At 45.1% G+C, this 72089-nt stretch overlaps 1 protein-coding gene and 1 long non-coding RNA gene across 2 annotated transcripts; one reads left to right on the top strand and one right to left on the bottom strand.

The window, feature by feature from the left end:
* Positions 1 to 14855: 14855 nt before the first annotated feature.
* Mapkapk2 (MAPK activated protein kinase 2) lies at positions 14856 to 59351 on the bottom strand. Its single transcript, XM_005329534.4, has 10 exons — positions 58746 to 59351; positions 20055 to 20194; positions 19847 to 19911; positions 19485 to 19564; positions 18916 to 19042; positions 18209 to 18284; positions 17680 to 17804; positions 17269 to 17354; positions 17073 to 17153; positions 14856 to 16439 (listed from the first exon to the last, which is right to left on the bottom strand). The coding sequence occupies exons 1-10, from the start codon at positions 59007 to 59009 to the stop codon at positions 16296 to 16298; spliced, it is 1188 nt and encodes a 395-aa protein (XP_005329591.3). The 5' UTR covers positions 59010 to 59351; the 3' UTR covers positions 14856 to 16295.
* Positions 59352 to 65460: 6109 nt separating this feature from the next.
* On the top strand, positions 65461 to 69166 carry LOC144367198 (uncharacterized). The gene is made up of 2 exons (XR_013426501.1): positions 65461 to 66041; positions 67847 to 69166. It is a non-coding gene; the product is annotated as an uncharacterized LOC144367198 (long non-coding RNA).
* The last annotated feature ends 2923 nt before the right edge of the window (positions 69167 to 72089 follow it).

Genomic DNA, 72089 nt, shown 5'->3' with positions numbered 1-72089 from the left:
CTTGACAATACCTTGGTACTGAACTTCTAGCCTCCAGAACTATGAGAGACAATTCTTCTATTGGTTTAGGTCATCTAATTTGTAGTAATTTGTTATAGCAGCCCTAGGAAACTAGTATCTTAGAGTCAGCTAAAATCTCAAGTCTTCTTTATTTGTATTATGACCAAGTTATCTCATCCTCATTCTGTGTTATATGCTGAGGTTTTTAAAATTAAATTTACATTCATTAGTGTCTGCTTTATGCTTAGATAGTTTGGGTAATTGGTCTGACTTATTTTTAAATTACCTCTTTGCCCAAGTTGAATGTTTTAGCTTTCCATTACTGTAATCAATACCTGAGATAAAAACCAGCTTATAAAGAAGATAGATTACCAATAAAAAAAATATTTTTTTTAAAGACAAAGGGAAAAAGAAGAGGAAAAGCTTATCTGGGCTCACAGTTTGGGAGACTTCAGTCCATGTCAGTTGAACCCATTGCTTTGAGGCCTCCACTGAGGGACACCACCTCATGGCAGGAGCACATATTTGAACAAACCTTTTTGCCTCACAGTGGCAAAGCATAAAAGGAAGATCAAGAGACCAAGGTCGGGCTGGGGATGTGGCTCAAGCGGTAGCGCGCTCGCCTGGCATGCGTGTGGCCCGGATTCGATCCTCAGCACCACATACCAACAAAGATGTTGTGTCCGCCGAGAACTAGAAAATAAATATTAAAAATTCTCTCTCTCTCTCTCTCCTCTCTCACTCTCTCTTTAAAAAAAAAAAAAAAAGAGAGACCAAGATCATAAAATCCCCTTCAAGGGCACACCTCCAATGACCTGACTTCTTCCTACTAGACTCCACTTCCTAAAGTTTCACAACCTCCCAATGACATCCATCTGGGGTCTCAGGCTTTATACTTGAACCTTTGGGGGACATTTAAATCCAAACTATAGCACCAACAGAAGTTTCAATATGGTAGCCAAAGTCATAGCACATCAGCTATCAATCACAGTTCTTCTCCCAGCTAGAAGTAATTCATAACAATATCTTATCCACAAATGGATCATGCAAGACTCTCTCAGGCGCCTTGATGAAATCCAGTTATACCAAGTCTAGTGGAAATGCAAATCTATCCATTCACAGACTATGTGAAATAAGTAACTTATCTAGACCTGAATGACCTCAGTCCTGCCCTCTTCACACAAGTTAGGAACCAAATAAAAGTGTCTGTTCATTTTGAGTGAACTTCAGTTCCTCTCCCCAAGTGTTCTAACCCTCTGCCAATGCCACTCATCTGTTTTTTCCTCAGTCTTCACATTTGAGGTACTTTGCAAAGACATGACTACATAGGTCCTCTAAAATCTGGCTACAGACTCCTCCTACGTCGGGTATCTCCCTAGACCCAGTCCCAATAAGCCTTAAAGGACGGAGCTGAACCGTAAACTCTTACTGGACCCTAGTGATGTTGCCATCTCTTCTACTTATTCACACACCATTGGTTTTATTATCCAGCATCCCACTCCACTCCAAAGGTAAAAGTAGCAGAAGGGCTGCTTACCCCATAAAAAGCGAGAGTGAGCAGCAGACTGAGAAAGGAAAAGTAGTGGGTACCATAACTCCTCTGCTGATGTGAGAAACATGACATAGAAGCTGGAATTTGCTAAACAGGAGATGGGACAAATTACATCCTTATTTATTGCCAGAAACCAAAACAGTATGTGAAATGTTGACTAATGAGGAGAGAGAAGAGGAAGGTGGGAAAGAATGAAACTATGTGTATCCATTCCTTTCCTTCAGTCTTGACTTGCAGTGACCTTGAAGCTAGGATACTTTTTTTTTTTTTTTTGGTACCAGGGATTGAACGCAGGGGCACTTAACCTCTAAGCCACATTCCCAGCCCTTTTTCAGTTTTTTATTTAGAGACAGGGTCTCACTGAGTTGCTTAGAGCCTCACTAAGTTCCTAAGGCTGGCTCTGAACTCATGATCTCCTGCCTCAGTCTCCCAAGCCACTGGGATTACAGGTGTACACCACTCTGCCCGACTGAAGGGTATGCTTTTTTAATTGCATTATAATTGTATATAATATGCCACTTATACATGCAATTAATCCTTCTCATTCCCTAGTACTTTCCCTTCCCTCCCTTCCTCAATCCTCTGATCTGTTTGCTCTGCTCTATTGATTTCCCTTCTATTCTTGTTACTTTAACTAGTGCATTACAATTGTATGTGTGTGCATGCACATGCATTCGTGCATGTGGGATTCATTGTGGTAAATTAGAACATAGACACAGCATAATTGGTAGATTTCCTTCCCCAATACTTCCTCATTTCCTCCCCTCCACCCTCTCTCGCTCTCGTTCAATCTCCTTCCTCTGCCCTGTGGGTCTTCCTTCCGTTTTCATTAGATTCGGCCCCCCTTCTCTCTCTCTCTCTCTCTCTTTCTCTCTCTCTCTAGCTCCCGCCTATGAGAGAAAACCTTTGACCCTTGACTTTTTGAGCCTGGCTTATTTCATTTAGCATGATGTTCTTCAGCTCCACCCATTTATGGGGTGTTTTTTTGGTGGCTAATTATACTGTAATGGGTGTTTCCTGTCTCTCCCCCACCTAGTATTTCGTAACATATGTAACTCTCTCCTTCCTGTCCTTTTGCCATGGGAAAATACTAAGAATGGATAAAAATATATTGATTCTGTAGGACAAAGAAAAGATCCATCATCCAGAATTACAGGATCTTTGTCCTCATGTCCTAATCAAATGACTTCACAATCCACAATCTCTTTGCTGACAAAGAACACCCTCTCTGTGGCCAGGAATTTTTATTTTCAGATTTCCAAAATGCTACTTAAGATACTGGAGTTAAATAGACAGAAAAGGATTGGATCTAGAAAATCATGAGTATATTAGTAAAGATAACACTAGATGCTATGACAGATAAACCCTGAAATCTCAGTAGTTTAACATAATAGGAATTTATTTCTCACTCACAGAAAGAGTATATGTGGGGCCTAGAAATAGAGCTCAATTGATAGAGTGCTTGCTTTGTATACACAAGGCTCTGGATTCAATCCCCAACAAATCAGGGGGTGGGGATAAAGGTGAGAACCCTGTGCCACCTATCATGCATGCTAATAGAGACTCTGTTCTAGCTGTCCCTCAGAAACACACATGGACCACACACATCCAAAATTTGATTTGAGTATTAAGACAGATGATACTGAACAGACATCTAGAGAAAAATGAGGCTTTCTGGAGAAAGCAGGGCAGGCTCACCAAGCAAGTCTAAAAGATGGCTCAAGAGAGCACAGGGTGGGGTGACTGGCTTGGGGTTTGGATGGGCCTGGTAAGGATTCCCAGATACTGGTTGGGACTTTCGTGGTTTGAGCTTCCTACCAGTGCCAAAGAAAGAAGTACTCCAGCTTTCTTACCAACTTAGTGGGGCAGGACGGGTAAGAGGAGAGGTGGAAATGAAAGTTGTCAGCAAACATCAAAGATGGAGTCAGGCTGGACATGGTGGCACACGCCTGTAATCCCAGCAGCTCAGGAGGCTGAGGCAGGAGATCTGGAGTTCAAAGCCAGCCTCAGAAAAAGCAAGGCACTAAGCAACTCAGTGAGACCCTATCTCTAAATAAAATACGAAATAGGGCTGGGGATGTGGTTCAGTGGTGAGTGCCACTAAGTTCAATCCCCATTACCCTCCCCTAAAAAAAGTGGGGTCAGATCCTATTACACTTTGCTATCATCAATGCAGTGCTTCCAATCCAATATTGCACTCAGAAGATAAGGAAAAAGGAGATAAGTGGAGAATTGTGTGGGAAGTTCTAATAAGTCAGGCCCGGGATTGTGGGAATATTATTTCCCCCCACACTCCATTAGTCAGAGCCAAATCACCTAGATGGAAGGGGCTGGGGTGTAACTGGCCAAGCAGAAGGGGACAGAATCTTGAGTGTATGTTCAGCTTTTTCTGCCACAAGTGAACAAAAGTAGCAATGGATCCAGGTTTTATGGAGTCCAAAGCTTGAATAATTTGGAGGCCCTCTTTAATAAATAATACAAATGACAGATACCAAGTTACCAAAGGATCTTCGCAAGCCAAGGCTCTGAAGTTCAAAGTGCATTAGCTTCCTGATGGAGGCTTCCTGCTGTAAATTATTACAGATGACTCCAAAGATGCCATCGACTGCCACCCTTCGTGTTCAGTAAAGACCAATCAAGAAAGGAATGTGGTTTCTGATATGGCCCCTTACTGCAAGGGGCTAAATCCTGGTATTGGTGGCTTCAACTATAGAGTTCATGGAAATCTAGTCTAGATCCTATTAAAGAATTGCAAATGTGCCACAAGAATTAGTAAACAACAATGTTATTATATATTTTTTTGGTTAGTTAAGACAGATACAAAGTTACCTCTCTTTGCAACCTCAAGACCTAAAGAAATTACATCTCCTTGGAGTTTTGCTCTGTATGTGGCTATGCAAAGAGCAGGGTGACATCTATTTTTAAGTAACAGTTTCATAGCAGGGAAGCATGACAAATATTATCCATTGGTGTTCTGTGATTTCAGAAAATTTGAGAAACACCAATATCCCTTTGTGGGCCTCCAACCCTGAGATTCTGATTCAGAGAAGCCCAGCCTGTGTGTCCCTCAACTCACTCTCTGACATCCTAGGTAGGGGAATGTGATACAAACCCAGAGAGGAGTTAGAACACATAGGGTTTGTGACACTCCACTTCCCCTACTGGCCCCAGGAACAAGGAACATGCCCCACACCCACAGTAGGGTGGCAGTCCTAGGTTTCCCTGAGAATGGCTGCTTGAAACAGGAAGACACATGGGTAACAACAGCAGGACTTCAATGTCAGTGTTTCTGCTCTACCTGGCTCCACTGGGGAAGAGCATTTTGTACATACATCGTTCTCTTTACATCTCCATTTAAATTTTCTTATTTTCTGATTTATATGTAATTATATTGTATCACATTGAATACTATTTCGGTAGCTTCCACATGAGGAAAAGTGGCATAAAATAAAATGCTAAATACAAATAATAAAGTTTAAAAAAAAAAGTCAAAGATTGGTTTCAAGGATGTCTACTGTGTCCAGGCAGAGACTGGATGATCTTTAAGCCTCAGCTTCCTTCAACCCCTGGTCCACTATCTACTGAGCATGATCTACGTGCCAGGTTTCCTTGCAAGGGTCAAGGATAATTCCTCCATAGATGTGACCTTACTCCAAGGGCAAACTGTCTCCTGGCTGGGCTGCACAAGCCTGTGGGCAATTTGTCTGCAGCAGCTCCTGCTTAGCCTGCTGGGAAGTGGGGTTGGGGAATGAGATGGGTTGGAATGGTTAGTGTGGTTACTGCCACAGGACCCACTGAGGGCAGAGCAAGAGGAAATGGGCTGAAGCAGCAGGAGGGATGGGGTGTGACAGAGGGAAGCTTTCCCCTCTATTAGGAAAAGAGGAGCTGTCTCTGGCAACAGGGGAACTGAAAAATTCAGAGTGCCATCCAAATTCCTCCAGGAAGTTTTTTCCAACCTCACCAACATCTGGGGACCTGTTCTTGGCCTGCAAGCACACACTGCTGTCTCTAGCAGACGCTTTGACATGTCTTCACACATCACCTGGGTGTTCCTGTACATCTGCAGTCTCTGCAGAGAGGATGGATGCTAATAGGTGCTCCCCATCCTGCAACGTGTATTTGAGAACTTGCTATGATAGACACTAGAGATGTGTCTGTGAATGAAGCAGATACAAAGTCCTGATCTGGTTAACATTCTAGCCATTATAAATAAGTTTACACATATTTCTAGAGAGTGATCAGATCTATGGGGGAAAACTTAAATTGGGAAACTTTGTATATATATATATATATATATATATATTCAATGAAAATGGCTTCTAAAAATAGAGCCATGAAGGGGTATGGAGAGTGCCAGCATGAGGAGTTAGGGGAGCGTATTAGTCAACTTTCTGTTGCTGTGACAAAATACCTGAGATAGACAACTTAAAAAGAGGAAAGTTTTCTTTGGGTTCACCATTTCAGAGTTTTCAGACCATGGCCACTTGGCTCTGTCACTTTGGGTGTATGGCAAGGCTGGACATCATGGCAAGGAACACATAGTGGAGCAAAGCTACTCACATCAAGGACATGGCCCTAGCAATCTCACTTTTTCCTCTTAGGCCCCACTTCCTAAAGGTTTCGCCATCTCCCATAGTGTTATAGACAGGTGTTATGGATTGGATGTGAAGTGTCCCCTGAAAGCTCACATGTGAGACAACGCAAGGTCTGGAGGAGAAATGATTGTGTTCCAGCCTTATCCTAATCAGTGAGTTAATCCCTGATGGGGAACTAGAGTCACTCTCTGCTTCCAGATCACCAGGATGTGAGCCGCTTCCCTCTGCCACACTCTCCCACAAGGACGTTTAGCCTCACTCCAGCCCCAAGGAATGGAGCCAACCTTCTATGGACTAAGACCTCTGAAACCGTGAGTCCTCAAATAACCTTTCCTCCTCTATAGTTGTTCTGGTCAGATCCTTTAGTCACAACAGAAAAAAAAAAAAGCTAATTAAAACAACTGGCAACCGAGGCTTTAGCACATGGCCTTCGGGGAACACTTAAGATCAAAGGACTGCAATTTTAAATAAGGTGGGCATCACTAAAATTGTGACGTGTGAACAGAACTTAATTTGTATAAATATCTGAAAGAGAAACGTTCCCCCTTGGGGAACTGGGGATGGACAAAGTGGCTTACACTGTGGCCTTCTGGCCCTTTAGGCCCAGAAACACTGTAGGTCCCAAAATTGTGGTTTGGCTTTCACAAGGACAAAGGGCCCAGAGCCTCTTTGAGCCCTGGATGCTTTTGCTACCTCCTCTTTGCCTTTGGGAGTGTTCCAAGTAGGCTCCACACTCTACCAAAATTCGGGGTCCTGAACTACTAAGGATTGTTTCCTAGATACTTAATCGAGTTGAGCCTCAGTCTATAAATCTATGAGATGGGGACAATACCACTTCCTCAAGGGTCGTTGGAGGACAACAATCCAAAAGAGAAGTGCACAATGGAAGGTGGGCTCTATGAACCTAGTTGAGGGTCTCTGGGCATATTTGCTATGTGTCAGGACCTGGGCCAAGGGCTGACACAGTTCAGCTGTGTCACTCTCACAACACCATGGCAAAGATGCTCTCAGGTCACTGTTTCACTCATCAGAACACTGCAGCCTATGGGTATTGAGGACTCTGAGCTGGTAAGTGGCAACACCAGAATCTAAGCCCCGATCTGCAGGACCCCAGGGTTCTAGTCTGTACCCCAACGTAGGCTTCTCTGAGTCTCTGGGAGCCAGATTTTCTTTGGTGGGTGAACCAAAAAAACAAAAAAAAACAAAAAAAAACAGGTTTTGAAACTCAAACTAGACACAGTTGATCTCACATTTCCTTCCAGTCAACCCAAATCTCTGCAGTCTCCTTTGCTGGGATATAACCCAGGGGTTTTCTTTAGCCAAATTCTTAAGAGAATAATATCCCCAAAGCCTGATTAATTTGGGCAACCGTGGGAGGGAGCGAAGGGGGCATTCTTAGAACCAGGTCTGGGGCTAGCACACTCCGTGTTCTAGAGACCATGGCACGGGGATTTGGGGAGAAACCCTGTGACTCACCTTGGCCTCTCATGATGTTTCACTGGAAGGCAGACTCTTCCCATCAGCCCCCATCACTCCCCCCGGCGGCCAACTCTGCCTGGCTACCAAAGTTCCTCAGCGACCCACCCACCTGCCACTCTGCCTCCCAGCAAGTCACGTCTCTGCCAGCCAGGGTCCTCTCTGCTGGGCTCAACAGCCACAAGTCCCATGGGGTGCATTTCCCCGCAGCTGACCTTTGGCACAGCCTTTTTCAACCAAAGCCATGTGGCGTTGTTAATCCCCTTCTCTACTTGCAAAGAGGAGTCAGGGGCCAACCCAGCACATTTAGAGGGACAACTACCACTGTAACAGAATGGGGACTGAGGGATAGAGAACTCAGGGGAGGGAGGAGGAAAACACACATCTTCATTCCCACGTCCAAATTCTCTCAACAATCAGTCTGCTTAGAGTGGCCTGATTACTTTGGTGTTTAATAATATGCTAATAGCAGGTGCTAGGTTCCCAGCTAAGGCATTGACATGAGCTTTGACATGATTTAACTTTTATAGTTTTCATTTGTTCCTCACAATAACCCAAGAAAGCATGTGATATTATTGTGAGTCTGGATTTTCCAAAAAGCAGATGCCAAAATGGAATTAAAGTTGTAAGGGTTTTATCAGGGGAAACTTCTTTATGTGAGAACACAGGGAGTGTAAAGCGAGGCTGGGCCAGCCACCAGACCATGTCTCGGCAGCTGAGAGAGGAAGAAAGGGCATCCATGTCCTCAACTGCTGTGCAGGGTAGGGCACCTCCACAGAATCACAGGGCCTCCCTAAGCCAAAGCTGGCCCTCACTGAGGTCCTGGCTCTCCCAAGAGTGGGAATGCACTGGGATCCCCATGGTGCTCATTGTTCAGGAGCAGGAGGGAAGCATTTGACCATTGATTTCAGAGCACAGCAACTGGGGCCCTCAGACAATTAAGTTCCCTGAAAGTTTCATGGGTACCTCAACAATTATTCTCATTTTAGTGGTTGATCAACTGAGGCTCAGAGAAGTCAAGGCACCCTCACATGGTTTGAATCCAGTGTAGCTTAATTCCTGTGTGCATCTGAGCTATTGACTGTACGGCACAAGTCTGACTCCTCAAACTCAGTAACCAGCAGAGGGCTAGGGCCACAATGAGTGTCTTATAATGTATTCTCAGGAGGTAATGTGCCTGAGCTCCTGTAAAGAAGAAAAAATACTTGTCTGTGTCCCCACAACAGCTAAGAGCAAGAGCTACCTTCTCTGTCACATGCTTTTCCTGGACGTCCCTAATCAAAGGGGAGCCCCCTCCCTATAACCTCCCACAACACCTTAGGGTCTCTTACACCCCATCAGTCTGCCTGATGTCGATGTATCTGCACCCTTGTCATCTCCTTGGTGTCTCCCAGGGTTACTGGTACTGTAGTGTGAGAGGCAGACCAAGTTGAATAAGACAGAACTTCAGATTTTGTCTTTGAGCCATTCTGCCTACATGCCCAAAATATATGCAAATAACCATAACTCAGTGAGCAGAATTACTCTGGGGAGAGGTTAAAGGAATCCCCTTCCTTCTCTAGATAGGATTTTTTTCAGTTGCCATGACTTTGCCAAGGTTATACATCTATTGGTTTTGGGAAGTACTTCTCAGCTGACTTATTCTATCCTCAGATTGCTCCATTGCTCACAGCAAGTCCTTTCATGGACCTTTCATTCAGAAAGCAATGTGCAAATTATATTCATTCATGAATGGACACTGTCTTTTTGGCAGTGCCTATCAAAACCACAAAGATATACAACCTTAAATCTGGCTATTCCACTTCTAGGAATCTATCCTACAGGAATCTTTACATGTGTGTTCCAAGATGTTACATAAGATATGTGCATCATCTATGTGATCCTTAATAAAAAAAAAATAGGGGAACATAATATCCACCAATAGCTGGGCTTTATGGCGCACACCTAAAATCCAGTAGCCTGAGAAAGTGAGGCAAGAGGTTCGTGAGTTCAAAGCCAGCCTTGGCAATTTAGTGAGGCTCTAAGCAACTCAGTGAGACCCTGTCTCTAAATAAACACAAAAAAGGGCTGGGATGTAGCTTAGTGGTTAAGCGCTCCTGGGTTCAGTCCTAGGTACCAAAAAAAAAAAAAAAATGCCCACCAATAAGAGATAAATAAAATTATGGCACATCCATACTATGGAACACTCTGAAGCTATAAAAACAGACACACAAAAAAAATGAGGTCTTAAGGGAGTATATAGCTCAGTGGTAGAACACCTGCCTAGTAGGCACAAGGCCCCAGGTTTTATTCTAGCACTGAAAATCAAATAAATAAAACAGAAATAATAGTAGTATGACTTTAGTCACAGAAATTCCCTAAGATACTATTGATCTATACATTTAAAAATAGTTATGGTAGTAAATTTGATGTTATATTTTTAAAAATAAAGCAAATTACAGAACAATATGGCTAATGATTCCATTTATATTTGTTATAACCATCAGAAATTTCTCAGCTGTGTTCATAAGCGAATATATGGATAAATTAACTGAAACTTCTTCAAAAATTAAAATAAAATCAAACCGTTACCCAGCAGCTCGTAAGGCTGAGGCAGAAGGATTGCAAGTTCAAAGCCAACCTCAGCAATGGCAAGGTGCTAAGCAACCCAGTGAGACCCTATCTCTAAATAAAATACAAAATAGGGCTGGGGATGTGGCTCAGTGATTGAGTGCCCCTGAATTCAATCCCCAGTACACAAAAAAATAAATAATAAACTATTAAAAGGACATCACTCTATCAAATTATATGTGTAATTTCTATAATGTTTGAATTACTAATACTGTGGTCATTTTCTTTAAATAAATTCACCCATCCTCCAAACACGAGCACCTATCCCTAGGCTATCCCTAGTTGGTCACTAGTCAGGTGTCACTTTCAGGACCTGGGAATAAGCAGGTCAGATGGATTTCTCAACTCCCCTCCTCTTCTTCCTCACAGACTAGGTCAGAGAAAGGTCTGTCTGTCCCCCTCAACTCCTAGGGGTAGGGTTCCAGTCTCACTATGAGAACCGATTTTCTTAGAACAGGTTTATGACCAGAAAAGGAGACAGCTGAGTGCCAGAAAACCATAGGCCCCTCTGGGTCTTACTGCAAACCCCAGCTCTATCTGCACCACAGACTCCCGCCAACCAAGGTCTAGGTTGAGATCGTGGTTTCTTTGAACAGTAAACCTTTGACTGGTGAATTCAGAACCACAGGCCTCCAAAGCAGAGGCTGAGAGCTGGGAGAACTCAGCTCATTCTGAAACTTGAAGTCTTGTTACCCCAAGAGGCTGTAGCTGTTTGAGGAACAAGAGAGCCACAGCGGCTTGGCCTGAGCGAGATCACGTTTCACATGAACTCAGCAGGCAGTGGCCTGTGAGGGCAACACCAGACTGGGTGCTCATTTGCACAGCTTTAGTGGACACTTTGCATATATATCTTCCTTGGGATCAGAGAGGTTAAGACTAGTTAGAATTTGGTCACAGGGGGGCCTGAGAGACAGAGAGAAAGGAGGAAGGTGGCAAAGGGGAAAACTAGTCCTAATATTTCACTTGCAAATCCAGGCAACAGTGTGAGAGGGTTGGAAACTTAACTGTTCCTGAGAGCAAGAAAGTTATGCAAATGAATGTGTTTGCATGTCAGTCCTGGTCCCTAAAAATGACTTAACCCTACACAGGTTCCACTGCCCTAGAGGCCCCACCTGAAATCTTGCAGGCCTGATGGCCACAAACTTCCAGGACAAAGGTTTTAGGTAGCAACTCATCTTCAGAGGAATAACCCTCCCTTCCAGAGGGCAGATGTACATTCCAAGGTGTCCCCAGGTTTAAGATGTGTGTTTAAAATAAAAAAGGGTGAAGCTTAAGCACATTAATATCACTTTTTGTCCCCAATGGTTCTGGAGGACTTCTCTCCATAGACATATGGTAGAGGGCCCACTAGGACAGTAGGGATGAGGGCAGCAGAGAAGCATAGCTTTTTAGACTCAGAGGAGGAGAAGCCAGGAAACGCTGAGGACCAGTCCTCCCTCACTCTCAGGAGGCCTCCGATGCCTAGAGCCATTTTTTTTAATGGATCTTTTTTCACTTAATTTATTTATATATATGCAGTGCTGAGAATAGAACCCAGTGCCTCACACATGCTAAGCAAGCGCTCTACCACTGAGTTATGATCCCAGCCCCTACAGCCATTCTTATAGTGATTCATAAGTTGGAGAACTACAAATGATCTAAGTATCATTTTGTAATGCTTTCTCAGAAAAATGAGCCAGGCATGGACACACACATGTGCAATCCCCCAACTCTGGAGGCTGAGGAAGAAAGATCACAAGTTCCAGGCCAGCCTCAGCAACTTTATGAGATCCTGTCTCAAAACCAAAGATAAAAAGGGCTGGGGGTGTTGGGGATCTAGCTCAGTTGGTAGAGTGCCTGCCTCATATGCACAAGGCCATGGGTTCAATCCCCAACACCACAAAAAAAAGGTGGGGGCAGGGAGATTTTTGGGGGGAATGTAGTTCAGTGGTAAAGCACCCCTGGGTTCAATCCCCAATATTAAAAGAAAAAAAAAATAATGAACTGAAAATTGAGTGGGGAAATCCCTGTCAGATTATGTTCCCAAACTTTGGTTTGGGGAGCAAACATTCTGAATGAGGGTAACCCAGATTGGAGGGGTGGGAAAGAGAAAAGGAACAGAAAGTTTAAGGATACTCCACTAGGAGGGGCAAACCAGATTTTTGTGAAGAAACCACAGGGGTCAAAGATTAAGCTAAATTGCCAAGCAGACAGAAGTTCAGAGCAGAAGACAGAAGGGGCAAACCCACAGTCAAAGGAAGGAAAGATCTGGCTCTTGCAGAGAGAAACCAAAAAGACAATGGGAAAATCTCTGCCATACCGTCCCCTCATTTTTCACCATCAGAACTGTAGCTCAAATGCCACTTCGAAGGGCTACTAGGAAGCTCCCCTGTGACTGACTACAGCTCCACCTCTGCACCAAAAGAGCTTCTGCTATTTGGACAGCTTGGTTCTAACATAGTGACATCCATCCACTCCTGTGCACTGAGCTTCAGGAGGACCATACCCTCTGCTTTTCCTCATCAACATCTCCCCCAAAGTCCTGAGCACCAGGCCTGACACAGAACAGGTGCTCAAGATGAACAGAACTCCTGGATGTGACTGTAAGTCTTCTCACTGGAGAGGCAGCACCACTGACCTGCCTGAAGGATCACCTGGAGCTCCGTAGGAGCAGCCATGACCTTGCACACCAAAGAAGAGGACTCTCAAAGTCTTGGCACAGCCTTATTTAATCCTCGTGTGCCTGGGTGGGGCCAGGAGCAGCATCACCTCTAAACCAAGGCAGAAATGTGAGGGCTCTGTCCAAACAAAGGATGAGAAGCCAGTGTCCCTTTCCTTTGACCTCATCTCTACCTCTATGTCCCTAAGAGGCTACAGTGCCACCTGAGGTGGAAGACAAGCCCCTTGCTATTTGGAGCAGCTTCTAAGTGTCCAGTCATGTGGATGCAGAGAAGGGAAGTCAAAGCTTGCTGCTGCATCAGGCACCTCCTCTCCCTGACAGCTCCTCTGGCCACAGTCCAGTCTTGCAGATTGTCCTTTGTCCCCAAGCACAGGGCTCATATAAGAGCCTTGATGTTCAGTGATATAGTACGTTGGTTAGCCTCTCCACACTGGCCTGAGTGCCGAGAGAGGAGAGGTGGAGGAAGTCACCCAAAAGGCTCCCAGTGCTGGAATCTGATGTCTCTTCTCAAGAGGAGCTACTCTCAAACTCAGTCAGTCTCACCCTGGGGCATCTGGGGCACCTAAGTATAGATTTCATTCTGTTCTCTGGGCTGAGGGCACAGAGGCTGCCTCTGTCTCCCGGCTCTGGCAGTGCCCAGCAGAGTTTGTTTACATCCACCTCAGTGGGACACCCACTTTCCCCAGCCCTACCAACCTCATCCTCCTCCCTTGAATAACAATTTTCTTCACACCTTGATCTACCCACTTGTCATTCACAACCCTCTGCATTTCCTGTCTCCAACCCAAAGGAAAACCCCAAATTTACTGTTATTATTTACCAACCCAATTGCCCCCTCACCCTAAGGCATGGAGACTCACCCCTGTTCTCAGCAAGAGAATGGGCCCAGCCCGGATCACTACCCCTACATTTTATTATGGCAGCAACAGGGACATAATAACTTCTAATGACAGTGGACTCCGACAAGGTCCCTTCTCTCTCTGCCTCCCCCACCTCTCCTTCCTTCTTCCCCTTGGAACTTATTGCTCTGATACTATAAAAACAGACAAAAACCTCAATTTCTCTGAAAGTTGAAGTTCCAGCTGGTTGGTTCTCAGCAGAGCTCTCTAGTTACTGGTGTGTCTCTAGAGAGAAATCAACCTCCACAACCATTCACAGATCACAAGCTGAAGGGTGGCAAGTGATCCCTTTAACAGCTGAGGGGATAAGCAAGCCTCTCCTACAAGGAGGAGGCTGGTGGAGGACAGAGAACACCCAGGCCCTGGGATCCGGGCCGAGTTCCAGTCCACACCAACAGCTGGGTGACTTCCAGTGCCTCCCAGTCTCAGTTCATTTCCCTGCCCGTGAAGCAGGGATAAAAATCCATTCTGCCTAGCCTTTCTCCCCTGCCAGCTCTGAGGATGGAGTAAGTCAAATGATCTGGGAGAGAAGCAGTAAACCAGCTTCTACTCTAGGCCCTATCATAAATCAGGTCATCCTGTGACCTTTGAGAAGACTGAATGGCTGGAACCAAGGTCACTTTCAGCTCTGAGGTAGGGTACCTTGATTTCTGCCTGAGCCCTATCACCCCCTCCTGGAATTCTCAGGTATTACACCAATCCGCTCCCTTGGTCTCTCCCAGGATTGAAACCCAATTCATCACCACCCCTTTCTCCCATGGCCCCACACAGGTGGTTTCCCCCAAACCAAGGATACCAGTGCCTGACGGTGGCTGTGTAGATCAAAGAATCATGTGCTGAAAAGCAGCTCGACTCCTGATTCAGTATTTAGCAAAAGAGGAAGGGTTTCCCAGTCTTCCTTGCCTCCCCCACGCCCCCAGAGGGCAATTACTCATGGTCCCCACACCAGATGCCTTCCTCTCTCCTCCAGGGCCCCCAGCACATAAAACCTCTCTCTATGGGTAGGAAGAACACAGGTGAGCAATGAGGGCCTGAGCCTCAAGTAGAAAGAGAAAGAAAAACTCTCAACTATTAAATCTGTTTAGTAAAGACAAATTCGTTCATACAAAACAACAGTTTACAACAGTCTGAGTGCTTGACACACCATCACAGACAAGGGCGGTGCTGTAGGCACCCAGGGCCCTGCCCCCAGACCCAGAGAAGACTCAGGGGCCCTCCACCACCAGCCCCTGAGGGAGCCACCCCCTCCTCCAGAGGGAGGGAGGAATGTGGGACCATGGCACTGAGGACTCTCCCCACGCTGATGCTCCTCAAATACTGGGGGTACCCCCTCTCGTCACAGGCCGAGTCGGGGGGATACAGTGGCTAATGGGCAGGGGGCAAAGTGGGGACATCTTTGGTGCGAAGACTACCCCCACCCACTAGGCCACACAGTGGAAATTTGAGGGAGGGCCACAAAAGTGGTCCTACCCTTGCCCATAAAGGGTAGCTGGCTGATGCCCCAGAGCCCAGGAGAGACGCTTGAAACACAGAAGTTCTGCAGTCTGACCTACCCAGGCTCACCCACGTGACCTGAGAGGCAGCCCACTGAGAAATGGCTAAAAATTTAAGAAAAATCAACAAGAATGGATTAATAATGGCAAGAAGGGGAAACAGAGGCTGTTCCAGTAGGTCAGTGCCTCAAGAGGCCCTAGGACCAGCACTACATGGGCAGTAGTCCTGAGGGTCCAGACTTCCTGAGCACTGTGACAGTGCCCAAGTCGCTCCTCTCTGCCTCCTGGAACGCAGCTAACAGGCCACGGGGCCTGGCTCTGGATCTGGACAGGCTTCCCAGGCACTTAGGCAGGCTCAGTGCAGGCAGGGACGGGGAGGTTCTGGAGCCCCACCTGCCCAGCCCCTTGAATGCACAGTCCCAGGCACAGATCTGGACACGCGCACATGCACACACGCACACACTCACTCCTATCTGTCCAGCACACTGGTGACACCTGAGGACCCTCCAGGAGAGGAGGTGGGTAGCAACCCTTCCAAGGGTAGCCTTGAGCCCCCAGAATGCCTGAGCCAGTGGGGACCCAGGACCGTAGTGAGAAAACCGGGAGGGCAGATGGGACAACCCAGGGACAATCCCTGTAACAGTTTCCACAAATACCCTTGGACAAGCCCCAAACCTTTGCAATATCCAGAGGGGAAGGTGTGTGATAGGAAGGGGAGTGAGGGAAAGGGCAACAAAAGAGGTTTCATAAAAACTCTAAGTCAATCACTGATAAAATTGCAAAATGAGCACAGGTGTGAGAGCTGCTTGCTCCCTTCTCCGCAGCCTCCTGGCCCCTCCATCTCTGGAATGGCCAGGACCAAAGGCAGGATTCAGCCCCTGACGCTGTCTCAGACTCCACAAAGCTGCAGAGGACAGGAAGCAGAAGTGGACAGTCTGTGTCTCTTCGTTTAAAAAATAAATTCATGTAGAGTTATTGCTCGTCCTCCCGCGGACAGGAGGGCTCAGCAGCTCAGTGGGCCAGGGCTGCAGCCTCCAGGGCCCGAGCCTTCTTCCGCCTCTTCAGCAGCAGAGGGTTGGAGGCATCTTCAATCTTTTTTATCTTGATCTGCTCATAGTCAACACGCATTGTGGCCAAGGCACTGGTCATCTCCTCCTGAGGACAAGGGCAGCGGGGGAATAGCACCAGGAAGGGACAGTAAGAGAGCAAGCCAAAGTGCATGACAGAGTGCAGAGGAGAAGTGAGAGGCAAGAGAAGCAAGGCGAGCAGAACGAGGGTGCAGGGAGGGAAGACAGGCAGTTAGGGGTTCTGCACTGCTGACAGCAGCATCACCCAGTGCTGGCTGCAGAGCCTGCACTGCTCTGCTGCTCTCCCAGGATACTTCCTACCACCCTGCAGAAGATAGCAGAGCCCTGGGATGGGAGTCAGGAGCCCTGAGTCTGGTCCCAGTCAGTCACCAGCTGTGTGACCTAGAACAGGTCACTCCCCCTCTCTGGGCCTCAGTTTCCTCATCTGCAAAATGAGGAGATCATACCAGATGGCCTCTAAGGTCCCTGTTAGGGACTCTGGGAGTAGATGGCTTGTAGGCTACAATACACTTTGAATAAGTGCACAAAACTTCTGCTACAACCTCAGGGAAGTGGCTCAGAGTCATGCCTTGTTATTAGGGAGACACTAACGAAGTTAGTGGGCAAGAACATAGAGCCACTCTCCCAGCAGGGCCCTGCTCACACTGGGCACTCGGGCAAGCTGCCTCCCTGAGTCCTCCCATGCAGTGGCACCACTCACCTTGACATCTTCCCACCGTTCCTTGTCCTCCTTCAGGACCCGGCTGGTGTGCAGTGGAGTTTGAGGGACCTTTGTTGATTGCTGAGGGGACAGAAAAGGGATCCAAGTGAAAGTCTGAGGCAGATAAAGTCCTAGATAAGGACCCATACTAAGTGACATCCCCTTGGACACAGGTCTCCCTGCCTGCCAGGCTTACCATGATCCAGGGGTGGTTCATAAACTCTGTGATGGTCATTCTCTGAGTGGGCTCTGTTTTCAGCAGGTTTCGGATAAGCATCTTCACTGTGGGGTGGGGCAAGTTCAGAGACAGCTCAGGGGTCACTCCCCATTCTGCTCATCACTTTTCAGAGGAAATTAGGCTCAAAAGAAGGTTGTGTCTCAAAAGAGGCAGACTGCCCAACAGCAGTGGCCCAAGGACCACTATGCTATACCACTTGACAAGGCGCTATGCAGCCCAATAGCCCTGGCCCTGCCCAGGCCCTTCACCCAGGCAGGCCACACCCAGCAACCCACAGTGGCACCAGTCACGTGAGACAGATGCCAATGAGCATGTGTGCATACATGCACATGCGTGTATGTCCCCTGTCCCAGAAGGCTGGGCTCCTACCTTCCTCTGATACTTCTGACCATTCTGGGTTGGGAAATTCGTACTGGCCCATTCGGATGCGAGTCTTCATGCCCGGAGAGATAGCAAGGCCATGGTTGGAATAGAAGGGGGGATACCCACAGAGCCTGTGACAGACCGAGGCAGGAAGAAAGGGACAGATTAGGTGTTATTTAGGGACCCTATGCCAGGAATAGGGTGAGAAACAGTCTCTTCTCCTTGTAAAGGTCACAAGGGACTCATTTACACAGGAATGACACACAAAGCCAAAGACAGAGCCCAGGAATCCAACACACCAAGTATCTTAACCACACACATCTAGCCCTTGAGCTAGTTCCTCCCCACTGTGCAGCAATCAGACCACACAAAGCACTGAGAGAAGCGGGTGTGCCGGGGATTCCCAGGGGATCTCCTGTCCACTAGGAAATGCTAACATTCACCTCTTCCTCTTGTCCTGGAGAGATACGAACCTCCCTGGCTCCCTGCCCCACTGCAGCCCAAACCACCCTGGCCCCCTCCCCAGCACACTCACAGAATGTACATGATGACACCTAAGGACCACATGTCACAGGACTTGTCATACTTCTCTGGGCCTAGCACTTCCGGGGCTGCAAAACAAAGATCAGTGTGGATGGGAACAGTGTGACCCACCCATTTCTCTGTGGGTGATGCTCCCCGTACAACCCTCTGGCCCAACATGACGGGACAACTGCAGGAGTGGGAGGAGGAAAGCAGAGGACTCCCCTCCAGGCACTGAACCTGCAGTCAGTTCTTAACATGAGAACACCCCAACCAGAGAGACCTGCAGACTTGTGCCAGCCATGTAATTTCACAAACATGCCTTATTCTGTGCCTGTCAGCTGAGACTCCAGAGTTAAATCTGGGTCCCCGACTTAGTCACTGAGAACCTGATGGAAATAATGGTTCTTCTCAGAGACACAGTTCAGGCACCAAAATCCTGCCCATGATTCCAGGCAACAAGTTCTATGATATCTCGGTCCTACCTGAACTCTGACAGACCTACTTTTTTTTTGATGGTGCAAAGGATGGAACCCAAAGCCTCACACATGGGGGCCCTCCACCACTGATCTACATCCCCAGCCCTGAAAACCCTACCTCTGATGGGATCCTACCAAAACTAGCACAGAAAAGGCAAAAAGACTCTCCCCAGATCTGAAGAGGAGGGGTTGAGAAAAGTCCTGGGGAAACATTAGGCCCCTGGGCCTCCTCTGGACTTACCCACATAGTATGGCGTATAACAAGGAGTGGTCAAAGAGTTATGGCTGGTGGTTTCCTTGGCAAAGCCAAAATCAGTGAGTTTCAGAATGGCGTTGGGCCTTTTAGAGGTGTATAAGAGATTCTCAGGCTACAGAAAGAAAGACAGGCAAGTGAGCACCCTCGCTGAGCCTAGGAGGACTGTCAGAAACCAGAGGGTGATGGCGGCTCCTTCCCACCCACCCCAAAGCCATTTGTCCAGCCCAGAGCTGCACACGTGGGGAACATGGAGCTCACAGTCCAACACCCAGGATAGGACACGACAGTGTGAACACTACAGGGTCAGAAAACTCACAGTGCTGATAGGGAGAACCCAATCTGAGTGCAATCAGAGAAGGCTTTGCTACTGGGTTTGCAGTTTGTTCATTAGCAGAAAAAGCAGGTCACCACAGAGCAGAGAATGACACACTGACCCATTCCACCCTCATGAACCAGGCAGCTGAGTACAGAGTGACTCTAGCAATCTGCAGGTCTCCAAGTCCAGCCCCCGCAACCAACAAAGCACTCAAGCATGGGACATAAATAGCTGGTACCTTGACATCCCGATGAGCAATGTTGATTGAGTGCAAATACTGGATGGCCTCACCAATGCTCTTCATGATTTCTGACGCTTCTAGAGAGGAGGGGTGGCAGTGTGGAAGAAAGTCTCAAAGATGTGCTATCAGGTTTGAAAATCCCAAACACCAGCCCCCACCCATGCAGCCAGAGGTCCTCACACCCATCACCCACCCCAGAAACCAAGAAAACAGTAGTTGTCCTCAGCAACTGAAGTGACACCTCTGGCGGTAAAGAGACAACAGCCTCGGACTCTTTCCTGAAAGCAGGCCCGGCAGAGGCCCTTGGTCCCCTACTGCCCTGCCCACCCAAGCCTACCCCCACGACAGACCCTTTCTACCTCTTTCTGTGAATGCTTGGTCTCCTCGGTCCTGGATTCGGCTAAATAGTTCTCCACCATCCAAACTGAAAGAAAACCCACCTTGAGATCCACTACCCCTAAAGAAAGCCAAGAATGTAACATTCCAAGCTTCAGGTCCACACTGAGCTGTCCTCAGAGGGAGAGGCACCTGAGCATGGTGGGGACAGGCTGGGCTGGAACTGCTTACCACTCCATGACAATCAGCAGGCACTTCCTGCCTGCATACAGGTTCTCGTAGACATCTACAATGCGCACGATGTGTGGGCACTGGGAGGCCCGCCAGTGCAGCTCCACCTCCCTGCGGGCCTTGGGGCAGTCCTGGAGCATCTGCAAGAAAGCACCTCCTGAGTGACGCAGGCTCTGCAGAGGAGGCCCCCCACCCCAAGTCCCCGTTCCCACTCACACTATCCCAGCCCCAGCCCAAAGTCACAGGCGCCTCCTCCTAGATCCTGAAAGGACTCTTGACAGGATCCCTTCATGGCCTCAACAGCTAGGAGGAGATCAGCCCTTGGGCCAGGAAAGGTCATGAAGGCTACAGAGGCAGGCTGCAGTGGGGTATTGGAGGACCATGGTGAAGGGAGGAGATATGGGGAGAAAGAAAGACTTGAGAATGGAAAGGGGCCTGAAGAGGGAAGACTCCAGAATCGGCAGGAAAAGGCAACCTCCAAGATCACTCAAACCTGCACACCAGACACAGAAAAATGTTCTTTTTACCCACAGTTGACTTCACTCAACCAGCAGATGGCCTCCAGAGTCAGCCTTTGCTGGTCTGAATCCCCATTCATACCAGCTTTACAACCTTGAGCAAATAACATACCTCACTGAGCCAGACCCCTCTTCTTACCTGAACCAAGTGTCTAGATACTAAAGGAAACTGCACCTTCCTCAGCCTCAAGGGCTGAACCATGGCTAGTCTGAGCCAATGTCATTGGTTCCATTCCTTTTGCTAGTGACTGGCTTGGGAACAAGCCTATGACCCAAATGACCCAGAAGATCTTTAGGAAATCTACTCAGAGGCTACTACCAAAGAGAGCATGGAGTATACAACATCTCTCCTGGATGTGGCACCAGGACCATGCCAGTCACCTGGGTACTAGTAAGGGGGTCAGCTGAAAAGGAGAAACTAATGCACTGAGATGACATCACCAAGAACCCCTCATGACTTCTTTTTGATAAGATTAAAAAACTTTCTTAACTGTTGAAGCTATTTTTGGTAGAATTTTCTTATTGTTTGGAACCTGACATACCTCTCCTGTGTAAAGTGAGGGTAACAGTTTCTTTTTCACAGATATGTTTTAAGGGTCAAATATACTACAAAGCACCTAGTAGAGTATCTGACATGTGCTCAATAGCTGTTGTTTTTACTACAGATGCCAAAATAATTGAGGCAAGGGTCCTTGCAGACTTTCCATCTTCATGAGAATTCAAGAAAGCCCTATGTAGTACACACTTCAAGTGCTTTGGAAATTTCAAGGGCTGGGGTGTCAGGGAGAGAGCAAGGTTAGGAAGTAAATGCACAGGCAAAAGGAATTCACCCAGTCAGGGGAAATGACAAGAATCAGGCACTGACTGACCAAGATGGAGCAGAGGAGGGGATGGGTGAGTGGGTGATGCAGCAGCGAGGGCTGAGAGGCCTGCTGGAGAGTGCATGAGTCTTGGTTAGTAAGATCAGATGACCAAGAGGGAGCCAGATTACAAATGAGTCAGATTCCAGTGAAAGGCAAACACATAAATTTGCAACAATAAAACTAGCATGCATTTATGCGATGGCCCATGATATGCCGGGCCTTTTTTAGTTTTATAACAATTATCATTTTATAGGATGAAAAAACTGAGGCTCAAAGAAGTGGTATTCCCAAAGCTAAGTTTCTGAGAAAAACAGGCCCAGAACTGGAATCCAGGCCTGACAGACTCCAAAGCCAGGCTTTTCAACCACACAATGCAGTTGTGTTTTGTTGTTGTTGTTGTTGTTGTTTGGTACTAGAGATTAAACTCAGAGCACCTAATCCCTGAGCCACATTCCACTCTTTTAAGACAGGATCTTGCTGAGTTACTTAGTGCCTCACTAAATTGCTGAGGATGACTTTGAATTCATGATCCTCCTGACTCAGCCTCCCAAATAGCTGGGGTTACAGGCCTGCACCACTGCACCCAACATACTACCCAGCTGTTAAGAGAGGCTAGAAGCTGAAATTTCCCAGAGTGACTTTGCAGAGGCAATTCCCCAAGCACGTATCCAGAAAGAATCACTTAAATAACTCAGTCTTCCTGGGAGCACTCTAAGAATAGTAGTTGCAAGAGGAAAGATCCCCATGGGGTCACACTGCCACCTTGTGGCCATATGAGAACACTGCACAGGTCCTGAGTTCTGCTACTTTTCACTTTATTCATTTGAATGAATCCAGGAAAAAAGAGAAGAGTAGGAGGCGGCACTGGCTGATTTCGTGTGTATGTAATTCAATTCAACAAGTATTTATGAAGCTCCTACTACAGGCCTTGCTGAAAGTCAAGGCCAAAGGGGGCCCTAATCTGAAAGTTCAAAGCAGTGGGGTAGAGCCCCCCAACCCCATGCACACACACACTGGGTATAAAGTTCAAAGAATTTCAAAACTCTTTGTTCAGAGGAAGAATTCTGAAGTGACAGCCACCTCTGAACCCTGCAGTCAATAAGCCTGCTTCTTGGCGTGTCCAGTCTCTTTGGTCCTACTTCAGAAAGGGAGGACAGGAGAAGAGGTAGACACAGTAAGTGTTCATAATCTGTCCCTCTCTTCCTGTTCTCCATCAAGGGTGTGTAACTGAGATAAAAGAAGAATCCCACATACAACTCTTTCCCCACAGGGTCGGCTCCCCATCAGTGGGGAAAACAGCAGAGTAGCTAAGGCACTGCCAGAGCCTCTGGCATCAGGAGAAAGAAAAAAAAAAAAGATGGCCACCCACTACACCTACCATGGTGCCAAGGTAGAAGAAATCCTGAAAAGGCTAAAGGTACGGGAATATGAGTCAAGAAAGAATTTCTCAGATAATGAAAACTTTGATTAGGGAACCATGAACACATCAGTCTGGGGATCAAATGACCCTAGCATTGGTATTGATGGCCTGGGATTCTAGGTGGTTCTGGGAAGGTCATGTTTCAGCATCACAGACAAGAAAAGCAGGACAGGATATGTTGAGGCCAAATACATAATCAGCAAAGAGGAAACCATGTGCAGTTCCAGCAGAAGTAAGATGAGATCATCCATCCTGGCAAATGAACTCCCATTCCTATCCAAAAAGGCCAATAAAAAGTTCTCAGTGAAATGTTTTCTTTAAAAATGCTTATAACCCAGTGAGCTAATGTGCTATAAGAGTGCTAAATTCAAAGGGCTCAGGAGCAAATAAATGTTTCCAGAGCAGCCAAGCAGGAAAGATCTCTGTCGCCCTCTACAGGCACCTGGGAACAGAGGCCCAGAGAAGAAGAAAGCTGTCAAATTTACTCAGAGGCAACTGTGTGAGGTTGTATATCTACAGCCAGGAGAGACCTGGGCCCTGGTCTGGAATTTGTTAATATCTGATTGAGTACCATTCTGAGATGCTCCAAGTTCAGAAGGCAGGACAATGAGACCTTCCTAGCTTCTTTCTCACAGAGCCCTTGTGAGCAGCTCCTGAAATAAAGCCTCTAAAGGGTTTTATTATCAGGAAGGCACTCATCACTGCAAGCCAGCAGCATTACTGCCACAGCAGCAGGGTCATGGCTGACTGAGGCCAGAGCTGGCAGGATAGTAGCCTGGTTTCTGTCTTTAGCCCAGTGACTACCACCTGGGCATCAGATCCCTGCTCTAAACCAGAGCCATGCTCAGTGAGGATGCACCGAGGCCAAGCCCTAGTGCACATCTCTGGCACCCCTGAACTTGGAGCGCTAAATGCAAGTTCTACTCTTTCTGCCATTGACAGGTACACAGCACAAGGCAAAAGAGAATTTGCCATCAGAAAGTCTAGTTCACAGCATACTCCCAGATTTAGAAAGTCATCTGCTAGAAGGGGCAAGTTGGGGTAATACAATGAAGCTGGCCTTAGAAATCCCGTGCATTTACTATTTTGTAAATCTGTGCCTATCTCCCCCAATATAAGTTTCTGAAGGGAAAGGTCTCCTGTTGTTTCTATTTACCCCTCCCTTTTCCCTCCCTTCACCCAAGGGTATATGGATTGTTTAGTTTTTTCCTACATTAGGGAAAAGGAATTTCTGGGCACAATCCTTTCCCTGTTGCTCCTTCTCTCTATGTATCTAAACTCTGTCGATGGAGGTTCCTCACCAAAAGTGACTGTGAGTGGGCTGCAAGATGTCTATCCTCCATGAAGTTAGCTGAAAAGCAGAATATTCTTAATTCTTAATGAAATATACTAAGAATTTTTCAAGAAGACTGGTAATTGATATATATCCAGGCACATGTTTATCAGAAATCTGTGAGTGGATATGAAAATCAAGCAAGCCATGCAAGCAATACCTCCCAATTGGCCAGGCAGGCAGGCTGACATCATGGGGCAGAGCCATGAAGTGCTAAAGATACTTGCAGACAAGTGTGGAAGACAGAAAGCGTAGAGAAAGAAGTCAAGAATGTGCTAATCTGGAGTTCAGGGCTAAGTAAAGAACAGCAGGAAAGGTGGCCTGTGCTCCCAGCCAGAGGGGGATAGGGAAAGGGAGCAGGGCTCCCAGAAGGCTGTCAGGGGCCATAAGCAGAGGAACTAGGGCATCAGGTAAACAACCAAAGCCACGAGAGTCACGTGGGAAAGGTCCTCTGGAATGAACAAGGACAGTGGTGGCCAAAGGGCTTGGGACCACAGTTCTGAGCACCACAGGCTAGAAGAAGGAAGGGTCTTCCTACTGAAAAGCCACAGGCCTTTAGTCACAGAGGGCCTGGGGGGGGGGGGGAGGGCTGAACAGCATGAAGCCCATGCTAAGCCTGGAACTAATACTGTGACTTCCTTCTGTCCCACAGAGTTTGTGTCTGAAATTCTCCCGCACTATAGAAAGGTTAACTGCTACATGTGCTACACTGCAGTGCAACAGCCTAGGGCACCTGCCAAGTGTGGCAGGGGTCAGGACCAGGTCACAGAACCCACTGCCTGGGGATGCCAGGATAGTGGCAGTGAGGGAGACACAGGAGGTACCCAAATGTAGTTCCAGACCTCTCCAGAGGAAAAAGGGACAGGGCCTTTGATTCAGGTTGTACCTGGTCTCCTTTATCTCCCCTCCCATCTCCATCACAGGGTCCCCCAAAAAGACATTGTAAGCCAAGCTGAAAGCCAGAGAAAAGGAAGGAAATCAGGGAGACCATGGCCTCAGGTACTACTCACCAGTCAGGCAGATGTGAGGACCATATTGGAAAGGGATAAGCCCAGCTCCAAGGATCACCTCTGACAAGCACTGCTCCTCACTAACTGTGTGAACTCAGGGGTTTCTTAACCCCTATGTGCCTCAGTTTTCTTATGAGTCGAATGGGATAAAAGTCCCTGCCTCATTTGATGGGGCTGTCATATTAAATGAGCTGATGCACATATAATATATAAATTACCTAGAAAGGTGTACCATGCACAGTGACCACTGTATTCGTGTTGGCTATTATTATTCTGTTCCCCTCTACCATGTGTTAGTCACACTGGGGTGGGCAGCTGGGATCCTGACCACACCCATTTCACTTATGTGGTTATTCATAGCCCTGGGCAGCAGGCAATCAGGGCCCAGGATAAAGGAAGGGAAGTAGACTTTGGCGTGGCAGCCCTGAGCTTTTCCTCCCTACTAACTAAACTGGGCAGCTGGAGACAGGGTGTGCATGTTACGAGGGAAGGAAGACAGCCCTTCCCAAGACTGATTCTGATTCGGTGCTAAGAATGATGGTCTGATTCAAGCACCAAGTACTTCGGTGTGGTGATGTATAGTGCCCACTGTTCCACAGACCTCTGCATGCACACATACCCCCAATGCAGCTGGGGTCAGGGAAAGCTCTGTGTGTCGTGCACTAAGCCACCAGCTTTCAGACCAGAACCATCACTCCTATCTGTAGCTACAGACACCTCTTCCGTACCACATAAGGGATGGCTGGCCTGGATGCTCTGCAGGGTGTAAAGAAAAGAGTAGGCTTGGGAGGCAGCATTGTGGACAAGTGCCATCACCCCCTGAGCACAGTGCTCAAATGGGCAGCAGGTCCAAGAGGGGGTGGGGGCTCCTTGGGAAATGAATGGCTAAGTACTTCCAGGGGGGCAGCTCACCCACCTCACACCTACCCTGTGTGCCTACCCTGGGAAGGGACAGCCTATTTTATAACTAAGATAACTTACTATTGAAGGATTAGTTCAAGGCCTTCAACCAGTTGTCTGTGACAAGCTACAATTGAAACCCTGCTCTTGCAACTCCTAAAATCCTCTCCCACCTCTTCATGGAAGACAGAGAGATTAAGTTTGCCCAAGACTGTCCATGACATCAGCAGCCAGCAATGGAGGCTGAGAATGCGTTAAGTGCAAACCCTCTGTTGTTGAAATTCCACTTGTGCAATTTTATCCTAAAATACTAATCACAGGTGCAGCTTATTATTCACCTTAACTAGAAATGGCTAACAAACTCAATACCCAGCAACAGACTGCTTTTTTTAAAATGTGAGTTTATCAACATTTCAAATACAGCATATATGGCTTCAGCTGCCAAGTGCACTATGGGCTGGCAGAAAAGCACCCATTAGCTAGATTGGACTTCTCTTACCAGATGCTGAGCAATGGCATTTCACAGAGGGATGGCTCCATGCTGCCCTCTGCAGGGCAAATGTGGAGGATAGTATGCTAATGGAGTCACCCACAGAACAGTGTTGGGGATGGTGCTAAATTCTTGGGTGTTTTTTTTTTTTTTTTTTTTTGGTTGTTTGTTTGTTGTTTGTCTTGGTGGTTCTGAGGATTGAACCCAGGGCCTTATGCATGCAAGGCAAGCACTCTACTAACGGAGCTATATCCCTGGCCTGGTACTAAGTTCTTATACTTGTCACAGCCAGTAGTTCTTAAAGTGGCATTCCTGGTCCCCTGTTAAAAGTACAGAATCTGGACCCCACAGTGCCCTCTTGAATTGGAAATTCCAGGGTGGGGACTAGCAAGCTGCCTTTCAAACTCTCTAGGTGACTGGGATGGGAGCTCAATTTTGACAGCCATTAGCATTTGTGGTGTCTAATTTGTTGATTTTCTGCAACACTAGAATCTTAGTTTGTTGAAGTTAAGTTTAGTCTTATTTTTTATACAAAATGATAGACCTACATTAAGCTTGAGAAGCAGAGGATCCCGTAAATGTGTATGGCTCAGGCCAAGAGCTGTTCAATAAAAACCTTTATGCTTAAGCAGTTTTGTAGTGTATATGTGTGTGTGCGCACACTCATGTGTGTACATGTATCTTTTTGATGGTATGAAGAATTTATTTTGGCTTCATTGTTTTAAAAAACACCACAATGAATGTATAATTAATTTATTTTAAATATTAATATGCTGCTACAAGGGCAAAGTAATTTTAGAATTGGTTGCCTCTGATCCCATCTGCTCCAGCTGTTTGTCACATTAGTTCTTATCTCTGCCGTTAGTTGGCTTGACATGTTTATATTTAATTCTCACAAATAAATTAGTACCATAGTCCTGTGAACTAGATCTTTTCAAAACTCTGTCTTTACAAAGTCCAAAAAGATAAGTAATTCTTCAGCTATTTGAAATAATTCTCTCTGGAAGGCCAATATTCCAAGAATATGTTCAAAACCACAACTCTAATTACCATTTTTATTATCCTTTTACATTCTCAACAAGTTGAGAATTTTTTAAAAAATGAGTTTCTCTATTCAATTCATAGACCCCAAAATGATATTTTAGAAGAATATTTAATGAGATAATGAATTCCTGTGTGTCTATTAAATTTTCAGTCACCGTTATTGTCACAGCCTAGGGTAGCACCATGTTTTTTTTCTTTTGCAGCACAAATTCTAGTCTGTAATTAATTTAAATTTATTTACCAAAAAGTAGTTGAGGGGCTGGGGTTGTGGCTCAGCGGTAGAGCTCTCACCTAGGATGTGTGAGGCGCTGGGTTCAATCCTCAGCACCACATAAAAATAAATGAATAAAATAAAGGTATTGTGTCCAACTACAACATATATATATATATATATATATATAAATTAAAGTAGTTGAAATAAATGAAAAACTAAGTTACAAAACTTTATATAATAGAATCTCAGTTCAATATGTATATTTATTCATATCTATATATGTAACTAAACCTACTTATGCATACACATATACACATTATATATAAAACAGCGACAACATTTAATACTCAGTAAACAATTATTAATATCTCTGAAAAAATCAGCACCAAAAGCCTTTAAACATCCTTTCCACACTGGTCAGGAGATCGGACCTGCCTCCAATAGGGGTGAGCATCCCTGATATACCCCCTCATCCTCAAGATCCCCCAGGGTGGTCACAAAGGGCTGATGTTCAACAAAAGGCAAGAAGCTGAAAAGTCACACTGAAAATGACAAATTTTCCTATTTTATTTCCTAAATATTTGTAGTACATGATGGATAAAAGGCTAACTTGACTCTAGAAAATCAATTTGAAAGATTAACAGCCCATTATAAAAATGGCTAAAGAATAAGAACAGGCAGTTCAAAGAAAAAGAAACACTGATGGCCTAATGAAATATGTTCAATGTAACTCATTAAAAGAGAAATGTTTATTAAAAAAAACCAAGTATAATAATTTCACCAAGCTGGCAAAACTGTTTTAATGTTTGACCAAAACAAAATCCTGGATTTATGTACAGAGTTTAGCAGAAAAGGCACTTTCTCATATACTCACTGGGTAGGAATATAAATTACTCAATTTTGGAGAAATGTGGCCATATCTATCAAAATGGTAAATGTTCAAACCTTGGACTCGATAATTACACAGCTAGGAATTCATCCTGCAATTACATTCATAAAGCATTTTAATGGCAAAAAAACTAAGTAATAACCTAAATGTCTACCAGTGAGGAACTAGTCAGATAAATGACAGCAAATCCATTCAACAAAATACCATGCACCCTTATAAAAAAATGAGGCAGCTCCTCACCTACTCCTGTGGAAAGAGCAGGGTATTATTAACTGAAATTGCAGACAAGGAAAAGGTGACACTTTGGCTTTATGTTTAATGCTCTAGTTTTATTATTATTATTATTGGAACTGAATTCACATTTCTTAAGTAAAGTTTTGAGTATATTCATACAAAAAAGAAGCACACACACAAAAGGTAACTAGTGGTTTACTATAAATGGTAGTAATATGGATGATGTTTCCTTCTTATATGTAGTTTTTAAATTTCTAAAAGTCAAAAAGGAAAGTACTAAATAGAATGTATAATTCCCTTCATGTGTTTTTATTGTAGTTATTTTGTTTCTTAAGACAGAGGGAAGATATATGGATTTGTGGACGCTTATATTTTTCTTGGAGGAATTTCCCAAAAAATAAGTTAATAATATTGATCACACGGGAGAAGGTACTAGAGAGAAACATGAATTTTTCTTTTTTCCTTTTCAATTTAAACTTTCATTTATTGTTTGAGTCTTTACCATTGCATGGATTTCTTTTTTAAAATGAAATCAAAGAGCTTGATTCTGAGGTGTGGCATGCCTTGGGTCTTACATTAGAAGCCCTGGTCGGAGATGGCTGACCGTTACATATGCCCCAAAGGCCAGATGTCCTCCTGGCTGGAGAGGGAGGGAGCAGAGATGAGGGATGTCACAGGGCTCCAGGAGGAAGATAGGTCTGGCCAGAGGGTGGAGGGCGGGAGGTTAGGCAGCTGAAGCAAAGGCCTGCATCTTCCTGGAGAACATAACCAAAAGATGATAAAGGGCAGGCAAGGCCCCAAACCACTGCTGCTAGCTACACAGCAGGAAAAAAGAGAAATTTTCCATTTGTACTGCACTGATCATGTGCCAGGTACAGTGTATCTATAGAAAACACTGCTATATTTAAACCTCCTAACAGCCCTATAGTACAGGCAATTGCTGGCTCCCTTATACAGGTGTGGGTGATCAAGCCCCAAGCAATGTGCCGAAGGCCATCCAGCCAGTAAATGATAAAGCCAAGATTCAGACACAATTCAAACTCATCTCCAGGCTTTCCCCACCCATGACAAGAAAGGACAAGTAAACCCTGTTCAGCTAATGCTAGTCTACTGCTGACCTGTCTTGCCTCCCCTAAATGTCTCCCATCCTTGCTCTGGTTCCAGGCCTGCCCCATTTATCTCTCCATCCATCAGGCCCCACGCAGAGCCTGGCACAGAAGAGTCACAATGAACACTTACTGATTAAATGGGCAGGCTCAGCAGCTTTACAGGCCATGGCTTTTAACAAAATACAAGGCATCCCTCCCTGGAAGACAAGGGAGATGGTGGGAGGAAGGCAATACACTAAACTCTCCAAACTGGTTTTTTTGTACCTAGATATAACTCACAGAGGTCATCAAATTAATACAGAAGGATCCAGGTGCAATGGCACATGCCTGTAATCAGGGTGGCAGGAGGCTGAGACAGGAGTATGGCAAGTTAAAAGCCAATCTCAGCAACTTAGTGAGGCTCTAAGCAACTTAGTGAGACCCTGTCTTAAAATTTAAAAAAAGAAGAAAAAGGGCTGGGGGGGTTGTGACACAGTGTTTAAAAGCTCCCCTATGTTCAATCCCTGGGAGATTGAACACAAGGGAGTTTAAAAAAAAAAGAAGGAGGTCAGTAGCACTGCTTCCTGCCTAAGCAGCCTCTATCAATCTGGTCCTGCATGACTGCCAAAGCAAACTTAAAATTTTAATTAGAAGTAATAAATGCAGGCTCATCTTTATCACTCTAATTTAGTGGGATGCAATTCATGGCATCTATACTAAATCAATAGATCTAATGGGAGGTACAGGGGGAGGGAGAGAAAAGATGGAAGAAGAAAATGAAAAAGTATTATGTGTGTGTGCACGCACACACACACATCCCTGTTCACAATTCCACATACCTACCACTGGAATAACAGCTGGTAAAGAGAGAAGAAAGAGAATTGGAAGACAGATCAGTACTATGGTAACATAATACAGGAGAATCCATGGTCAAGGAGAAGATATGAACCAGTCCTTCCCACACTGTTAGTAAAAATGACCCAGACACAAGACAGCAAACACAAAGACATCTGTGACAGAGAGGTTCAGTCTTTCTGCTAAGAGCAGGGCACCTGGCAAATTCTTGTTTTATTTAACTCAAGACCTCAAGGGAACAGTTACTTTGAACTAAATTCTGACCAGGAAGGAAAATCTAGTTTATTATGTTTAAAAATGCACACATACCTTAGCTAGCAAAAACCACATTAACAAGAACACCACCACACTGGGAGGAAGTAACCTTATTGATTTAGAGTTCAAAGTAGAGAAGAAGAAAAAAAAAATCTGGGGACAAAATCCATAGTTTAGCCTAGACCAACCTATAGACAGAGATCTCAAAAGGGAATGATCTGGAAAGATCCAGCCTATTTCTCTCTAATGAGTGAATTCTGACCATCTAGCATAATCATCCCCTGAAGAAAAAAGCAGGTGGCAGCAGCCACAGCGAGTCAGGTCACAGCTCAGGGAGAACTGAGGAACTCAGATACTAAATGATGCATCCAAGACCCAGCTACAGCCCATAGGGAAGCCAGAGCACACCCACTGGGCAGGCCCTCACAAAACAGAGGGAAGAGAGCTCATGGAAACACAAGTACTACTAGAAGCTAGGTCTTCAAGCCATATCCAAAGTTTAGGCGGCAGGGGCTTCTATACAAAAAAGAGAATGGGGGAAGTTCATCCCTAGTCTGTCCATTTTTTCTAGCAAGGTGAATACTCTTCAGACTAGAACAAGCTAAACACTTATAATTACCCACAGCATGCACATGCTCTCAAGGGAAATCTCAAATACAGCTTATACCAAGAACCAGCTTACAATCACCCTCAATGATTCAGTGAAAAGATCCCAATCTTGTAAGAATCACATCCCAGGGTGCAGCAAGAAACTGTAGGTGGTGATGGTCAGCAGCCCTGTGCCCTGCTTTGGGGGCAGTACATTTCCCTCAGAACCAGGCCATGCTCCATCCAGGCCCTAGACTGAGCACCTGGGGTTTCAAGGGCTCACAGTCAAGAAGGAAAATGAAACAATATGTAGACAAAATAATGTGAGAGCATGTAAATAACATGTCTGGCATTTTTGTTGTTGAAAGGGAAAGGAATAAATAAGACAGGCAGCTTAACATAATAGCAGTCCCTGCAAAGCTCTAGAACAGATCATGAACTGGACCTTCACAACCCAGCCTGGGATCCCCACAAAGCCATGGCAAACTAGGCTCATTTGCTTCTTAGCAGAATTATTAAATTATAGCCCAGAGGAATGCCTTGACTGCTATGAGGTGTACTTATAAAATCTCCTTCCTGCCAAGCCTTTGGGATGACAATGAAAGAGGGAGGGAGATGACAAAGCATTTAGATAATATTTGCAGTTGCTATAAATGACCAATAATAAAGTGTCAGTTAATGGCTTGAGGACAGCTGCTGAACAAATGCCAAACTGAACTCACTGCCCCTCCAATTTGCTCCAGGATCTCAGTAAATGGCAATGACATCACCATCTAGCTGGGTTCCCAAATGTAAACCGAAAAGTAGTCAACCTCAGTCTCTCTCCCTCTTTTCCTCCATCATTCACAGAATCAATCCAATTGTGTCTCTGGAAAGATCTCCCAAATCCATCTTCCCTTTTCCAGTTTCACTTCCTCTTGCTCAGTAAGCTCCTTTCTCTTGGGTGTGTTCTAACTGGTTTCTAGATGGTAGACTTACTCTGTCCCACTACTTCTGAAAGGCAAATCTGCACAGGACATTTTTTCCCTTAAATATCTCCACTGGATTAAGTTCTGAACTTGGTCCTTCCCAGTTCCTACAACATATCATCTCTACCCCATCTCCCAATAGTCCCTATACTTAAGCTACACTGAACTTCATGACTTCAAACGAGCCATGTCTTTTCATGACTTTATGTCTTTGTGTCCCTCCAAGACCAGCACAATGTCACCTCCTGTTCAGGCAGAGTTCACCTTTTTTTCCTCTGTTCCCATAAGAATCACTGAACACCTAGGTCGACACTCTGGTATTATTTGCAAGTCAGTTCCTCCTACTATAGACCTCTTGGAGGCTGGACCAATGTCTTGTTCATCTTCTAAGTCCCAAACCCAAAATGTGGCATTTAGGAGGTACTCAATAAATAGTTGCCTGTTGAATCAACTCAAGAGTACCTACAATGACAAACCAAGCCTTGCCTAATATTTTACCAACATACTGGCTGAAGACATAGTAGACAGCAAGCTTATCAAGCTTGCAAGTAATAAAAAGAACTAAATAAGGACAAGATGGTCAGTGTGCTAGATATTAGATGTTTAAAGATTATAGTAGGAGAAATATGAGCCAAAACTAACCCCCAAAAAGTCATATACGAGTGTTCCCAAAACTCCTCCACAACAGCACAGAAAGAAAAAGAACTCTCAAATCAGATCCAGGTAACAAGGGAGGGAGCAAAGGCTCTGAAGCCAGTGTCCCTGGGGCGGGGGCCAGCATCACCACTCACCAGCTGTGGGGCCTGGTAAGTTCCCTAACCTCCTCACACCTGCAGCTGCCTCCCCTATAAGACAGGGTAACAACGGTCTCTATCTCATAGGGCTGTTTGGTTAATAATAATAATACAAATGCATTTAGAATTAGGCCTACTCAATAAACTCTTTTTACAGTTTGTTCTTTTTGTTATCCAAAACTGATTCTAAGCAGAGGGAAGAGAAGGTGTAAAGCACTGTGGTTAAAGCAGGGGCTCTGGGACACCACCTTCAGCCAGTAGCCTACCTGGCCTGAGCCAATTTTCTCACACTCAAAATCGCCACCATCCTATCCATTAAACGGGAATCATGACAAAAATGGTTCAAAGGTACTTCCATGTCATGTATTTTCATTTGGAAAAAAAAAATGGAAATAAACTGAATATCAATTTAAAAAACTGGTGAAATAATGGCACATCCACATCATAGAATATAATAAGCAATTATCAGGAAGAATGAGGTAGAAATCATAATTTTTTTCTATTTTCAAATAGAAAAAAGTAAACTGTAATTATGTACATACATTTTTATGTATGTACATATGTACATATATTTTTATAAAATATTTTGAAAAAGCAAAAGAAATATTGTGTGTGTGTTTACCCATGTTTTCATAAAGACAGGCAAACCTTGCTGTATGGCCTCACAATCTTAATTTTTGCTGGAAAGAATCTAGATTGTTCCATGACCTTTAAAAATGTTGTCAAAATGTTTTAAAATTTTTCTGTCAAGTTATAAATGAAGAAGGAAATTTTAAAACAATAAACCTCATATGTATTTAGTAAACATGTTGAAAACATTAGAGCACTGAGAATGAGGACTTCATCTCTGTAAAGCTCTGGGGAGTGGTGGTGCTACCCCGCCCCAGGGCTGCTGGCCCCAGGGCCTTTGCTCCCTCCCTTCTTACCTGGATCTGACTTAAGAGTTCTTTTTCTTCCTGTGCTATTGTGGGTGAGTGTTTTGAACTCTCACTATGACATTTTTAGAAGTTGGCCTGGGCTCACACGCCTCCTACTGTAACTTTTGATTTCAGTTTATCTGTAAAAACCTTATCCAGAGCAGTCTGAACCATGCCTGGCTTCTGGCTAACATGCACTGCAGTGAGAACATCTTTCCCAGGCCTTCCCAGGCCTTCACAAACTGTCACTTTCCTTTCTATTTCACCAAATGTCAGTTTCTAACATTTTATCCTTTGTGCTTTCAGTTGTGAAACATCTCCAAGAGTGCTATTGATGTGACGTTTTTTGTCCGAGTGTCACTTCCTCTGGGACTCTTCTGCATTTGTCAAGACCCTTTCCCCAGTGTCGTCAGCGTGCTGCCTTCTCTGAGTTTCCCCATCTGCACGTGCAGAGACTCGGATGGTGACAGTGTCCACATCCCCACGTCATCTGTCCATTCTATAATTCCATTTATTTTTGGCTCAAACTCCACTTCCAGCTTTACTATTTTTCATTTCTTTGTTGAAATTTCATCTTTCTTCCCCAATTCCCTTTATTGATTGCCCACTTTTATAAAATATCACAAGTTTCTCACAAGGAGACAAAGAAGCAACTAAACTATACACCTCCCTGTGAGTGAACTGAACAGATGGACAGTGACCAATCACCAGCTGACTCTTAAAGGACAAACATGATTGGTCAGTGACCATAATGAGCATCTGTTATGTACATAGTGATTTGTAAACTGAAGAGCTAACAGCAAAATTTGTACTCTATGCAATGACTCAGAGCTAATACACCATGGCAACTGACATTTGAGCCATGCTGTTGGGGGACTGATGTTATTTAATCTATGGTAACAGAAATCCATGTGTATTACAACCATGAAAAAGTTGAAGACTGTGTAAAGAACATAACCTGGAACCATATTCACAAAGAGCAAAGAATGATTGCCCTTTTTAGAAGAACTATACCTTGGGAATAGTTCGCAACCAGGGCAGATTTTGTCCCCCAAGGGACATTTGGCAATTGTCTGGCAAAATTTTTATTGCCACAACTTGGAAGGACAAGTTGCAACAGGCATCTGGTGAGTAGAGGGGCCAGGGATCCAGCAAATTCCTACAAAACACAGGACAATCACCCACTACAAAAACATATCTGGTCTAAAAGTACAGTAACACCAATGCTAAGACACATTATTTTATTTTATTTTAAATATTTATTTTTTAGTTGTAGTTGGACACAATATCTTTATTTTACTTATTTATTTTTATGTGGTGCTGAGGATGGAACCCAGGGCCTCACACATGCTAGGCGAGTGCTCTACCGCTGAGCCACAACCCCAGACCAAGACACACTATTTTAAACCAGAGTTTTTAATCAAGCTTATTTTCATAGTGCCTTTGTCATTAGGTAGAGGCCAAGATGAACCAAGATGATGGCACAGAGGAAGAATGCAATCGGTACTGTTAACTTGGGAAGCTTGAACTGAGCATCTGAACACCACCTTAGATCTGCGGTATGTTTACAAACATTAACTCATCTGATTTGACACTATGTTGTTACTGCCAAAGAGTTGCTATTGCCTTCAGCTCATTGACAGATCAAGTACCTGGGTCAAGAAAGAGATCCAAACCCAACCACACTCTGCACTTCTCACACATCTAGAATCTGAGTGTAGACCACAACTACGTTCTAGTGCTCAATTCTAGGCAACATGTTTGAAAAAGAGTATTAAACTTCTAAAGGAGGACACCAGGATGGAACAGATCTGAGAACCGAACCATGACACACAAGAAATGGCTCAATAAACTAGGGCAATTGGCCTAAAGGAGTAGTTGAGGGACTGGATGTGGTAATGGTCATAAAATGGCACAGGATTGTCACAGTAAAAGGGCTAAATTTAGTTTTGTCCTGTGGGGTTCCTCAAGGGAGGAATTCAAAGAACTATTCTATAATAGCAGGAACTCTATATGGATGTCCCCCTCCCTAGAAATAGTCCTGCAGAGGCAGCCAAGTGGGCTCTCAAGGAGAATCTTATTTTGGATAAGAGACTACTCCAGATGAACAATAAGGCACTTTCTAGTGCAATCTTGGGTGCCAGGTACAGTGAGAGGGCAGGGCAGAGTCTCCAACAGGAACAAGAAGCAACAGCCTCCCAAGCCTGGCAATTACACTCCTAGGTATATTTACTCAAGAGAAAGGAAAACATTACGTCCACAAAAAGACTTATATGAGATTGCTCTACGAAGCTTTATTCATCATGGCCAAAAACTGAAAACAATCAAATGCCCATCGACAGGAGAATGGATAAGGAAACCATATCATATCCATAAAGGGAACACTTCTTTGCCTAAAAAGGGACAAACTACCAATAAATGAAATCATGTGAATGAACCTCACACACAAAAGTTCATAAAGATTAACCCATTTATATAAAGTTCCAGATCAGGCTAAATTAATCTATGGTGAAACCACTTCATAAGTGTGATGATTTATAAGGGGATGGTTGGGAAGGAACATAAGGGAACTAACTAATGTACAAAAAAACTTTTGTGTGTTACAGAGTTTGGGGTCATACACATGAAGGCATTTATCCAAATGCATCAAATTATGACCAAAAAGTTGTACATTTCACTGACATAAACTTTACCATTAAAAAAAAAAAAAAAACGTACAAGGGGCTGGGGTTGTAGCTCAGTGGTAGAGCACTTGCCTAGCATGTGTGAGGCACTGGGTTCAATCCTCAGCACCAATAAATAAATAAATAAATAATGTTCATCTATAAATTAAAAACAGAGTTTATAAATAAAAGTATGAATAAGTATATTAAATTCTAATTAACTCCTGTGTACACTGAAATGTTTGAAAGTGAAGTACAACGATGTCTGCAACTTATTACGAAATGTGTCCCCAAAATAAGATAGACTGTAAATGGACAGAGAGATTAAAAGATGGAAAGAGACAATAAAGTAAATAGAGTAAAAAGTAAATAAGTAAAAGGGAAAAGTGAAAAAGAGTAAAAATAGAATTTTAGGTGGTTGAGCTTCTCGGTGTTTGCCACGTAATTCTTTCAAGTTTGCCACATATCTGGAAAACTTCAAAATAAAAAAATTGTGGGGAGGAGGAAGTAATAGCCAGGAGTAAGCACCAAAAGTAAATGGAGAGGTGGCTTAGAGGTCATGAGAAGAGACCACAAGGAGAAGGAGAGGGCCAGTTTCTGCCTACACAGGACCCTTAAGGCTAGAACTGCAAAAGGCCTGGCTGACCTGGGAACAGGCAATCTTGGCCAAGATGGAGCACAAGTAAGGTTAAGGCTCAGACCTTTGCTATCATAAGCTTGTTCCTATGGGACCAGTTCCTTCATTATGTGACTATGTGGCCGGGGGCAAGTCCTTACCCCTCTTGCCTTGGCTCAAGTGATCAACATACAAGGAAAAGATCAGCTTGAATGATCCCAGGTGCAACCTACTATTCCAGCATCTCTGGAAACCAATTTTTTTAGATAGGAACCAGAGAATGAAAATGCCAATCTTGACTTCAGTGAGCTCTAGTGGTTTCATAGAGGCAAAAAGGCAGAAAGCCTGCTATTGTATCAATATATCCTCAAAGAAAGAGCCTAGGTACAGACAAGCCTCAACCATCTCCATGTGGATGATCCATTCTATAGATTAACCACAGCAAGCACTGAATCCATTAGCAGAAGAACCCTCCCCTACTCTACCCTCCCACACAGCCAGTAATTTCTGGGACACACAACATTATGGAAGTCCAAGAGAATTAAGGATATACATGCTAGAGAAAGAAAATTCACTGATATTCTGAAAAGCCCAATTTCAATATTTTAAAATTACCTACTCTACTACCATCCACTACCCCCAATGAAAAGGATTATTTCAACTCACTCACTTATAAGACTGTCAGTTTTCTTTGGTATGGTTTAACTATTCTATAGTTCTTGACTTCAAGGACACATGCTGAAGTTTACCAACTGACAGAAGAATATACTAGAAAGTATACAACCCTGGATCTAGCTCCAGTTCTTCAGTTACTCACTGAGTATCTATATATAGACAAGTCACTTCACTGTCTCCTTTGAATAATCTAAGACAGCCTTGCCTAGCTGAGTAGAGCATGTAGATTCTCCAGGGAAGCACAGGGGACCCAGGGAATCGCTCCTAGACTCTAGTACCTACATCCAGCCCCTTTTTTCTCTGCCTCAGCCAATCTGGTTTCCAAGGCAACTGGAGTATCTAGTGCTTCTGGCCACAGATCTTGAAGAAAGGGGATATATACATGCTTCTCAAACCAAAGGCCATTACCTCACAAACCAAAAACAACTTCTGGCAGGACTTCCTTCCCACCATTCTCCTTGGGGGCAGGTGAAGAAGAACAGGCAGGCTGCTCAGAGATCAGGACTCATAAAGAGAGAGCCTTGAGGAAGTCTCCAGAGTGCCTGGGGTAGGGAAGTCCTGCTTCTCCCCAGAAATAATTGTGGCCAGTCACCCAGGGGAAATATGGGATCTTTATCATGCAGGACAACAAGACACTCTGTTTAGGTCCAGATGTGCCACAGCTGCAAGCAGGGCCATGACAGGAAGTAGGCAGCAAGGCTAGGACCTATGGAAAAACAAAATGAGGGCAGTGCCATCGCCTCCCAAACTACATGGCTACTATGAACTGGCTGCAACCACAAGGATCTTACCAGCTGCTCAGGACTGATGGAAGGACAAAAAAGGGGAGAGCAAGGCAGAGAGCAACTACAGGGGACTCAGTCACTGCTCTGCCGTCCAGCCTTGAGGGACAGTGACAAATGGCTTAGCCCACAGTGCCATGACAAGGAAAACCAGAAGATTCTTCTGAACAAGTAAAGCCACGCCCCGGGCTAGGAGGTGGGTAAGAAAGAATTTCCATCATGACCAATTTGTCTAGAAAAGGCCTGAAGGTCTGTCTTCCCAGCAGCAGTGATGCATCCCCAGCTGATGGGGGAAGGAGCATGTCATCTCATCTCCTCTCTTGTGCCCAAGCCCTCTCCACCCTCACCCCACATCCACCTCAGTGAACTCAGAGATTCCTGGCAAGGGCTTCCTCCCTTGGAGCCATGGCAAGTCCTAAGGGTCAGGATGCTGGTCCCTCCAGAGACGCTAGAGCCTGGGAGTCTGCAAGTACAATTCTGGTTGGCAGCAGTGGCTAATATTGCTATGTCCTGTACAAAGCCAGCCCAGCCAGACTTCTGGGGGCAGGGTGCTGGGGAATAGTATCTGCACTTTTTTCCATTAACAAAGGGCCACCAACCCCAAGCTGGGTTTGCTCCTCCCTCATCTGAGTGATGGGGCCTGATAGGGAGCAATCTAGAGGTCTGGGAAATAAAGGACACCTCTCTCTAGTTCTTGATGAGGACAGGCAAACTCCCTCTCTGTTGGGAAGATCCAAAGAGAGCAAGCAAACAAAACAACAACAAAAATAAAATTTAAAAAAAATCAATCAGTCAATCAGAGAGGAAATCCCGGTCCTTCCTTAATTATACTGCGGTAGTCCAACACTGGAAGTGTATAATCCCCAGGAAGAGTAACTGATTCTCATCCCACATTTCCATTTGTTCCCAACTGCTGATTTCCTTAGAAATAACCATGGTCTCCTGCTAAGCCGTGCCAGAAGGGCCTGAGGCCTACAACAACCTCCGGGAAACCCCTATCCCTGGGTCTCTTCCAAGTGAAGAATCCAGCAAGGCCTCCCAGGCATTTCTCAGGAAGCTAGCCATCGGGGAGACGATTCATTCCTACCCAGCTCCTGCCCCCAGTGGTCTAAAAACAGTTCCAGCCCAGACTCTTAAATGTTTAAAAAAAAAAAAAAAATCCACAAACTTCAAACTATTTCACAATTATAAATGCCTTCATCTCTACTTCCCGAGGTAAAGGTGAGCTGAGTACCTTTCTGCCTTGGTCCATATTCTAGAGCCCTTTGATGGGTAGAGAAGAGAGAAAACTCCAGCCCACCTGCTTCCTCCCAGCTGTACCCTCCAGGGTCAACACCATCTCCCCCAGGGGAAAAGGAGAATGCAGAGAGACAAGGGAGCTAAATCTTGCTTCCCTCTACTTCCAGGATTAGAAAGCAGCTGCCTCCAGATCCCCAGCCCCTCCTTTCTCCACTGCCTAGGAACTCCAGGCAGCCTGGGCCTCAAGTGGGGTATCTGCTGATTGCTCCTTCACCACCCCCACACTGCAAAGTGCCCAAAGTGCTGCTTCCCAGGCATGACAGATGTAGCTGCTATTCAGTGCTTTCAAGCCAGGACAAAAGCACAAAGCCAACAGGGATGCAGACAGGGCCAACTTCAATAGAAGCCACCTGCCGGGGGCCCTTCTCTGCCACACCCCCCAGCATTCATACACACACACACACACACACACACACACACACACACAAACACATACACACACCTTTTTCAAAGCTCTCAAACGTGTTGGTCCAGGTCAAGTGACTTTTTTCCTGAACCACTGGATGATTCTCTTAAAGGAGAGAGATTTTTTTATTGTCATTTCTCAAACAGTACCCTGTAGGATGGTAATAAGTAATGTGTAAAAATGGGTCCTATAATCAGAATCACTAGGTTAAATAAAGTTAAATAGATTCTGTTACTGAAGAACTTCTCAGAGCCTTAATGTGGAAATGTGTACTGCTGAATGTTCCCCATTTATGTGATCACAGATCATCTCAGGATTGGCATCAGTGCTTGGAGAAATTCGTGGCTTCTTCCTCCATGTTTACCCAGCCCCCTATAAATAAATCTTCTCTCATCTGAGAACATAAGAAATACCTTGCTTACATGAGTCTGCCTCCATCAGCTCCCACTGAACAGATGAAAGAACAGATTAACAAATGCATACACACTGGTGACACATTCAGGTCCAGTGGTGATAAAGCTTCTGAAAGGAACACTGAAGTTCATGAAGGACTGCACCTCTGCACCACTCAAGCCAAACTTGGCTGTGGCTCCTCTGTGCTTATGTCACCAAGAAGGCTTTGGCCCCCAGATGAGTCAGCTGGTTTTAGTCCTTTATTAAGTCCTCCTCTGCCCAGATGTTACCACATGTTTTACATTTGGCTATAAGGGTAACTGATGGCTTCACTCAATGCACAAACTTGGGTGGGTAAGTGAGAGTCACTACCATAACCATCACACATGGTGTGGAGAACAGCCACCACCACCACTAAGCCAGCAGAGAAACCTGAAAGGACCAGCAGGAAGGCCAACCAAGCTCAACCAACAAGAGGCACAGGACACTGCTCACCCAACCTCCCTCCCACCACAGTAACAATGAGTAGAAGATACCCAGACATGACATAAAGTTACAAAATCTCTCAGAAACTTCCTATTCAAACCACATATCCTAGATTTTCTTTGGATTTGAAAGTAGCACCCACTCCCCATCCCCCAAGAAAAAATACTTTCCAGACAGACCCTAACTTTGGATTGGAAAAATATAGGCCCTGTACCTTTTGGGTAAACCTGCAAAAAGTAGCCTCTTTGATTTCCTAGAATGGGCTTTTTGCTTTGTTCATAATAAAGCAGACCCTGAAAGGGTGTCTCCCACTGAACTCTGCAGCTGAGTACTGAAGCAGGTGTGCTCACCACCCACACAAAGGTGGCAGGGCCTTCTCCAGCCACACTCTCATACACAACAAACACACAAACAGGAAGCCTCCACCTCTCAAGCAGGCTCCCCTTGCTCTGAAGCTACTAACCAGACCGCTCTGGCAGACTGTTTCTTAGAACGCCTGAGTGGAGATGCAGATTGTGGTTAGTGTCTGGGTACCAACAAGATGCTGGGGAATTCCTCACACTCTGGTTCTAACCTAAAAGGAGGAGCCCCTCCTCTCTCACCCCCAGTAGCATCAGAAGAAAACAAGATGAGTATCCCCCCAGGAAGTGCTAAAGGATCTGTATTTTAAAATAAAAATTAATCACTTTTAAAAGTATGTGCTTTCACATCTTAGAATAATGTCAGAATTTATTCTTACCCTAGTTTTCCCAATGTCTCTTCTGCCTACTGACAAAATGAATCCAACCTATAGAAACTGGGAGTGAAGAGAATACTGCCAATCCTTCTCAGGAAGCCCTTTCCACCCAACACTCCCCAGCCAGCCCCGCCCACCACAGAGACCAAAATCATAAAGGTCTCTTCCCTGCTGCTGCCAGCCAGGTCTGTCCCCTGGGCTCTTTTCCGGGCTGAGGAGAATCCTTTGGCTCCACTCACTCATTATTCTAATGATCTTCTCTAACTGGGTGGGGATATGTCTGGAAGTAGCTGCTTCTGAAGCTGACATAGTAATGCATGATTTTTAAAACTTTATTGTTTAACTACAGTTTTGCCTCTGAGGCAGCCAAGACTCATGCCCTGCTTGTTAATTATCAGCTGCTAAATAACACTTTTCTCATTGGAGCTGATGAGCTCCACTGAGGGGAAGAAGGCTGCTCCCCTGGGGCAGCCTCATCAGAAACCAAAAAAAGACAAGTGCTCCCATGAAGGGCCAGGCACTCTGCCTGCACTTGGGCATACCAAGCAAATGAGATACGTCCTCATCTCCAAGAAGCTCTGTCTGGCAGGGGAGGACATGGTGGTGACTATATAATTCAAATTCACCGCGGCCATGCAGGCAGTATGAGCTGCCAACAGCACATCTAATATGGTTAACTCTGAGGACATGGATAGATAAAATCTTACAAGAGCCTTGAAGGATAAATATAATTTGACCAGAAAGGGCACAGATGAATGACCACATGGAAGGCCAAAGAGGAAATGAAGCACTCCCCACATGCATGGTAGGGTAAGAAGGATGGGTCTCTCCTGGAAGGTGAGGGTGGAGCAGTGGGTTGCTCACATATCACGTTTAGGAGTTTGTCCTTTACACTGGAGGTAAGGGGAAATCTACCGAAGGTCTTGAGACAGAAGTAATATTTGTGATCATTTCTAACCAGGAATGGATGGTAGAGTCCCTCACAGAAAACCAGACGAATACCCTTGAAGAGCACATGTTAAACACACAAACAGAAGCAGAAGGCAGACAGGTGGGAAGTACACACAGGTCATACCAGCTGGATGGTTCTTGGGACTCCACTACTGAGATTCAGACCTTTCCTCAGTCTCTCAAAAAGGTGAGAGAGTCAGAAGGATCCTGGGAGTGATCCATGTGTCTGTTTCTCCCCAGAGCATTTGGCAGATGAGGCACCTGAAGATATGCCTTGACTCCAGGTGTCAGGGAACACACCACAGCATGTTTGAACCTCTGCTGACACTAAGTGCAAGAGATAGAGGTGACATTCTGTGAGGCTCTGGATGGCAAGGATTTCTAAAAAAGGAGTAAGCACCTTGTGGCTGGACACATGTGAGCATCGGTAAGATAAATGGATGGTTACCAAACCCAGATAATTCTCACTTGGGAGCATACTAAAAATACATATTCCTCAATACCAACACTGTAGAATTTTGGACTCAAAAAGATACAGAGTGCTGCTCAGAAAGTTGTACCTTCAAACACTACTCAAAAGTGAATCTGACTATTAACCCAGGTTGGGATCCACAAAGCTAGATGACCATCTTGTGTTGGGATGTAGTCCTGAACAAGACAAACTAAATGTTTTAAAGATCCTTTTCTAAATGATTACCTCTATTTGCCTTCTGACCTGGGCCTCAAAACTTTTCCTCATGCCCATCAAGTAAGTCCCCTCCAGCTCAAATGAGTCTTTACCAGGGTGTAGAACAATTATCTCAGAATCCTGGGCTACCTAAGAGAATGTTCTGTAATGATAGAATGCTCTCCATCTGCTACACAATACAGTAGCCAAGGACTGACTACTGAACACTTGAAACATGGCTGGTGTGAAGGAGAAATTACATTTTAAATTTTATTTAACTTTAGTATTAATTTAAATAGCCATATTTGCCTAGTGGCTAACATATAGGACAGTGCAGTTCCTGTGGGAAAAGGTTTATGTGCCCACATTGGGATCCAGAAAACAATCACTCCTGCCCCACTCTCTCCACCACCACCCTCCCCGAGCTCATCTCCAGCCTCAAGACAGAGACTAACTTCAAAGAAAACAGCAGGAAAGGAGGAGCTCTGTGTCAGCTGGGCCCCAAGCAATAGGTACAAGGGAACAAAGAACCCAAACAAAAACTCTCACTGGTAAGGACTTTACCCTCTTCTGCCAGGGAAAGCAATTAACACCAGCAGCTGACTTTTACCTGCTGCCTTCCCCTGCTTCCTCAGAGCAAGCAGAACTCCTCAGGGATGACCTAGAATATCCCTTAGCTGACAAAAGGTTGATTATACTAGAACTTTTGAGCTGTACTAAGGTATAGAAAGCCAAGGGAAAGGAAATGAATCTCCAAAAAAAAAAAAAGACAAAGTTAGTTCCATTACTTTTCCAGACCTCAAAAGTTTTCATCAGGAAAATATATCTTCTGTTACATTTCCAAATACAACTGGATTCTTGCTCAGCTCCAACACACAGAAAAAAACTCAAATCTGACCAAGGACTCCAGATGAACATGTATGGTCTTTCAGCCTTGATTTCTGCCTCCTACACATATTTTGAGCCATTTTTCCCAGCTTCTGCCTGGACACAGTCTTGAATCTACCAACAAGGTAGATCTGAGTTGAAAAACAAGTATTTCCTCAACCTTCTGGTATATGACAAAGACTGGAATGGCAGTGAGAGGCCAGGAGGGTATCAGGAACCACCTGTCCTATTCAAACAGCTCTCAGCATATGGCAGAGGCAACCAGCAACTGTCCAGGTGTATAATGATGTTAAGAGACTTTTCTGGCTTGGAGGCAATAGACAAGCTGCTTACTCAAGGTCCCCGTAATCCCTGTTTTAGCTTTTTCCCTCACTGGAAACCAGCTAGACTGCTGCAGCAACACAATGTCTCAGAGAAAGGCAGACTGGACAGTGCAAAAGGGGGAAGAAAGGCTGAAAGAAAAACTACATCTGGGACTGGGGCTGTAACTCAGTGGTAGAGCATTCGCCTAACACATGTGAGGCACTCAGCTCTACATAAAAAATTAATTAATTAATTAATTAAAGGTATGCTGTCCACCTACAACTAAAAAAAAAAAAAAAAAAACTACATCTGAAAGACACTATGGACAAGAGAGTAATAACCGTCCATCAAATATTAGAAACTTTTTCTGAAGTGTACTGGTAAAGTTTTCTTTCTCCCCCTCCTCTCTTCTTATTCTATAAAAAGAAAGAAAAAGAAGAAGAAGGGGGAAAAAACATGTTGCAACTTCCTTTTGCTACAGCACATGCTCAGGAAAAAACAGACCCAACCATTGCTTCACTCTCCCATCTGCGCTAGCGGACAGCTCCTTCACAAGCCTAACCTCTGCTCACACAGCTCCTGAGATGCAGGAAGCCAAGACAGCTAGACCTTAGGGCCACAGAGCTCCCCAGCCCCCTCACCTGCAGTCTTCTGACTCCTCCACCTAGGAAGCTAAACATAAAAAAGATAAGATTTTTTGGATCAAGAAAGGAGTCCTGTGAGGGCTCAATGGAAGATAACAAAACATCCGCACAGCTTCAGCCCAGCCATTTCTTTTCCTATCCACTTCTATACTTCTCCTTGGCTCTTTGGGAAGGTCCCAAACATTTCCTATTTTCAGAAAGATTCCTGGGGAAACAACTCTCCCTTCTCAGCCAAACAAAAGACAAGAGTACTCAGAAGTCCCTCATCCCTTCTAGAAACAATTCTGCTGGCCATACTTTCTCTGCATTCTCCCCTGGGTGTGTTTCAACTGTGTATTCATCAAAGTGATCCCACCCTTTATCCCTCTGCCCCTCTGCCTTGGAGATCCCACATGTTTGTCTGCATCCATTTTTGGCTACCCAGTTGCCCTGACTCTGCCATTCATCTGCCATGAGCTCCCTGAACCTTTCTCTGGATATGGTATCTGAGCACCAGGCCTATGAAGGTCAAATGGTAAAGTGTCTGGAAAAAAATATAATCTGGATATTGGGGTGATCACCCCTTCTCGAAACTCAGAAGTCCCCGAGGCAGAGCCAATGACTTGTTCCTATCAGTGTAGCAATTTGTACAAAATAAGCATTCCATAAATATTTGATGATAAAACAAATTGCTAGATCAACTAAGTACTGAATTCTAATGGAACTACTAGAGAGGCAGGAACATGGGTGATAAAGAGCGAGGTCTTAGAATCAGGCACTCTCAACATCCACTCTGTCAGGCCTGTGCACTTGCTATTTCTTCTGCCTAGTGCTTCCTTCCCCTTCCCCAAATATGTATCTTCAAGGCTCATTCAAAAGCCTCCTCCACAGTGAAGCCTTCCCTGATCTTCCATTTAAAAACCACAATGCCACACCTATATTCCAGGCATTCTAGGGGCCTTCTTCCCTATTTATTTTCTCCTTTGTACCTATCACCATCTGACAAGCTGTACCATTTAACTGATTGTGTTGTCTTCCCTTGCTGGAATGCAAGCTCCAAGCACACAAGATTGTGTTTTTGTTTGTTTGCTTTTGTCTGTTTTATGTACTGATACATCCCCAGAGCTAAAATAATGCTTAGCACTTACCAAGTATTCAATAAATAACTGCTAAAGAATGAATTATTCTGAACATGTCTGAACATGTTTCCTCTTCTGTAAAAAGCAGACTCTGTGGTATTATTTCAAGGATTAAGGAGGGTATAAGTAAAACACCTAATATAATGCCTGATACATGGTATCTGCTCAGTAAGGACTTGTTACTAATCCAAGAAACCTTCACAGAGTTGCTAAACTTCCAACAGTGTGCTGAGTGACAGAAAACTGTTACATGTATCAAAGTCAATCTGCTGTTCTGATCCACCCTTAGAGAAGCTTTAAAAGTCATTCTTGGCACTGCTAATTAATTTTCTTGAGTAGAAAGTTGCTTTGGATCTCAGGGGATAGAAGGTACCTAAGGCAAATCCTGCTTTAAAAGGCAAGGGTCTAGTCTAATCTGCGAGAAAGAATCAACCCCCATTGTTCTAAAATTCCTCTCATCTCATATAGCAGAAGTATTAAAAGGGTCTAAACCCAAGGGGATGACCCTGTCTATGCTTCCATTCTATGCTAATCTTGCCATCTGGGCCTCCTGATGGCCAGTCAGCAGGGAAGACAGGAGGCATGCATGGAGGAGAATAAACGTTTATAAACACTGATGAATGAATAAAAATACTACAGCCAACAGAAGAGTGAAATGATATTTGGTCTACAGAAATGGAAAGGATGCCCTCTGTCTTGGAAGCTCTCTAAGACCCAGGCTGACTACTTCTTTCCCAGCATCAGGTACTTTCCCAGCAGAAGGGATGTAGTAACAGTGATGAAGAAAGAAAAGCATCCATGCAGAAGTACTTCTGGTCAAAGCTAAGCCCTTTGACTTAAAATGAGGAAACGAGCCTGGTGCACTGCAGTGGAAACGAGCCTGGTGCATGCCTGTAATCCAAGCAAGTTGGGAAGCTCAGGCAGGAGGATCTCAAGTTCAAAGCCAGCCTCAGCAACTTGGCAAGGCCCTAAGCAACTCAGAGAGACCCTGTCTCTAATAAAATATATAAAAGGGCTGGGGATGTGGCTCAGTGGTTAAGCACCCCTGGGTCAAATCCCAGGTATCATAATAATAGTAATCATAATAAGTAAAATGAGGAAACTCAGTGAGGTCCAGAGAGGTTTTAGGGCTTGCTCGGAGTCTCATATGTAGGGTTAGGAGCCAGGTCTCTAGGATTCTCCTTCCTGTACAAATCTGCAGTGCATGGACACAAGTAGCCCCATAAGGTTTAAACCTCTGACCTCAGTCCCAGGAACGTGATGCTCAATGCTAGTCCCTCTTTCAACACACAGGAGTGAAGTCAGCAGAGAGATAACCCTGGACATCATCTGTGTGTCTCTGTTGTGTGTCTGAAGCTAACTAGGAAAATGCCAAGAACTGTATAGATAGGCACATTTCCTATCTCCCTCCCTCAGTTAAAGTTCTCCAAGGGGCAGAAGGGTCATCTTCATAATGGAGCAGGAAAGGGAGGGCCCCTAGAACAGGGAGAAGGAGAAACATCAATTCTTGCAATTCTCTTACAAAAATGAGAATAGAACTCCATACACAGAAAGACAAGATACCTTCTTGAGTCAGCAGATCTGAGTGGGTGGAAGGAAAAAAAGAAACGCCTGGAAGATGCCTTCCAACAGACAGAACAGTGACAGACATTAAGGGGGATGAGCTGCCATGCCCCCAAGCCCTGAATTTTTTTTTAAATGAGGGCATACAGTCACTACATAGAAATAAGAGGATACCATAAAATTGAAGATATGAGTCTTTAAGGAATTTATAATCCAATATCTAAAGAAACATCTTACAGATGGTGAGACGCATTTAAAAAGTGAAATGACAGGTGTCTTGGCAATTAGACATGCAGGGAGGGGAAGACAATTTTTTTGTGTGTTGGGCATTGAACCCAGGGCCTCCTGAGTGCCAGCCACAACCTCTGCCTACATCCACTACACCCACCCCCAGCCCCTCACTTTTGGCATGAAAGGCTTCACAGAAGAACAACCCTTTGTGCAGGGCAGAATAGGTAGGTATAGACAGGGCAGGGCAGGGCAGGGAGGGGCAGAGAAGATACAAATGGACAGACACAAAGGTCTAGGCATGGAAAGCAGAATTCTATTAAAGAAACAACAAATATAAGTCACTTAAGCTTAGGTGGGAAAAAAGAAAGAAAAAGCATGCACTCAGAAAAAAATGTAGACTAGAGCCAGACCTGGGAAGGATCTGGATATCTCATATATGCAGCAGTTAAAGGAACCCACTAATGGATTTACTCAGGGAAGCTGCATGATCAGAGCTGCACTTCAGGCAAATGACACCCCCTGCCCACCCCCGCATACTGTGGAACTGCAGGGGCAAGACCTTTACTCCACATCAGGGTTCTCAAAATAGACCCTGTTTCTACTGCTCACCACTACATTTCTCTATTCCTTCCTTCTCTAATTACACCTGCAATACAACTTTATTTTCTTTCAAAGAATCTGAGCCAAGGTAATGAGTGAAGACAGTCTGTGACCCAGTAGAGAGGGTGCTACCTTCCCTTCTCCTCCTAAGAGCACAGGGAAAGAAGATCACAAAGGGTATAAAATCACTGAGATTGTAATGTCATGTGTAGCTAATAAAAATAAATAAATAAAATAAAATAAAATCACTGAGAATCACAGAAGCTCTGCTGGACAGGACATAGTGCTTGTGAGCCTGGAGGTCAAGGGAGTAACAATACCACTAGGCACTTCTATGACATAAGCATTAACAAAATAGTTACTCTATTTCATTTGCTCCCTTTGGCCTTCCAAAGAGCCAGCAACCTGGGCATCTGTCCTGAGAGGGAAGACAAACACAAGATGATCCCTTGGTGGTTGCTCTAGCAAAGCTCCAGGGCACAGGCAGTCGCAGTCCTGTCACCAGTCCACCTGCATTCCTAGAATGCTCTGAGTTCCACACACCACCACCCTCTGAATGCCTAGAACTGCCCCTTCGCTCCCCTGCCCCAAGACCCTTCGCATTCTGCAGAAACCAAGCATGACAAGCAAGCTACAGACTCTTCACTTGGAGAGCTCCTGTGAAGTTAGGTCTTTAGAATCCTACTGCCTTCTCCAAAGAATCATAGACCAAGGCAGGGATGGAAGAGAAAGGGTATGGCCATTTCAAGGACAGGGACTCCTTCTGTCAGAGTTAAAAATAAACTCTTAGCAACTACATCCAGCTCCTCCCCTCCAGAGTCCAATGGGCCTTGGCAAATAAACCTCTCCCTGCAGAGGAAATGAGGCTCCAGGGAACAGACCCAAGAGGAGAGGCAGGAAGACATGTATGGGTACGTAACTCCACTGAGGCACAGGACTCCCCAAGTCCCACCTCCTGGCTCATATCACTCTCCCTACCACCAAACAAACCTTAATCCCAGAAAATGCACAGAACCTTCCTGTACCATGATTATTTCCAACACCTGTCCAGGGTTTGGAAAAATCAGAATGCCAAAGTAAAACTGAAGGAAATACTCTGCCCGGCATCCCTTGGCTAAGCAAATACTCTAGCTACCTGCACCTATTTCCTTAACTTGCTCCACAGATCTCCAGGGTCCCCAAGCAGTAGACACAGATCACTAATACCTCTGCCCCTGATGTCAGGAGGTAAAAGAAACTCATGCTCAGGGTAACTAACATTCTGTAGGTGGTTGAGCAGGGAGGCCCAGGGGCCATGGCCTGACTCAGAAAGGAGGCCCCAAGAGCCAGTACCCAGTTATTCTTAGAAGCCAACAAGATGAGGTCACACTTAGAATGCAGTAACCTGAAGCCTCACACTGTGGAGGTGGAGAGTATAACTTAGAAATGGGACAGGAGTACAACCAGGTAGCAAGCTCAATCCCACAGTGGTCAGCGTGAGGGCTGGGGCAGAAGATGCCCCACTCATCCCATATATCCTCTGGCAAGAAGGCCTGCTCAGAACTAGAGCCTGGAGGACCCCAGAGCTAACAGCAAGCACAGAGGCCTTGTTTGCCTTCCTTTATCTAACCTTTTCCCACTGGGGAACAGGCAAGGCTGCTTCAGAGAGGCTCTGTACACATGATTCTAAATGCCTGGAGAAGCACCAACACAACTCATCTCCCAGCACTCAGAATACTGAATTGGCCAAACTACCTACCAAGCTCAGGCTGGAAGAAAAAGGGGCAAAGTTGTAGGGCATGAGTGAGAAGTGTGATAAACAGGTCAGCAGTATGGCAGGAAGACCTGGGACAGATATCAGGCCTGGCTGGGAGGGTTAGACTGCAGCAATGGCAGGTTTATTTTTAGCTGTTGGGACAGAGGGGCTGAGTAACAGTCCTGGGTCCTGGGCAGGAGGCCAGACTGTCAATGTCCACTGTGGGCTGGGAGCTTCCTAACAATATGGATATGACAAAGTGATCAACCTAATCAACTGCCACAGAGGGCAGGTAAGGAGTCCTGCTGGAGGAGGAAGGCATAAGAGTTGACACAGAGGCAGTCCATAGGTCTCCTTTTAATTCCCTCCAATCCCCAGGATTGGAGAGATCTCACCTTTACTTCGTGTTCAAAAGAAGACTGTCATGGAGATATGCCAAACAGAAAGAAGGCATTAACAGTTCTACTCGCCCAGATTTCTAGCTTCTCTGAGACAGAAAAGGCCACCAACAGGCAGTCACAGAGCTTCTCCCTACCTTTGGCCACCTCTCTTCACCTCCCAGATGAGTCCCAGATGGACACTGGCCAGGAGATGCCTGGAAATGTCCCTCAAGAATAAGATGCCCTTTTGCTTAACCCTTTTGGAAAGCTCATGGTCCTAGTGGAAGGAACACACAGCTTGGCTGAACTTGGAGGGGAACATTATATACAAATAGGGGTTGACCTTGGGGCTATGTCCCAGGCTCTACCATTTGCCAGCTGGCATACAGAGGTGTTTACTGGACCAGAGAATAAAGTCCCCAAGAACTCTACAATGCCACAGGCCAAGCCCAACCTCATGCCCCTTTCCTCTGTGCCTCTGCCTCTCTTCCTTGTCCAACCAAATTGGATGGCCTGATACACAGGAACCCACAGTTCAAACCCACAGGATTGAAACCACAGTTCTCAGCATGAGTGAACAGGTATGAAAGGAAAGAGAGCAGACACCTTAGGCATCTCCTTCTCTTCTTGCTTCCTCAGACTCCAGGTTTCACTTCTTACCCAGCCTCTCTGGCTGAGTGGAACTGGACATAAATCCTAATTTCCTTGTCAGGTCTGGGATCAGCCCAGCTCTGAGTTCAGAACATCCCACCCAGAACTGTGTCTGCAGAGCACAACCACATAGACAGAATAGGCTTCTAGCATCCCATGATTTCAAGTGAGAAGGTATTGTGGAGTAGGGAAAATAAAGAATTTCTCATCTCCACTTTGTGCCACGACTACACTAAGATCTCAAGGGAAGAGAAGACATACACTGTGCTGAATTACATAGCCCATCTCTCTGCAGAGTCACCAACTGGAACGCTTTCCAAGTCTTCATAGAAGAGGAGGAACAGCTGGTCATTGATGATTATTAATTAACTGGACACAGGCTGCCCTGGAGCCCAGCATTATGCCTACCAAAAGGGCATCACACTGGCCCAGATACTGCTGATGGGCAGACATGGAGTAAATCAGCACCTATCCTGCCGACCCTGGCCTCTGGCCTCTAACACTGCCTCTTCTGCTATCCCACACTGCCAGTACTCAGGGGCTACTGAAGCCAGACCCTGTGATGTAGACACTAAGGCCCAGAAAGTTTAACTGACCTATTCAAGGTCACACAATAAGTTAGCAGAGCACAGAGGCTAGAACCAGTGTTGTTTTCTGGTTTTGGTTTGGTTTGGTTTGGTTTGGTTGTTGGTTATTTGGTTTTGTTCTTTGCTTTCTTATCTAGCACATAACCCATAGAAACAGACTCATCTCTACTTATAATATAGATATTTATATCTTAACATACAAAATATCAGTATTTTCCTACAGACCAGAAAAGGCATAGCAACCTGATGGATTACATACCTGGTACATATTAAGCTGCCCAATGGAGTGTCCTCTTTTTCCCTACCAATGCCCCCATGTATAAATAAGGTGACCTATGTGGAAAGATGGGTTAGTGGAGCTCAGTTTTTGATTGCCATATTTATCACCCCAGTACTACCACCTTCTAGCAACCAAAAAAACAAGGAACTCAGACCAAGAGAAGGTGCCAGGGAACCAGGTCCAAGGCAGGGTTCTGATGTTAACACCAAGTAAGATCTTAGATGTGCCACAGAACCTTTCTGCACTGATCCAGTCTCTTCCTTAGTGAGATGAAAGGAAGCAAGAAAGGTGACAGACATCAACTCCAAGTCACTATTAGTTATGGGTCCCTTTACCCCTGGGCCTGAAACCATTACCAAGAGGAGCTGCGGCCCCTTCATAGAAGAACTCTGCCCTGTCCCTCAAGACACAACCACCTGGAAAGACTCAGTACAAGGAAGAAAGGGAGAGGCCTCACATGACCCCTGGAAGGGACTGAGCAGAAGAGAATAGGAGGGAAATGTGAATTCCTGTGCTACAGATATCAAACCACCAGGGAGAATCCTGGCTGGGAGCATGGCAGGGTTGCAGGGGAATTATGAAACAATTCAGATGCAGATGCTCTTGTCACAGCTCTTTGCCACCTTGGCTGATATTCCCCCTGGCACAGACCCCTCATATCCTGGCTCTGTGAGTGACAGGAGCTTGACCCTCCCCCAGCCCCAGGATTTGGTCAGGGATTAAATTTGCCTCCAGCAGTCCTGAGGCTTGATTCTTCCAGGCCCTCCTCCAAATCCCCAGCACCTGCTACTTAAGTCAAATTGTAGATGGATGATGGCCCAATCCCTCAGATCCCAAGAGATCAAAACATCTTCTCAACCATGGATACCAATATCTCCTTGCTCCTGAAAAACAGGCCCTTTGTTTTCTAGACTCCCACCAATATGTGGCTCTGAGGCCCTGGGAGGGCTTTTCTCTCTTCTCCTAACAGCCACTGATCTCAGATCTTAGCTGGAGATTATTTTCAAGCTCTATCAAAGCCCAGAACTCACTAGTGAAAAGGGACCATGAGCCGACTCAGCTTTGATCCTGAGACAGTGATGCCAAGAGCTCTGGTATAATAGAAAGGGGGTCATGGACAAGGCCAAGGGTGTGATACCTGGAGGCTTCTCCCAAGAGAGGTATAGGGTCTCTGAAAGCAGAAACCAGACCCTTCCTTCCAAAGTCCACAAACCCCAACCTCTGAGATTCTAAACATTTATTTATAACAACCTCAAGCCCCCCAAACACTTAAAACATGCTTTGATACACAGATGGATTAGGTTCACCCCAGATCCCAGCAGTGACCAACCCAGGTCTCCTGCTCCTCCCACTTTGGCTTTCCACACATGCGACCTCACTAGGTCCTCCAGCAGACCTGCTCATTCAGAAGCCCAGAAATGCCCCCACTGATACCAGTCAAAGCTTCCCTCAGTTCCTTCAGCCTTCACAGACAGCTCTCTTTTAAAGTTCCTCTATTCTAACCAACACTTAGCCCCCAGACCAGCAAAGTCCAGCAGAACTTTCTGCAAGAATGAAAATGTTCTCCACTCTTCAATTCTGAACATGAGGCACATGAGGTTACCACACACTTGAAATGTGGCTGGCTTCAAAGCTGTGATCCCTTGGCCTCAGCCTCTGGAGTCATTGGAATTACATCATCACATCTGGCACAACTGAATTTTTAACTTTTAGTTTTCATTCCTTCCTGTTCATTAATTTTAATAGCCACACATGAGTAGTGGCTACTATATTCCACAGTATAGCCCTAGACCATATTTGTTAATACTATCCTCCAAATAGGCTTCTTGACTGGCTCTACCCCCTCCCCCCAAATTTTACAGGACTATGCATGTGGTAAGTGTTCAGCAACCTGTTAGCTATCTGGAACCATACTGGATTAAAAGAGGCTGGTTTGGTCAGGGAGACTTTCCTTACCTTGTGATTCCGCCCATCAAACCCCAATTTAAGATGCTATCCAGCCACATTGCCCTCTCTCTCACAGGAGCACAGATAAGGTGTGCTGATAGGAAGCCACCTGTACTGGGGGGATGAGGGAGTTCTGGCATTTCCCCTTTTCAGTGTCCAGACCACAAGTGAGAGGCTCTAATTGTCCCCTTTCATGATGCCAAGGGAAACCACACCAAAGTAGCACTTACATGACTTGCAGAGGGAGGCCCACTAGACAAAGAAAAGAAGAATCTACATTACCTTTTTTCCTCTAGTCTATGTGATGGAAAGATAAACAGAGATCAGTTATGGCAACATTCTATATTTTGTAAGGCAATAACACCCTTCACCTAATCAGTGTTGCATAGCAGAGTAGGACAACAGTATCAACTTTAATTAAATTTACTCAGCTAATACCTGAAAGTTTCCATGACACAGTGAAGCAAGAAGCAATGGAGGAACCACATGGGGAATGCAACCAATTCACATGCAAATAAGTCCCTACCAAAGAAATAAACAGAATCCCCATTTTCTCGTATAAATAATAAAAAATAATATTTCTGTCAAAACTCATTGGTTGATGGGGGAAAAAAAAAAAAAAAGCTTGTTACCACAGATTCAAAACTCATGGAGCTACTGAGTTTGGAAGCTGCCCTCCAACTTTGGGGATTGTGGTTGGAAGGTGACAGATACTCACCCAGCAACCGCTGGCAATTACCAAAGGAGGACCTGAGGGCAGAGTAGCTCCGAAGATTCAAGGTACCTTGGAGTAGCAACCATCCCCATGTCCATCAATGTCACTGTAGTTAGGAAGTAAGGAGAAGCCTGAGACCAGGAGTCAGACGACCTGGGTCTAATCCTGCCTCTACCAGGTAAGTAGCTGTTTTGAAGCAAGCCACTCCTTCAGTGTGAGTCTTGGTTTTCTCATCTGCAAAATGAGGGGGTAGGATGAGATAACCCCATGAGCCCCTTCAAATTCTGCCTGAAGTATGGGTACAACTAAGAACTTGATAGAAGAGATGATGGGGAGAAGTCACAGTACCCACTGAAAGAATTTAAGCATCTGCCCTCCAAGATGAAGGTGAAGCAAGGTGAAGGTAAAGAAGCAGCAGGGTAAGTTGGGACCATTTTTAAAGCACTGATTTCACTTAACAGGGCAAAGAGGTCACCAGCCCACAGGGTATCCAGGCAGCCACCACCTCCCATCAACTCCCAAGGCTACAAGATAGCAGACTTTGGAAACCCCATTAGAGCCTAGCAGCTGGCCTCAACCTTACCTAAGGCTTCAAGAATGGGCTCAGCACACATGTGAAGGAAGGTCTCCTGCCTCTTTCTTAGGTACCTTTCCAATGGAATCACCAATCCTGCCTGTCCCACCACATCTTCCTTCCTTGCTTTATAATCAAAAGACCCCTGGTTTTTAAAATTATTTCACTATTCAGCACCTAAAATTAGTCAAAATCTAAGATCTGGAAATCTCTTTGGTGCATGTCTCTAGAACAGGATTCTTTGAACCAGATTCCCCCACAGCTGTAATTATGTCTTAGCCAATATTTGGATATGAAAGTGCTGTTGACACTGCTGTCAGTCTCCAAATGCTTCATCCTCCTTTCTTCCTCTATTATTAAGTTTTAACACAAAGCTGTGTGGGAAATCTACAATTTAACAGTTGAGTCAACTTCTAAGATCTGGAAGCAAGCTGCCTGTCAAAACAGCAGCCTCTGACTTCAATCTACACCCACTTCTACCTGCAGAAAAATAAGCTATGAGTATTATTTAATATACTTGCTTTTTTCTTTCAAAAATATTCAAAGAAAAATTCCCAAACTTCTCTCTTATTAGTTACAACAAAAATCTGAATTGCCTCCCAAAAGCATTTTAGAGGGCGTGTGTCTATTAAATAGAATAAGAAACAGGAGTTGAGAGCTTATATTCTGAAGTCTTTATATTTTTTCCAGCTAACCAAGAGAACAAACAGCCAGTGTCCCCAGACTGCTGAAACTGAAGATAGATGGCATCTCAAAAGAGACAGAAAACTCTGCAGGAAAGAATGTCTGTCACTTCCTCAACAGCACAGGTTAACTGTGGTCAAATTATATTCATTCAAAAAAAAATTATATTCATTCACCTCTAATCTCCAAGGTCAGAGCCATGGTCCATCCAAATACCTTTCCACCTCTCCCCTTAGTAGCTAGTATGAAAAGAGAAGTCAAAGGCACACATAGTACAGTGGTCAAGACACTGATAAATTCCCTCTCCAACAGTCAACATTAAGCAACAATTGAGATCCCAGGACAGAAAAACTTAGAGTAGAAAACAAAGAAATTTGTTAGCACTAAGGATGAAAACAGAAGGAAAATAGAGACTGTAAAATCTAGAAATTGGACATGACTGATGAATGATTGTATATGCCAGTCATTTCACCACAACTCATATCTGGGTTTAGTGTTTGATAACTGAAATACAGCTAGCTGTGTGGGCTGAAAGGGAAGAGGAAAATATAACACAGGAAGTATTTCCCTCCTCCAATCATTAAGACACCCCAGGAGAAAGAGACCTGCCCTGTCACCTTTAGAGATGTGGTTGGACCTGAAACACTTCTGAGAAGTGAACCTTTTTGGTGACCCTGAACGACCGGCTCACACTCCGTCACATCAGACCTCCAAGTCCATTCCGTTTAACTTCTGAAGTAAGTGGTGTTGCCACGAATCCCCATCTCTCCCTCCCATACCCCCTCCAAAAAAAAAAAAAAAAAAAAAAGCTTGGGTTTCCCCAGTCCAAGAATAGCGTTTCCTCCTGCTGTCCATCACTCACTTAGGCTGGGACCTAAGAGGCTGTCTCGGGTTTGCGGAATCAGCGCCTGGCCAAGCTGAAGCTTGTAGACTGGGTTTACAAAGATCAATGGAGCTTTGGAAACAGCAGACAACGCGCCTGCTAGCCTCCCATCTGGGGCCTCACAGGCACTGGAGGTAGGAGGGGGCCTGCTCCGGGATCAAAACAATCCCTCCCCCGCGCGCGGAGGACGGCTTCCCCGCGGAATCTCCAGCCCCGCGCCTCCTGGGCGGGTGCGCCCCACCGCTGCACCGCCGCCCTCTCAAGGCCCAGGGAAGTGAAATCACACATTCCGCCTCCCAAATAAGGAGCGAGGCTAAATAAACCTCTGAGATCCGACTTCTCCAAACCAACCGACCAACCAGCTCAATGAGTAATGGGTCTTTTGTGCCCGCAGAAAGAAAGAATGGAGGGAGGGAAAGATTAGGAGCCACAAGCCCCGAAAATCACTTCCTTGAGATCTGGTGAAATAAGCAGAAGTGGTCCCGAAGACAGACCGTTGCGACTCGGCTGGATCCCGCTCAAACCCCAAAATGGCAGAGTCCTCATGAGTCCTCTGGAGTCCCCGCCACTCACTCCCGGAGGTGACCGGAAACTCGGTCTCCGTGGCGAGGTCTGCCGGGACCCGACCTTCGCCGCCACCCTCCCGCCTCTCGTCCCGCACCTCGGGGCACCTCGGGCACCCTGACCGGGCAGCCCCGCCGCGGCCCCACAGTCGCCGGGGACACCCTGCCCGAGGTGAGGGTCAGCACCCAGCGCTGACCGCCCGTGCACTGCGGCCGCTTCAGCGAGCTGGGGATCCGTTCCCGGAACCCCTTTCCGACCTCGTCTTCCCCTTCCCCGGGCCCCAGACCTACTTTGAGAGCGAATTTCTCCTGGGTCCTCTTGTTGAAGATCTGCAAAACTTTCCCGTTGATGCCCAGTCCCAGGACCTGGCTGGTGACCTTGTAGTCGTCGATGATGGCGTTCTTCTTGATCTGCAAGCTCGACTTGACGTGGAACTGGGGGAACTGCTGTGGGGGCAGCGGCGGTGGCTGGGCCGGGGCGGGGGGCTGCGGGGGCGGCGGCGGCGGGTTGGGGAACAGCACCGGCGGGGTCTGGCCTTGGGAGTTGGACAGCATGGTGCCCGGAGACGCGGGCGCAGAGGCGGGAGGGCCCGCGGCCGCCCCCTCCTCCGGCTCGGGACGGGGTCCCCGCCACCCCCCGCCCGGCTGCGAAGTTTGCTCCGGGCTGGAGCCGGCTTCCCCGCCCCGGCCCGGCTCCAGGCTCGGCGGGTCGCGGGGCTCCGTGGGTCCCGCCGTGCGCCGCTGGCGCCCACCGGCCCAGTTCCCTCCCTCCCTCCCTCCCCCCGGGGGCCTGGCGCTCCGGGGAACGCGGGACGGCGGGGGCCCGGCCCGGGGGGAAGCGGCCGCGCACAATATACCCAGCCCCGGGGCCGGCGGCCGCGTCACAGGCTCGTCTGCGTCCGGGGCCGGTCCTTAAAGGGGAGGTTCACGGGGGTGGGGCTTGGGGAGGCGTTGGTGTGGGGGAGGGGCGCGCCTTAAAGGGGAGGATACGAGGCTCCGGGAGAGGAGGGAACCCTGCTGGGCTGTGGGGGTAGGGGCTAGGGGCTGGAGGCTGGAGGTTCAGAGACGTGAGAGGGAACGAAGAAATCCTAGATTTTAACAGAAGACACGTCAAGGAAAGGGAGTCCTATGAAAATAACTCATTCCGATGGAAAATCTACTGTTTTCCAGTTGTCTGGACCTTTTAGACAGCAGCAAGAATAGGGAGAGGGGCTGTAGTTTGAAAGAGAGGGATGACTGGTAAGAATGCTGCTAGATAAGACCTCAAGGGTGAGATGGAGTTACGGAGGCCATTCATTCCAGGAACAAGTGTCAGGCAAACATTCAGTTGTTTTCCTAACTGGAACATTTTCCTCTAAGTTTTACATCTCTTTTCTCATTACTGTTTTCAGTAAAGATTTATTACCCTGTAACCAGGAACAATGTAGTAGTTGTGCCTTGGAACATATTTATGTAAATAAACTGAAAGGAACACAGGATGAGAAGAGGATGGGTGAAGCTAGAGGCGGCCTGAATTCTATCCCCCCCCCCCAGCCTTCCCTGTTGTTCTGCTGTGTGATCCTAAACACCTCTGGCACTTCTCTCTATGGGAAGAACAGCTGTATCTTTTCATAGACTTCTGGACAGAATCCGATGGGATAATGTAGCAAAGGGGAAGCTCTGGGAAATGGTTCTGATTTCCAATGTGGAAAAATTAGTCCCTGAGCCTATAGCTATAAGGAGAAGTAGGTACTGTTAAAGAACTTTGCCTACTTCTAAACTGGGTTAACCAACCCCAGGTCTCTGAGGAAGATACCAAAGATCTAGCTGAACCCCATAGCATAGTCTAGTTCAGGAAGGGGACTGGGGAGGCCCAGACTTTAAACTGCCAGAGGGTCTCTACACACATTGTGATGGGGTTTGGGGATGATCATTAAATACATTCCTGCTGGCCTCCCTGCTTTTACCAGTAAAGCAGTTGAGAAATGAGACAACGGGAATAAAACAAGTGAGGACAAAACCTCAACTTAATTATAATCCTGCCAAATTAGAGAATGAGGCTTGACCTATAGCCACACATGGCCCCTAATATATACCAACAAAACTCTGGAGAGAAGAGAGCATCCTTTAAAAAGAGCCCATGGGGACACAGTCCTGGTGGGTAAGGCACAGGCACAAATGTCTCCTTCCTCCTCGGGACTCAAGAATGAAGGATGGAGTGAAGTGTCAGAGTCACCCTCCCAGCTCTGTCCCTTCCAGGACAGCAGGGCTCACCCATGGACCAAAGAGGAAAATGATTTCACTAATATAAATAGCTGCTCTTGTCAAGCAGCACTTATTTAGTGCCTACTGCATACAAGGTGCTATGCTTACCCCTGAGGTTATGAACAGTATTAATCTGGTGGCGAAGGAGACAGATGCCGGCAGACCTGGGAGGGGAAGGCAGAGGGATTCAATTCTGTCTGCAGCTGCCCAGAGCTTCCTCCTAGGCTGCAGGATAGGTAGGGGTCCAGGGCCCTGGGATTCCCCCGACTCTTCAAAGACTCTAACTAAGGCTACAGGGAATGGAAAACGCTGTGGCCTTGCCAGTTCTGCAGATTGCTGTCCCATCCAGGAAGCACACACAAAGATGTCCCGGGCCTGAGGAAGGAATATAGGGATAAGGAAGAGAAAGGCTTCAACTGCTCAGACTTTTCCTCAGGTGAAAGAGGGTCCCTGGTGTGGTCTGCCCAGGGCTCTGAGTTGGTCCTTTGCAGAAATTCACTGGGGCCTTCCTGGTACTTGAACCAACTCCTTTCCGCAAGGCTGGAAAGAAAATAAGTTCATTTGCCCTTTCAGAGGCGGCAAGGTACACTGGGAAAACCACAGAATCTAGGGTCGAATAAGCAGAAGGGTCTCCAGACATGTTATCTTTGAGAAGCCACTTAACCTCTCTGTATCCGGAGGGGTGGGGTGGGGTTGGGGGCTGGAATCTACTTTCAGGGATGAGTGAGAATTAAGTGAGAGTATTTATGAGAACTTTTCATAAAGCATAGCTATCAGTTATCATGCTATATTAAATATCACCATTGCTCAGGCATGATTGACTTGCTCCTCTACTCTGTGTCTGATGCCTAGGGACCTGTCCCTGACATCAAAACCACCATTCTACCTATATGGAGTTCTGGGGAGATGCTTTGCACTTCTTCTGGCCTATAGAAAAGTATTTCATTTATCATTACAATAGCGCTGTGAGGTAGGCATGGCAGATGTTATTATCACTATTGTACAGATGAGAAAGAACAAACTGGGGTGCAAGGGGCCTTCACATATCTAACCAGTATCAGAAGAGAACTTACCACTCAGGATCTCTTGCTGAGGGCTTCCTCCTGCAGTTCATCCCCTCAGTTATCATCCAGTAGGCATTTGTACTGTTATATGCCAGGGCACATTGTACTTCTGTGTTGCATTCATGTACATGTGTTTTCTGAGTATTTATTGTGTGTACAGTCTCCACACACTGCATTATGTATCCTGGGAGTCTTCTGTGGCCCATTTAGCCCTTGATAACTCTAGGAGGAATCCCCAGCTGGGTTTTGGTTGTCCAATTATTCCTAGGTCATCAGGCTTCTGCATCTTTGGGCCATCTGTTATGAACTACTTAAAAAACTTCCAAAATTGGAAGTCTAGGTTCAATAGCACTTGCCTGTAATCTCAGCAATTCAAGAGGCTGAGGCAGGAGATCACAAGTTCAAGGCCAGACTCAATTTAGTGAGACTTTCTCAAAATAAAAAAAAAAAAAATTTAAAAGGCTGGAGATGTAGCTCAGTGGCAAAGCATCCTTGGGTGCACTACAAAAAAAAAAAAAAAGTTGGAAGTTGGAATGGAGATGTAGCTCAGTAGTGCAGCACATGCTTAGCACATGTGAGGTGCTAGATTCAATCTCCAGCACCTTGCACACAAAAACAGTTGAAATCTATACAAATAGATTTCTATTTCTGTCTACTGTTGACACACAAACACACAATCCCTGCAAGACAGCACACACAAAGGCAATTTAAGAAACTCAGGGATATAGAATTGGATTAATTATAATCTTCAGTTCATGATATAACTTGGTCATTGGATCATTGGTCTATTTAGTTAGTTTCAATAATGCAGTAGGCATCTGTGAACCACTACTCAAAATAAGAACCAGGAATTTGACAATAACATACACTGAAGGAGATGATTCCTCTACCTTCAAGCCATCCTTGCATATGTTACTCAAGATAACCATTATCCTGAATCCTATGCTCATTTTTCCCTTTTATGTAGTTTTATTTCATGAAGATATTTGAAGGTATCATAAAAAGATGGAACTCAAAGTGTCTTAAAAAGGAAAATAGACTAGGAACTTAGAGAGCCCTCACAAATTCAGTGAGACTCTGTCTCATAATAAAACATAAAAAGGGCTGGGGATAGGAGCTAGGGGTGTGGCTCAAGCGGTAGCACGCTCGCCTGGCATGCGTGCGGCCTGGGTTCGATCCTCAGCACCACATACCAATAAAGATATTGTGTCCGCAGAAAACTAAAAAATAAATATTAAACAAAAATTCTCTCTCTCTCTCTCTCTCTCTCTTAAAAAAGGGGGGGGCTAGGAATGTGCCTCAATGGTTAAGCAGGAGGAGGAGGAGGGGAGAGAAGAGAAGAGATAAATGAATGACTTCATCAGCAAGATGCAATTAAAATAAGAAAACATCCTGGCATAGTTTCAAAGTGTCCTCCACCTTCTCATGGTGATGATAACGATGATGATGACAATGATTATTGAGTGACCAACACTGTGGTCAGCTCTCTAGTTGCCTTATCTCGGCTAAATCTCATAAGGATCTGTAGCTGAGATTGCTAGCTCACTCCCCAAGATAATGCCTATTTTTCCCCTCTTTGACCATGAAGAACCCCCAATATTTAGCTAAGCATGAGACTACCTGAAATAAAACACACTTCCCAATTCCTCAAACTCCATTACTGCTGATTGCATTCATGAGATTTAATTTATAGCCAATGACTTGTAAATGGAAATAGTTGAGGAAAAGAGATGGATCTTCCTCCCTCTCCTCTTTTCTCCTTCCTGTTGGCTGGAAAGAAAATTTAATGGCTAGTGCTTGAGCAACCCTCATTGTCCATGAAGTAGACTACAGGTTGTGGATGGGAAGCACAGATCCATCTTCTCAGCCCTGAACCACCTACCCACACTTTTATAAGAAAAAAAAAAAGTATCCTTATTAAAGTGACTTATGTCCTAGGTTTTCTATCACTCACAGCTAAATCTTATCCTAACTAGAACCCAACCTTGTGAGGTATGTACTTTTATCCTCACATATGTATTATATAAAGAAGAAAAACTGAGTTCTAGAGAAATTAAATAACTCTCCAAGGGTCATTCAGTTATGAAAGGACAAAATTCAAGTATTTCTGACCCAAAGTTCATATATATGTCCTCTACTAAAAGTCCTGAGCAGAAATATAACTGCATATTCTTCTTGATGTCTGAAATATGGTGCCTATCATTCCTGGGCAGGAATAACCTTAGAGGTTTAGACTACACTTGCTGTTTTAGATCAACTCTTGCACACCCCAATTTCCCTCAATCTTAGCCTAATCTATTACAGAGCTTAGGTCTGTGTTCATTTGTATGGCTGGGTGCTATTACAGGAGTCCATGATAATCTCTCTATCAAAACTTCTCCACCCTGCCTTCACACCATCAAGGAGTATACATTTCCTAATTTACTATGATGTGGCATTATGGGTGGACAATTGAGAGTAGAAATCTGTGGAGGTGGATTTCTTGAAAATGTCCAGATAGGATCTCTGGATGAGATAGTCATTTTAATAGGCTAGTGGACCTTAGACAAGATACTGCAGGATAGGATGTCCTCTGAAATCTCATCCTTGAAAAGGACAATGACTTGACACCAAGGAGAGATAAGCAGTCTTCATGTCATAGGCTAGTATTTCTTAGATAAAAATGAAAAATTTTCCAAAGAAACAGTGACAGATATTAGGAATCGTTAGTCACAAAAATTTCTGATCCAGAAAAATGACTTCACTACTTTAGTCTCAATGATATCTGTCATCCCTTCCATCATACCTCTTCTGAAGGTGCTAAGGGCTTATTACCCAAAGTGTCATCAACAATGCCCTTCATGAGAACATTCCTGGGCCAAAGAAATGCTCTGCTCTTCCATTGGCAATGCCCTTGTCTGTACCAATCCTTTTGACCGTTTAAGCCACAGCAAGGAGCAGCTGTAGCAGTGGTTGGGAATGAGAATGGAAAGAGAAAGAAGGAAGTGCCCAAAGGGGAACGGAAACTTTACCTCTGCACATCAACAGACATAACATGGTCTAAAGGGACTACAAACGAGACTAATTAGGATTATAGGATGCCTAATTATGATCCTGCCTATTAGTAGGAGATGTATAGGTGAGAGAGGCAAATATCCACTTGGATTCAAGAAGGTTCAAGGCTGTGTTCCCATGCTACAGGTTCTGCCCCCCTCTATCCTATGTCTGGCACATCACTTGCCACTCAGATAAACATGCAACCTGGATAATAAATTGGGGAAGGGAGAAAAGAAAAGGGAACTTGCTGTCCAGGAACACAACCAGGGTGGGTCAACTGAAAAGATCAGTCAGCAGATCTTGCTGGGTGACCAAGTAACGCCTGGGAATTTTCTCCTTTCTTAGGATAAATAAATGGAAGTGAGAGGGAAGAGATGTCCACGTGTATACAGGGAATGAGGAGTTTTCCTAAGGGTAGAACGATAAATGAGAACATAATTTTGTGGTAGCAGAGCATACAAGAATCAAGCCTAGGGTTTTGATCCTAGCAGCACCACACTATTTCTTTGAATAATAAAGATGGAGATCGTATTCCCTAGATTTAATAGATGAACAACATTTTGGACTGTTCTTGACACAAGGTAATTGGCTTTTGTAAATGTGAGCTATTGTTATAGGATAGGTGCTCTCATAAGAATCATCCCATCCAATCCTCTTGACAATGCTCTAAGTGGTATTATTTCTGCTGTTTTCATCCTGAAAAAAATACTATGGTTCAGATCAGAGTCAGTGGTGCAGGTTTGTATTCCCAGCTACTCAGAAGACTGAGGAGGCAGGAGAATACCGAGTTCAAGGTCAACCTCAACAACTTACTTAGAAACTGTCTCAAAATTAAAAAATAAAAAATAAAAACAATTGGGGATTTAGCTCAGTGATAAGAATCCCTGGATTCAATGTCCAGTACTAGAATTTTTTTTAAATGTGGCTTAGAAAAATCAAGTAATCAGCTGTCATAGTTTAAATCTTGAATGTCTTCCAAAGACCTATGCTTGGTTCTCAACCCATGGTGCTATTGGGAAGTTGAGGGGCCCTTAGGAAGTGGGGCCCAAAGGGAGGTTTTAGGGTCACTGGGACTGTGTCCTCAAAGAGGATTGTGGGACACTAGTCTTTTTCTCTTTCTCTTTCCTTCCAACCACAAGGTAAACAGGTCGCCTCCGTGGTGTGCTCCCCACCAGGATGTACTACCTTGCCTCGGGCCCAGAAGTAGCAGGGCCAACCACCATGGACTGAAACCTCCAAAACTGTGAGCCAAAACAAACATTTCCTTTTTTAAACTTGATTATCTCAGGTTTTTTTGTTTTGTTTTGTTTGTTTTTGTTTTGTTTACAGTAATGGAAAGCTAGCTATCACACCAGCCAAAGTCCTTCAACAACTGGAGGGGCAAACCAGAATTCTAATGCCCTGTCAAAAAAAAAAGAGCATTGGTTGGAATTCTGATTCATCCCTTCTGGTTGTAGAAAGTCATTTAAGCAGAATGTGAGATCCTAGCATTTCTAAGCTTTTGAGGAAGGACCTAAACAGATGAGGTATATGTTATATATTCAGGTTGCACATCCCTTATCTGAAATGCTTGGGACTAGAAGTGTTTTAGATCTAAGAGGTTTTTTTGTTTGTTATGCTTTGTTTTATGGGTTTGGGAATATTTTGAGTGTTCCTAATTTTGAACTCCAACAAAATCCACAATATTTAAAAATTTGAAGCCTTTTCAGCATCTTGTCAGGGCTCAAAAAGTTTGGATTTCATATTTTTGAATAGGGATGCTCAAGCTGCACTGTTTTGTTCTTGCTCATCCCATGACAGATAAGGTAGGAGCTAAGCTTTCCCTGACATTTCTCATAAAGTTGTGAAAACTGCAACATTGTAGAGATTAAAAGGATACACAGAGATTTCCTCATTTGTCCCCTTCCTCCTCCAAGGACCACATGTACACCATCATATAGGCAGGTGTGTGACCTTAAAAACTCTCAACTCACAAAAATTCTGGTGCCTTTTTACACCACAAGAGGAAGTTCTGGTTTTTGTGTGGTCCTTGTAGCATATGTTACGGGCAAGTCCCTTTCCTTCCTAGAAGTGCATTCATTGATTCTGGGGAAAGATTGACCCATGGCCCTGGATAAATGTTTAGAGCCTCCTCCAGTTGGGTAGTCTGAGACCTGCATCTACCCCCCCCCAACACCCATTAACTTCCTGTCCCCTTTCCTGGCAACAAACATTGACTGAGCACCAGTTAGTGTGAGATGTGCTGGGCATAGGAATGTCGGACACCTGTATTGTATGGGTCACCTAGTGGAGGTGCTGGACAACTCTAAGTGCTTTGTCACACCACACACATATGTACATATGGTGGTCAAAGGTGTGTATATATGTAAACTATACACAAAATTTACCATTTAACCATTTTTCAACACACAATTCAGTAGTATTGAGTCCATTTACATTGTTATGGAACCATCACTACCATCTACTTCCAGAATTCTTTTTATCTTGCAAAAACTGAAACTCTGTATCTATTAAACAATAGCTCCCTTTCTCCCCTCCTTCCAGCCCCTGACAACTACCATTTGACTTTCTATCTCTATGAATTTGCATATTTACCTTGGATAAATGAATTCATACAATATTTGGCCTTTTGTTCTGGCTTCTTTCTTCAGCATTATGCTTTCCAATCCATCCATGTTGTATCCTGTATCAGAATTTCCTAAGGCTGAATGTTATTCTGCTCTACGCATATACTGCATTCTGTTTATCCATTCATCCATCAATGGGCACTTGAGTTGCTTATTTGCTGCTGCAAATAAGGTCACTATGAATGTGTGTACACCTATCCATTTGAGTCTTCACTTTTAACTCCTATGGGTATATCCCCGGAAGTGGGATTGCTAGATCATGTGATGATTCTATGTTTAACTTTTTGAGGAAGCTACCTAGTGTTTTTCCATAACAGCTGCACCATTTTACATTCTCACCAGCTGTGCACAAGGGTTTCAGAATCTCCACACTTTAGCCAACTCTTGTTATTTATTTTTGTTATGTTTGTTTTATTAATAGCATCCTAGTGGAAGTGGCCTTGAAAAGGATTAAGCACGGTGCTCCAGCACTCAAAAATGGAAGAGATTTATCTAGGAAGCCCACAGGAGTGATATTTACCTGAGCCTCGAAAGATAAGCAAGAATTCTTCAGGAAGAGGAGGAAAACCACACAGGAGAAAGAGCTTAACATGCACACAGAAGTGGAGAGAGACGAAAATTTGTATGGCCTATTTAGAAGCACAAGTAGGGTCAGCTGGGCTGGAATGTAGTTTATAGGGCAGAATGTCAAGATGTGAGGCATGAGCCAGGTGCAGTGGTCCATGCCTGTAATCCTAGCGGTGGGGGAGGCTGAGGCCAAAGGATCACAAGTTCAAAGCCAGACTCTGCAAAAGTGAGGTATTAAGGAACTCAGTGAGATCCTGCCTCTAAATAAAATACACAATAAGGCTGGGGATGGGGTTCAGTGGTTGATTGCCTCAGAGTTCAATCCCCAGTAGCCCACCACCAAAAAAAGAAAGAAAAGATGTGAAGCATGAAGCAGAGTCAAGAGCTAGAAATTCCACTCAGGTTTTGGACTTTGGAAAACGGGGACATATTGGTAATGTATATGAAAGTGCTGTATAAATTGTAACATTTTATGATGTAAGAATTTAGAATGATTAAATATATAGTTCAGTGGCATTATTACCTCCACATTATGTGGCCCTCACCACCATTCATCTCCAGAACTCTTTTCATCTTGAAAAACGGAAACTGTACCTGCTCCACAATAGCTCCCTTTCCCCACCAGCATGATGCCCAGGAAGTGATGGCAGTTTCTGGCACCTATCTGGTAGGACCCTGGCTCCTCAGGGTGCTGAAACTGGTCCATTCCCTCCCTCTTGGCTCCCAAGTACAAAGGTGAGTAGCACAGATGGTCCACCCCTGTTAACTTTTCAGGGTCAGGAAAGGATACTGCTGTCCTGTACCTGGGAGAGTTGTGGCCTTTCAGGCAGTGAGTACCTCCCTCCTGGCTGATGGCACACAACATCAGGGCCCCATATTATAAGATTCTGAGTCATTCAGACTCAGAAAACCTTTAAGCCAAGCCACTACCCACCTTTGACAGTCCCTTCTAAGCCTACCTTACTTGGTCCAAAGGATGCCATCTTGATGCTGTTGTCTCACTGTCCCTTCTGCCATGAGGACAGAAGTAAAAAGATGTTCTTTGTATTTGATCTATAAGAAATGTACGGATCTTAGAATTTTTTTCTTTGTATGCATGTGTGTTGTTTTGTTTTATTTTGTTTTAAAATTTTTGATACAGGCTCATGGTACAAAATACAAAAAGTCAAATTGTTGTATATAGTAAAATGTCTTTTTCTCTTCCACCCAAACCACCCCCACCCCCAGTCACACAGTTCTCCCCCCAGTTTCTTCTTGTATCCTTCTAGAGGTATTTAAGTCAGTCCAACTTGTCCACCCAGGAATTAGCAGAGATTATGTTTGGCCTAAATCCCAGGAGATTTGATCCTATGGTCAGAAGTCACATTGTTAAGAGGAAAATCTTGGTCCAGGCCATGCACGCAAAGTCAGACGCTCTGATAGCCCAGTGCAGCCCCTGTTCCCGAGTTCCTGGGATCAAGGCTACCTCATAGGAATATGAGGCTTCTCCTGGCATCATTGAGAGAAGTGAACCTGAGAATTCTCCTGATGGAGGGATAGAGTAGGAGTTGGGCACATGAGAAAGGAAGAAGGGGGACCAGTTCTGAAAAAGGAGAGATGGAGAAGGACACTACTCTGGTCATCTCCCCAGAGCTGACTGATTAAACATTTGTATTTGAAGATCAAGCTGGTGCCAAGTCCCTTCTAACTCAGGCCAAGAATGACCAGAAGGGGAGCCAAGAGGGGCCTGTGGGCAGCCTCTCCTCTAGGCCTTCCCCAGGCAGGTCAGGGCTGAGCAGAGGTGTTTCTTCATGTCTTGGTGTAATCATAGCTGCCTGGCCAGGGCTCCCACCCGCGTCACTGCCTAGGAATCTGGTTTTTGTTTACCATGAAGAACTGTGGTTATTACAGAACCCAGTGGCCCTACTCCAGCTTCCCAGAGAGCTTATAGAAGAGCTCAAGACTGGGACAAGGAGAATTGATGAGTAAGAGATCCAGTGAGCTACCCAGGATCCTAGCCCTCCCAGGGCTTCCTTACCAAGACAGGGACCAGAGGGACTCCAGGACCTTCCCCTGCCAAGACACCTCGGGCCTCTTCCTATAGAATTGGGAAAAGAAAAAACAGGGAAGCAGGAGAAAACAAAGTAGAAAATGGGCAAGAAACCAGGAAGAACTGAGTTCAGTGTAACAGTACCTATCGTGTACTTGCTTTGTGTTAGGTGCTGGGTATAGTTCCGTGGTGGAGAGCTTCCCTCTCGTGTGTGAGGCTCTGGGTTGATCCCCAGCACCACGCCACCAAAAAAAAAAAAAAAAAAAAAAAGAACAGAAGCCTGGAAAAGGTGTGGACTGTGAACCCTCTGACATTTATGTTCTGCTAACCTTGTCTCTATCCCCAGTGGCTTGCCAAATGTCTGTCATATAGTAAGGCACTTGTATGTTTGCTGGATGAATGAATTGGAGGCTGGTGAATGGCAGACAAAGGTAAATAAAGAAAGGTTGGGACAACATTTAGTTTCTGAGATGACTGTGGTCCCGTGTGTTGACTCCGTCCATGCTCCAGAAGAGCCCTACCACGTATTGCTAAAATCCTTCCAGGGGCCCAGATGAGGACACTGGGGCCCAGTTCATCTAAATGATTTCAAGTAAGGCTTGGAGAGGGGGATCTGAATGCAGGAAGCAAGGACCCAACACCTGTCTTCTTAGCTACCTTGATCTCCAAATGGAGAGATCTGCAGCTGTTTGGGAACAGAGAGCTCCGTAGTAGAGGTTTTCTTCAACCAGTTCCCCTGCCATGATTCAGATTCCCATCTCAACCCCCAGATGTGCATCTATGGACCCCTATTCTATACTCAGAAAGCACAGCAGACATGAAGACTATCATTTCTGTCATGAATGTCATGCAGACCAAATGCATCACATAAGTCATGTGTCATTTTTGTCCCACATGTCATTTTTAGCTCCTGTAACATTTTTTTCATGGTGTCACCATTTTCTGCACATGTCACTAATCACACCTGTGTCATCTTTCTCACATATGATTTTGGTAATGTGTCTCCTTTTTTGCCTGTATGTCATGTCTCACAAATGACACAAGTGTCATTTTTCTCAATGCCTTTTGTTTATTTGTTTGTTTGTTTGGGGGATACCGGGGATTGAGCTCAGGGGCTCTTGATCACTGAGCCCCATCCCCAGCCCTATTTTGTATTTTATTTAGAGACACGGCTCATTGAGTTCCTTAGAGCCTCACTTTTGCGGAGGCTGGCTTTGAACTCACAATCCTTCTGCCTCAGCCTCCTGAGCCACTGAGATAACAGGTGTGCACCACCACACTCAGCCCCTACTGTCATTTTTCACATGCATGTCACAGGCACCATTTTCGTGTGTCATTTGTGCCACCTGTCACACGTGTCATTCCGTGTGTCATGTAAAATGTGTTTTGTGGGCGCCATTTTTTATCCATGTCATTCTTCATCCTTTTCACCTACGGCATTTTTGCATGCACTTCATTTTTGTCACAGGCCACATGTATCCATGACATAAGTGACATATGTGACAGCAGTGGCATACAACTTTTGTCTGTGTCACTTTTGTCATGCATCTTCTGTATCATGTGTTGCTTTCATCATGTGTCACATGTGTTGTGTGACAGGTGTGACCTGCTTAGTATGTTTCATGTATTCTAATAAGTTGTATCATGTCATGTCAGGTATATCAGGTCAGGTTCTGTTCTGTTACTATTTTATGCTATGTCGTGCTGTTTTTGTGGTAAGAACACTTAACATAGGGGTGAGGTTGTGGCTCAGAGGAACAGCATTCGCCTGGCATGCATGAGGCACTGGGTTCAATCCTCAGCACCACATAAAAATAAAATAAAGATATTGTGTCCACCTACAACTAAAAAGTAAATGTTAAAAAAAAAACTTAACATGAAATTTTCCCTCACCAAATCTTTAAGTGGACAAAACATTATTGACTTTAGATTCAGTGTTGTGCAGATGTCTAGAGTTTATCATCTTGCTTGCCTGAAACTTTATGCCCATGTTCTACTGACTTCCTATTTCTCCCTCTCCCTAGCTCCTGGCAGTCAACAGTCTATTCTTTGATTCCATGCAATTGAC

This window comes from Ictidomys tridecemlineatus, chromosome 10, assembly GCF_052094955.1.
Source record: "Ictidomys tridecemlineatus isolate mIctTri1 chromosome 10, mIctTri1.hap1, whole genome shotgun sequence".
NCBI lineage: Eukaryota > Metazoa > Chordata > Mammalia > Rodentia > Sciuridae > Ictidomys > Ictidomys tridecemlineatus.
This window is presented reverse-complemented; position numbering and strand designations above follow the sequence as displayed.

Bases quoted from the DNA above. Each gene is read 5' to 3' on its own strand.
- Mapkapk2 (XM_005329534.4), bottom strand. From the start codon at position 59,009: ATGCTGTCCAACTCCCAAGGCCAGACCCCGCCGGTGCTGTTCCCCAAC. The intron at 19,912-20,054 runs GTAAGCAGTTCC...GTTTTCTTTCAG, and splicing joins CTGCTGATTGTCATGGAGTG to TTTGGATGGTGGAGAACTAT. The intron at 16,440-17,072 runs GTGAGTGGTGCC...CCTTGTCCTCAG, and splicing joins AACGGTGGGAAGATGTCAAG to GAGGAGATGACCAGTGCCTT.